This window comes from Physcomitrium patens, chromosome 14 (assembly GCF_059467195.1).
Source record: "Physcomitrium patens ecotype Gransden chromosome 14, ASM5946719v1, whole genome shotgun sequence".
NCBI lineage: Eukaryota > Viridiplantae > Streptophyta > Bryopsida > Funariales > Funariaceae > Physcomitrium > Physcomitrium patens.
Genome location: NC_143423.1, coordinates 16674760 through 16746329, shown reverse-complemented (window position 1 = coordinate 16746329; position 71570 = coordinate 16674760). Strand labels below are relative to the sequence as shown.

Below are 71570 nucleotides of genomic sequence, written 5' to 3'. Positions count from 1 at the left end.
CCCGCACTAAAGAAATTCATGAAGTTAGCTTAAACCCAGATCCGGGAGTATCAATAATCAATGTATCAATCGATGGCATTTTAATTCCAGGGGTACAAGTCGATGGTGGCTCCAGTGTGAATTTAATGAACGCGGATACAATGGAGGACTTAGATCTAAAGCAATTACTACCTACGACATTGATCTTGCGAATGGCAGATCATAGTCGGGTAAAGCCAATGGAAATCTTACGAAACATTACCACTGTAATTGCACGATTGACATATAAAATCAATTATATTTTATTTTGATTACAGAGTTCTACGTTATTGTATCCCATTTTATTGGACAGACCTTGGTTTTATCAAGTCAAAGCTAAGAATGATTGGGATCGAGGCATATTGATAATTAGAAAAGGCCATGACCAGATTGTTTTACAGATGTACCCGGTATAATATCATGGAGAATCTCAATTACCAGAATCAGAGTTTACATCGGACAATGAAAGTCAATCAATTGAGACAGATGACGATGCTATAGGTTCACCACAATTTGGGGTAGGACAAAACACTTCAACAGCAAAGGCAGGAGTCTACCAATGTGGAGGTCCCAACGAATATTTACTGCATCAAGAGGATGCGACCAACTTGGATCATGCTATTGCTAAATGGATGAACAATTCTACAGTGAATAGAGTCAACACATTGGAACTAGATTTGGGTGGTTCTCATATGTCAAATAATATAAGATATTCAGATCAAGAAAAGAGAATTAAATTAGAGGTTGTTGAAGACCCTATATGTCAATCCATTAACCTGGGCTCCAACGAAACGCCACAGCTAATTAAAATATATGTTAATATTATAGGTACAAAATTGGATGCTTGAAAATAGTTTTTCATCCATCACAAATCTGCCTTTGCGTGGTCGTATGCAGATTTGAAAGGGTGTTATGCCAGTTCGTCAAAGACAACACCAACTTAACCCAAAATATTCTCTTTTAGTGAAAGAGGAATTAGATAAACTTCTTGAAGTGGGTTTTATTTATCCTGTTCTGCATAGTGCATGGGTGTCGTCAATCGTGATGGTACCAAAAAAGAATGGAAAAATTCGAATTTGTTAGGATTTTTGGAAACTTAATACAGCCACCAAGAAAGATTACTTCCCATTACCTTTCACGGACAGTATGGATAACATGTTGTCATTATCACCAAGTAGTAAAAGAATAGGAGCGGGGCACCAGTTAAAGTCTTTCTGTGGTGTTGTTTTGAGTTGGCTGGAGTACCATTTTCTTGTATTTCTTGTGTTTTTAAGAGTAGTAGTTCTAGTTAAGAGCTAATAGTGAGGATCCGGTCACAAGTGTCGATTGAAGATATTCCAGAATGGATGAGTTAGTAGCAAAAATTGGAACTTCGAGATGTCCTGATCTTGAAACTGGAAGCTTAAGTCCATGAACTAGGTGAGTACAATGAAGATCTTTTAGCTCAATTGAGGCAGGAGCCGATGGAAAGATTGGATGAGGATGAAGATTTGCAATTGGAACCGGAATCGGTGGAACCAATAACAGATACTGTGGCAATTGATTAATTAGATAGGCCAAAAGGATCGTAATTTTTGTAGAGTTTTGTTAGATAATTTTTAGATAGGTATCAATTGAGTATTTGTGAGGACGCTGCACAGATAAGAGTGGGGCTATGTAGAATAGATATTAATTCGTTTTTAAAAGATATTGATAAAATATATTAATAGTCCATATAATAGGAAATTCAAGAAGATGGATGAGTGATTTAGTTCTTAAAAGCAGTTAATTACAGAATTACGGTTAGAATCTAGAAAATCAAGGAAAAATATATAGGAGTTATAGAAGTTAATTAAGGTACCAGACTATGATAGTCATGAGTCGAAGGCCATCGCTGTGATAGTTGTGAGCCGAGATAAGCTTGATGCTACCTCTTTTCTTTTGTTTGTTATTTTCTTTGAATAAAAAGATTGAGAGTTTCTGAATATTATGAAGTGAATTATGGAATAGAAATGTGATTGGTATTATTTGAGAAGAAGAAAGATTGAATGCTGAAATCTGATTGTAGTTCAGCAAAGAGAATGAGTCTATGTTTGTGTGAAACATCGTAATGTGAATGGCAATTTTGTGTGAAGAATTCCAGTGATTAGAATGAGGGTAATTGTGTGCTGAAAGCTGTGAGGGCACAGTATTACAGTTGGAGATTATGAGGGTGAATATATTGGTGGAAATAGCAGTTATTGGTATGACTGAATTACTGTAAAGAAGAGACCGATAAGGTGAAGGAGGAGATTATAGTTTCCTTGTGTGTTCAGATATTGGAAATAGAGATGATACATTCAGGAAGTAATTGATTTTATGACCCTAACATGAATGCTTATGCAACTAGTCATTCTCCATATTCAAATCCCCCTATACAGATTTATTTCTATTAGATTAATTTGAAATAAGTAAAACGAGCAATCACAATCCCTATATGCTTTAATTAAAGCTTGAATCATTAGAAGGTGCCTCCTTTCGCTCTTACCATTCACTTTGAGGTTGTAAGAGGTGATCAATTTTAATTGTATTTCATATTTTATAAAAAAATTATATGTCTCTATTGCATTAACTTCATCCTACTCTATTTTCATTCTCTCAATGCTTCCATAGTGACATATAATATCTTCCAAAATAAATCGACATACCACTTTCATAGACTTTGACTTCAATACCCTTCCTTCCACATAATTAGGAAATTCTTCTTTTACTAAAATTAAATACTTCATGCCCAAAGTCCCATCACTATGGTAACTAAATCAATCACCAATTAAAAATGAATGGCAAGTGGATAAATAAGGCATAAACCATCTCCATACCTCACTTTGGATTACAATTGGCACTCTTTATAAGAGCTCATAAATTCTTCTATATTCTTGTAAAATTCCTTCTATAAGTATCGTTCCTTAATCTTCGTATAGATAGTCCAAACTTCTCTATGTCTAGTCGACAATGTATTATAAAACTCACCTAATACCTTGTATTGGATCTCCAAATCTTCTACCACTCTCAATGGCACACCATCTCTCTTCTTTGGTCTCTTTTATAAAAATCCATCACATAAAAGATAGTTGTAGGATTGGTGCCTAATATCCTTAAAGGTCTTATCTAACCAATCTTCTTGCCTCTCCATTGTGCTCAAATACAAGCCAATGTTTCTCAACCTCCCTTCATACAAATCAATTTTGAAGGATAGAATCTCATGACTTTGATCTTTTCTACTTGTGACAAATACAAAGCTTTATACTAAGTTTCCATCTTCTTCTTGTGTAAGCATTTTTTCTCTCTTAAGTACCTAGCCTTAAACAACATATCTGCCACCAAGTTTTTTGTCCATGACATATATCAAAATATAATTTAGAGACTTAATGAAAGTAATCCATCTAAGCATAGTAATATCTAGTGTAGTACAATTGGAAACCATTTCAAGCAAAAACAAGCAATGAATCTCCAATACTACATAAGCATCTATTACATAATTTATCTTGGACTTCAATGTAATAAATGCACCTCAAAGCTCTTTTTTTACTTGTGAATAATTTCTTTGCTTCTTAGTAAGAATCCTTATTCTAAACTTAATTTAAAATTAGTTATCCTCCTCATCATCTTATCCCATAGTCCATCCAATAGCTATAGAACTAATGTCAACTATTACTATCATCAGTCTTTTACAATTATAGTCCACTTATCTTAATACTTGTGGTGATTTCAAAACCACCTTCATTTCATCCATATTCAATTCTTGCTTTTCATTCCATATATATATATATATTTTTTTTTTAATAATTGATATAAAGCTATGCAATATGAGTATAATAGAAAATTCATATATAATAAAATATACAAGCATCCAAAAATCTTCTCACTTTGGTAGTACTTCTATATGCCTTCATCCTTCAATAGTATCTATCTTATCTAAGTTTGATTTTCTGTCATAGCTTCTGTTGTCATGATATAAAATAACTAATGATTGAAAGAGAGAAGAAAATATTATATCATAGAAGATCTTTCTTTAAAATATTATAAAAAATTATCTTAGAATAAAGATAATAGTTGAAAGATAGTAAAATTAAAGGATATTATTGCTGCCATTTTATGAAATATGCTTTTATTTAATTTGTAGAGCCATAAATAAGGAAAAAAAAATAGATCAGAAAATAAAATGATATTGGCATGTATAGGAAGGAATCAAGAGTATATTTTAGCAAAATTTATCTCAAGAAGCTAAGAATTGATACTTGGAGAGGACTAGTTATCAATCCGGGTTAAAATCAAACCTTGAGACACAAAACTATGTACCTACGGTGACTCTAGGATTCTTAGATAGATCAAAGAATGAAATATAAGAATAAACTTAATAAAGTTTCTAGAAGCATCATTTTTTTCTGATTTGGATTTATAATGACTTTGTAAGAGCTTTATAAAGTTAAGTTAGTTTTAGATGACTAGGATTTTTGTAAAATAAAATAGAATTAAAATTTTGTGCAATTTTGAGAGTTTTTTAATAGATCTATAAATGAAATTTTATAGATTGGTGGATATAATTGTGCTTGATATGTGTTGTAAATTTAAAGTCAATCAAAAAATTAAATCAAAATATATGAAAGTTTTTGTAGATTGAAGTCTCAAAAATTAGAATTTGAGGATCACTAAATGTTTTTAATATTTTAAGCAATTTATTGATTTGATTGAAGTGAATTTTTTATATAAGAACTAGACTTGATTTCTAAAAATTAAAGTGAACTTTGGAAAAAAAATTAATAATTCAAATGGAAGATATTAGCACTAGAAGTTCAATATTTAAATTGGAGTAGGAGGCAAACCAATATTTGAGCGGATTTTAGGATTTTTCTTCTATTTGGTAAGTGAAATTATCTTCAAATTTATTATATGTATTTTTAACTAAGATGTTGAGAGGTTTATAAATTTTTAAGAAAGATCAATGGTTCAATCAATAGATATTGGGATTCTAATTTGCCTTAGGATTGAATTGAATTTGTTTAGGATTTAGGATTTTTCTAGGATTTGATATAGGATTTAAGGTTTGTTTAAAGCTTAGGATTTAGGATTTGTCTAGAATTTGATTTAGAATTTAGGATTTGTTTAGGATTTAGAAGTTAGAATTTAGTTAAGATTTGATTTAAGATTTAATTAAGATTAAAATAGTATTTGATTAGGATTTACTTAAGTTTTATTTTTAAAAAAATTAATATTTTTTTTAAGATTTTTTCATTTTTCTTTTATAATTTTTTAAAGATTTATTTTAAATTTGATTAAAATTTGATTAGCATTATTAAGGTTTAATTAAAATTTATTTAAGATTCTATTAGAATTATTAAGATCTTATTGTTGCAATTTTCCTTCTAACATCTACAACCAAGTATCCGATGCATTTTCAAGCAAGACTTCATGTAATACAACACTACATAAATGCCTAAAAATCATAATTTCTTTAAATCCAAATGTAGACTTTTCAAAGGAAAAAATGAGATTTACTTCCTCAAGTCTTTTCAAAATACACTCCACATCTTCAATATGTCCCTTTACAAATGTACAACACCTATCTTCTCCCAAAGTCAAATCCTTATTTTATCTTTGCAACTTTTTATTTGAACATCATCCAAAAAAAATATGGCTTTTTCTAACACAAATTTTCTTAAAATTTGGTTCATTATATTTTGCATATGAGCCATGGAATTAGTTGCACCTTGCGATAAGATAAAAATGTGTATTAGATCTAAAAGTATTTTCATAGTGGTTAAATCTCTACTCTCTATTACTAATTAAAATTTATTATAATCGAAGTATAAATTTCTATTAGAAGAAAATGGCATGTTCTATAAAAGCTTCTATTACTTTATCGACTACTAGTCCAAATTCCATATTCTTAATAGTCACCTTCTTAGCTAATTGCATGCCTTAAATGAATCTAAATGCTACAAACTTCTTTAATATGATGAATCATTGATTGGAGTAAGGTACAATAGATGGTTCAAAGATGCCCATCTCAACCTTTTCTTTTAATAAATCTACCTATTTAGAAAACAAAGCCTTTTGCATTGGAATAGTTTTCAAGTCTAAAGGTATATGTGGAATGATAAAAAATAACCATAGGTACTATCATGTTAGGATTCACACAATGAAATTTTTTAGGTACAAAAACAAAAGCCTTCCCATATTTAGAAAGCATCTCTAAAAACTTTTTTTTCTCCACTTGGGTCAAAAAATCACCCTCTCTAATCTTCAATTTATTCAAAAATTCTTTACTAAACATGTGACTAATTTTTTTTAACTCCTTGATTCTATGTTCTATAGTAGCTTCTTTAATGTACTATTTGGTATCATGTGGTAATTGAGTTGCCATGGGCTTCACCTTCTTGGCCATCATTTTATACTTAGTCTGCATTATTACCTCTTATAATATTACATGACTATCAACTTTTCCAAGCCTTCTTAAAATTTCTAAAATTTCTTCATATATTTATCTTTAGTGAAGCTTTACAACAACATTAGCTCTACCTCCATTCATATATAAAGTCAATTCCTTTGAAACCTTAATATAATCATCTTTAAATCCTTCTTCTTTAATAATAACTAAAATTTTACTCACCACTTGAAATCACATCTAACTTTATTAAATTTATTTCATATTTCTTTACCCAATCCTTACATATGACCTAAATTTTTACTATTTGAAATCTTAAAATCTCTAAAGTTGTCAAATCCAAAAATCTACACACAAAGCTATTTACATTAGAAAGCATATAGATTAAGGACTCACTTGCATCCTTCTATGTCTTTGCTACAAGGGTGCTCTTTAAAAATCTAAAAACTCTTCATTGGTCTTCAAAAGAGCTTCTCTTAGTTGATCTCTATTTTGTTCATGATTTGGTCTTATAATGAAAAATTATATTGACTTTTTTCTATCATAATTCTTAATCCTTGCATAGTGAGAGCAATTATCTGAAATCTTGGTCTCTATCCTCATAGCCAAAATATAACGTTGTCTTGAAATGATAAGATAAATAGCAAAGTTTTACACAAAGAAATTTTTTTTCTACCTCCATATTTTTAATTGTTGTCCTAACTCTCAGACATGCTCCATATAAATCACCTTGTTTATTATTGGCAGCCTTCAAATCCCATCTATGGTTAATATTAATGGGCTACTTATCTATCATATAAATCCTCCTTGATATGATATTGATTTTTGACCTATGATCGATAAGTGCTAAAGTGTGTTCTTTGATGTCTCTTACTCTTATTTGAGACTTTATAGTATCTGTAATCTAAAAAAGATGTAAAAATTGAGTACTCATATTCTCATCCTTAAATCTCCTATAAAAAAAAAATTAGACACATTTACCTCACTTATGTCTATACCATATTCTATTTCTTTACTACTTTGTGAGTGTAAAATTCACTCTTCAATTCAAATTATAAGATGGTCTCAATTAAAATTTGCTTGTAATTGGTGGTGTGAAGTGGAAGTAGCAAGAATAAGAATAAAAAAATCACAACACAAAAACAAGTGAAAGAAGTGCAATCAAGCAATTATACACTATAAAATTAGTCATATTTTTTTCATTGAATTTTTACCTAATAAAAAGTAAAAAATAAAAATAAAAATATATTTTTAGAAATTTAATTTCTTTATCTTTTCAATGGTATAAAAAACATATAAATCCGAGTTACTATTAGTAAGTTATGAAGGTTTAAAAAATAATAAGTAAATAAATAAAAAAATTAAGTAAATAGTTTTTATGTCAAGGATAACTTGCTTAAGAGATTAAGAATTCAAGCCTCACTAAGGCTCACAAGTAATATATATATGGATTTCTAAGAGAGGCCACAAGGCCTTAGTCTTATCCTCCTAAATACTTTTAAGGTGCTACAATCCATATGGAACTTATGCTCCTCATTTCTTACAAGGACTATATTAGCTACTGGTCCTCCTATTTTCTACTAGTAAAACTAATAATTTTTCATTTTTGACTTCACCATGGTATTTAAAAACATCCAATTAGTACAAATATCTTGTGTGGCCTTCAAATATTACTCCATTTCTTCATAATGGCTCCTAAAGTGATAAAATTTATTTTTATCAAAGTCTTAAAAATTACTCTAAATATTCCTAAAAACTTCTAAATAAATTCTAAAAATTTCTATAATGGTTTTATAATTCTAAGATCAATTTAAGGCTACAATTTCTTATCTTAATAATTTTTTATAGTAATAAAATTAATTTAAATTCACTATAGATCCTACTTTTTATATAAATAATTAAAAAGACATGAACTTCTTTCTCATGCTTCTTCTAACTATTAACTAAAATTTATAGTTTTTTATAAGTAATATATATAAATAGAAGGCCAATATAAATATTGACCTTAATAAATAATTATTAATATTCAGTAATAAGTAAAAAATATTAAACCAATTAAGATAATTACTTCTAAGACTTATTAAGATTCCAATTTTATAACTAACATTCTAATTTTCTATTTGTCTAAAGATTTATATAAAATTCACTATATATTGTGATTCTAAGCACTCTAAATAGATCTTTTTATTCTAAAACAACTAATGAGTTTGTTTGATGATTCACACACTTCTTGCTTTTCTTTAATTTTTGCCTCTATCATAGCCTTGAGTAGTCACCTCTTTCATTTTAAGTAGCATCTCTTCAAACATAAATGTATAAAGTTAAAAAAAGACTTGCCCTATTTCTTGGTCTTCTTCTTTCATTAAATAGGAATCTAATACCTTTATTATAACTGCTTCTACCATCATTTTATTTTTTTTCTTGATGACATCAATGATAAGCTCATGGAAATCCTTCTTTATAATGCCAAGTGAATTCAATTTTTGCATCAAGAATCTTCTCTTCTAAAATTTTCTTTATATCAATAGAGCTTTTCATATCCAATTGAAGCTTATAGGAAAGTCCTTTACGTTTAGGCTTATTTGAGCCTTTCTTTTCTTTTTCTTTTGTTCTATTCTCTTGAATTCCAATTGTGCTTTTTGGTTGAAATGAAGGCATTGCTTGAGCTTTTGGATAAGAAGGTCTTTTTCTTCTTTGAATATACTCCTTAATCCTTTATGGCCTCTTCTTGTTGGAAAGCTCTGTTACATCATCTTGAAAGGATTTAGACCTCTTTTCTTTTATAATAGCATTTTGGTTCTTTAAATCTTTATTACAACTTAAAAAAGCTTTGATGCTAATAGTATCAACTGAATCATTTCAATCTATTGCCCTCCTAATAGCTTTTGTACTTCCAACCAAAGCCTCTCTTAATGGCCTCGAGGTAGCTATTGTCTCTTCAATCTCTACCTCAATCATATAAGACTCGGTCTTTCTTACATGTAATCTACTTGTTCTTCCAATAAAGTTCTCAATAAGCTTTTCCATACATCCTCTTCCAAAATTAAACTCCAAAGGTTGTTCCATATTCATGAGCCTAATTCTACCTTCTTTGAAGAAAAAAAGTCTCTTTTTCAAGTCCTCATCATAATTTGAACAATCTTTCTTTTCATGCTAGGAACTATCACAATACATACACATCTTAATAAATTCCTTTGATTCCTCCAATGTATATAGAAAACTAGCCCTTTGTCTCTTCTTCAACTCATTCATCTCTACTTTTAATTCTCTCATGTCTTCAAGCAACTCTTCAAAGATATTTTTAGAAAGAGTCTTACATTTTTTTTAAATTGGAGTAGATGTCATTGAACTTCATAGAGTGATTAGCATCATAGTTGATAAAGCTTCATGCCTCAAAGTTCCTCTTCTTGCCTTCATTTGCTATTACTTGATTACTAATAGCACTGCATCCCCGACTCTCTTCCAATCATTATTTAAACCTCACTTAATGGACTTATCAGCTAAGAAGATAAAAGCACATCTCCTAATGTTTCATCTATTGCTTGTAAGAAGAGCTTGGTCTTTCTAACATCTAATAAAAGTCTCTTTAAAGATGAAAGTTAAAAAAAATTCTCTCAAATTCCTTAAATAATTCGTTGAGGGCTATAGACCTTTCTAGTTGTTATTTAATTCGTTCCAAAAAGACCTCTTTATGACTCTATTCAAATTCTCATCAAAAAATTCATCTCTTAACTTCCCCTCAAAGTCACTCCAAGCATCTAAATTATCTCCATTCAAATCCTTTACTTTCTTTCTAATTTCAAGAATGCATGCCAATTCAAAACTAAGAATATAATGAGACTTTTGAACTTAATGTATTTCTATCTCTTTAACATATGCTCAAAGAAAGTTAGAAATATTTCTCCCATCAAATCTTCCATACTTCTTGATCATACCTTGTAATACCTTGGTTACCATCTTTTTATTTGATTGTACTTTTTGTTATCTCTCTATGAACATATTCAAAGCTAAGAGTAAATCATTGGCACTTTCTTGTCTAATACCACTTACACCAATCCCTTCAAAATCATCAATCATCTTTGAATATCAAAAAAATTTTACTTTTTCTTTTTTAATACTTAAATTCTTTCTCATATTCCAAGCTTATATCTTAGCTCTATTATTCTATTGTATTCCACTTTTACTTTGAATTGCCTCAAAGATGCTCTCAATAGAAGTATCAAATTTTTGTTAAAAAGGCAAGCCTTCTCAGGAGAATACACGGTCTTTGATCACAAGTAAGTTACAAGAAGATGCAATGTTATTTCAAATGAAATAAAATATAAAGGATAGCTCAAAAGATAGATACAATTTATAGATTAATTTCTTTCTTGTACTAGGATGCATCCAACTTCTAATTCTAATCTCAAATCCAAATCTCTTTTTACTACAATATCTATTATTCACTTATTAATAATTCAATTTAGACAAATTTTAGCTCATTGAAAATAAAATAACAAAAAAATCTAATAAATGGCATAAAAAATCCCAAATTAATCTTAAAATTTTCTATCCAAAAACTCTAGCAATCTTTTCTCATAAATTTGCTTACATATCTTTTATTATAGCTCTATTTCTTATGTACTAAGGCTTGTTGGTGAGCTTACAATCAGATATAGCTTTCTTCCAAATATCAACAAAAAAAAGATAAAAAGGCAAGAAGTGGCATAAAAAATCATAAATTAGTGTTAAATCTCTCCTCTCAAAAAACAATAAAAAAAACTCTATTTGATTCAAAAAACTCTACTCTAACCTTCTTCCAATATATGCCTTAAATTACTATATATTTAGATATCTATCTTAAATGATAATATCCTCAAGTTTGAATAATCTATTCAAGCCAATAATCTATTATTTTAAATTCTATTTAAATTTATAAATATATTAGTATTATGTTCTTCACTTCTTATAAGTGAAATTAATTATCCTCTAAATAACTTTAATATACTTAAATTAAGTATATCAAAATAGAGTATGATTGTACCATTTATCTTTAAGAATGGGCTCAACCACCATTTGGCCCAATTTACAACCTATCATAGAACAAGCTTTTGGCATTGAAAAATTACATCAAAAAAAAATCTTATAAAAATCTTTATTTGGTATTTGAAATCTCTAACAGGTATATCAATATCTTTTGTAAAAAAATAATATAGATCTTTATGAATGTGTATTGATTATTGTGGCTTTAACAAAATAATGGTAAAAAATTATTATTCATTATTGTTGATATCAGGGCTTTTGAAGTACTTCGACCAAGCCAAGATTTATATTAAAATAGATATATATAGAACATATAATTTAGTATAGATTAAAGAAGGAGATGAATAAAATATAGAACTTTGGATAAAATACAAACATTTCAAACATAATATCATGCTTTTAGAATTGATAAATGCTTCAATTATATTCCAACATTTAATGAATGATGTTTTTAAAGAATTTTTGGACAATTTTATTATTTATTATCTTGATGATATCTTAATCTATTTCAAGATTCCTAAAGAATATAAAAGATATATAAAATTAGTCTTAAAAAAATTATAACATATAAGATTATGTGCCAAATTAAAAAAATATATATTCTATCATCCAAAAGTAGAATTTTTTAGATATGTTATATTCAATTAAGGCTTATTAATGGATCCAAAGAAAGTTCAAGCTATAATAGAGTAGAAAATTTTAAAGAAAATATAGAATGTATAATATTTCCTTGAATTTATTAATTTCTATCAAATATTTATCAAGAATTACTTCCAAGTTACTATTCTTTTCACTCAATTGACAACCAAAGTCAAATTGAAATAGAGATCTCAAGCATAAGGAACTTTTTAAGATTTAAAAGTAACTTTTATTATAGCTCCAATCTTTATGCATCCAAATTTCACAAAGGCCTTCTATTTGGAGATTGAAGCTTTCAACTTTGCTTAAAAAGCTGTACTATCATAAATAAAAAATGATAGAAAACTTGACCAAATTACATTCTATTTTAAAAAATTTCAGCTATGAAGATCAATTATGAGATTCATAATAAAGAGCTTCTTGTGATTGTATACTCTTTTTAAAAATAAGCTCGCTTGTTGGAAGGTACTAGACATCTTATGATTGTATATACAAATTACAAAAAATTAAATTATTTCATGTCAATTTGGATTTTGAATTGTTGCCAAAACATTACAATATGTCATTATTTTGTTTTGATTTTGTGATTATATATCAACTAGTTGAAGCATCAAAGCCTATCAAATACTTGATTAAAAAGATCATATCTTCTTCCTAAAGCTGGAGAAGTAGCATTTGATCAACAATATATTACTCTCTTGAAGCCAAAATAATTTTGTCTTTGTGCTATTTCTATTCTTATACTTATTGATATAAGTTTTCTTGAACAAATTCATGTAGCATCAACTAAGGATTCATTAGTTTTTAATATCAAGTAGTACCTTAAGAATGACAATTTCAAGTTTATCAAAGATCTTTTGTATTTTGAAGAACATTTATATATTCCAAAAGAACCAATACAACTTTATGTTCTTCAATTTCATCATGATTTTTTAATTGCAGGACATTTTAAATTTAACAAAATAATGAAACTTATTTCTTGATATTTCTTATGGCCTCAAATATGAAAGATCTTGAAATATTTTGTCTTCTTGTATGATATCTATTTAAGATCCAAGAATTTTTAACATTATCCTTATGAGCTTCTATAGCCACTACCAATTTTGAAATGACCATGGTCTTTAATATAAAAAGATTTTTATTACTGATCTACTACCATCAATTATATTTGATGCTATCTATATTATTGTGGATTGACTTATAAAGATGTCATATTTTGTTCCATGCAAAAAAAATAAAAAATAAAAATAATAGAAAAGAAATGGTAAGGCTCTTTCTTGACATTATATATTGATATCATGGCCTATTTGATGACATCATTTTTGAGTAAAGACCTAAATTTATATCAAAGTTTTGAAAAACTCTTTTTAAAAATATTGAAGGTAGATATCAAACTTGCTTTTGTCTTCTATCTTCAAACCAATGGTCAAATAAAATAAATCAATTAAGTTTTGGACCAGTATTTCTAATGTACTATCAACTATCAATAAGATGATTGGACCTCATATTCACCTTTAACAAATTTTGTTTATGATAATATTTTTTATGCTTCAATTTAAAAAATACTATTTTATACCAATTATGGTTATCATCCAAAGCTTGATTTATTATATATATCAAAAGATGAAAATTTAGTAGGTGAAGACTTTCCAAAATAATTGTCACAACTCTAGAGAACTTTGAAGTTCTATTTACAAGTAATTTAAGATTCTTATAAAGCATCTTTAAATAAATTTAAAAAGAAATCTTTTTCTTTTTAAGTTGAAGATAAAGTATGGTTTTTTTGACAAAATATTAAGACTAGTTAACCTTATGATAAATTGGACTACTAAAAACTATGGCCATTTTGTATTCAAAAGCAAATCAATCCAATAGCTTATTAGTTGAAACTACCTATATCTATGAAGGTACATCCAATCTTTCATGTTTCTTTTTTAGAGGCTTACTAAGAATCAACTATTCTAAAAAAAATACAACTAGCATTGCTTTATATTGAAATAGATAATCATGTAAAAAATGAAGTAGAAAAGTCTTTAATTCTTAATAAAGAAGAGATAAGTTGGAATATTTTATTTATTGGTAAGAACACAATATTAATGAATATATATGGAAACCATCAAAAAAATCTAATTAATGTGCCACAAAATATAGAAGAAATTTATTGATGCTATTGTTAAAAATTTGAACATGTTTTAAGATGACTTTTTTATGAAGCTACTACTAAGATGTTATATATAACAAAATAAGTAAGTATTTCTCAACAACTTTAAAATTTAATATATTTAAATTATGATCCAACATATCAAATTGAAAAGTGTTTAAAGAATCTTTAGATCATGAATCTTAAAATAGAACTAAAATTAGAGCTTTTATATCATTGCTATCAAATCAATAATTTCAGCTAATGCAATCTTTATAAGATCATTTTGAAGATAAAATTGGATGTTTTTCAAGGGAGGAAACATCCATGCTATAGTTAACTTGAATTGTTAAGAATATGAATCTTAAAAAACTAAAAGATTAGGAAATTCTTGTATTACTCAAAAAGACTAAAAAATTACTTAATAATGATATAATATTAAATTAGAATGGCTATTATCAAAGACAAGAATACTAGAAAGTCTTAAAAAGAAGACTAAGGACTAGAAAAACATTGATAAGAGTGAAAAAGGCTTTATTCTTACCTCCATATATATTCTTAATTAGGAGCTATATAATAATGTCCTATAGGACCTCCAAAACATGTTGACTTTATAAAACATGTATCTTAGTTTGCAAGGCAAGTTTTTATATGTGTACTATATAGTTAGCTTGTTCTACAATCTATCAATATATAATTAATCAAGTTTCTAACCTATCAATCTACTACAAATATATGTAAAATCAAAGCAATATTTATGAAGCTTCTAGAAAGCTTTTCTAAAAAATATTATAAAATAAATATATTTTTATCTACTTCTATTTAATTATATAGGTAAATATTAGAATAAATATATATATCCATGATATTATCTTCCATTCTAAAGAATATTCTATAAAGAAAAATCATCATGTGTTGAAGAAATTCAAAATACAACAAATTGTGTTTGCTACATACTTTGATCTTTATTCTTTTTGAAGATGGTTGATAGGTCCTCTTAGCCATTGATAGTATTTCATACTAAGGTGAGAAGACCACCTTATTATTTGATCATTATTAAGGCCTTTGTAACTTCCTTCAAATAAAAAATTTAAAATACTATCAACAATAATTTCTACCTCTAATAAAATCACCAAATATTGAGAGTTTCTTCTAAGATTGTGATACCAAACATATTATATTTAGCCATCTATTCAAAGAAAGACATGTCATTTTTGAGAATCTTCATCTCAATTACGTCATCTTCAAGGTTGTGATAATTGTAATGTCTCATTCAATAAGTAAGCAAGTAATAACTTTTGAGTTGAATCTATTGGTTTTTGATTCTCTATTTTCTTAACATCATAAATACATATAAGTTACAAACAAGAATAGAAGGTAGAATGCTATCTTCTTTGGACCTTGTATCTTCTATAGTAAAGATTTTCTATTCTTTATTTTGATTTTGATGAATGTTATCGATGAAAAGTCTCAACCTTCTTTGTTGTATTTGTAAAAAATTTTGTTTACTTCTATATGCATTCACTAATATTATATCTATACCAATGAATAAGATATTCTAATGTATTTTAGCATTTCTTTAAATCTAAGACTTCTTCTACTTCAAACTCTTGATTATTATCTATTTCTATATGACAAAGTGGCATTTGTCTTCTTTTTAAGATATTCACTATCTTACTTTGGTAAAAAAATATATATAAAATATAAAATAGATCTTCATAGATTCTAGTAGATGTAATCAATAAACAATAAGATTAATTTATTCACAAATAGAAAAAGATCCAAGCTCATAATAGTCTAACTTGTTAGAAGGAGAATTAATCTTGATATTGCGACAAAATAGCCATACCTTATTACATTTGATGCATTGTGGTTGTTCATTACAAAAAATATCTATATTGAACTTTTATTATTCTTGAGCTTCTTTTAATTATTCTTTTATTATTTTATGTAGTTTTGATAAATAATTTGTCAAATCTTTTGCTACAAGATTATCAACTTTTGAAAAGTCAAAAGTATCAAGTCGTGGATAATAACCATAATTTGTAAAAAAAGATGTTTATTGAATAGAAGAATGTACCAAATTATTATATGTAAATTCAATCAATAGTAAAAAAATTATTAAATTATCTTGATGATAGTTGATGATACTTCTCAAATATTGCTTCAAAACTTAATTTACTCATTCCATTTTTCCATCAATTTCAAGATAAAAAGCCAAAGAAAGCTTTATATATACCTTCAAAATCTTGATATAAATTCCAATATAATATCCTTAGATAATCTATGATAGATTTTGTATATAATACAAAAGATGATATCTTGATAAAACAATCTATTATCATAAATATAGAATCATACAAATCTAAGACAAGAAGGTCTATGATGAAATCCATAGAGATAAAAGACCGTAGTTGTTTTGAAATAGGTAATGGCTAAAAAAGTTTATAAGATTGATGATGAGGAGTTTTTAATCTTGAACAAATATCACATGATTGTACAAAGTCTTTAACTGCCTTCTACATTTGATGCCACCAAAAATCTCCAAATATTAGCTTTAAAGTCTTGTTGTATACAAAATATTTGGCTCTTAAAAAGTCATGACAAGCTTAAAAAACATCTAATTGTGCTTTATTTTTATGAATATATAAATGTCTCTTAAAATAAAATAGATTATTTTTGAACTCAAACTTAGAAGTATCACAAGACTTAAAAGAATTATTCTTAATATCATAAATAAGAGAATCAAAGGACATACTTGATTGAATTTGCTTAATAAAGGTTGAATTAATAGCCAATATTGATTTCATTGTTCAAAAGTGAAAATGCTCTATCTTCAAAAGAATCATTCTTTATTGATCAAAATCTATATTTTTTTCTTTTGGTACAAGATTAAAATTTTTAAAAAGGAAGTCTAACAAACCTTATTGTATTTTGAATCGATAAGTGATCTTGATATCAAACCTTAATAAAGACATGCTCCAACGGGCTTAGAAACAATTCAAAATACATATTCATATAAAATACTTAAGGTTCTTATGATATGTATATATGGTGAATGGATTAGAAGTACCTTCTAGATAATAATACCATTTTTGTAACAAATCCACCTTTGTAAGAATCTCTTTGTTGAAAATCTCATAGATAATCTTTGTTACTAAAAATTTTGTCAAATGAAAAGACATTAAATAGAGCTTATTATTTGTTCCCATTTGTGACAAAACAATACTTATAGTAAAGTTTGATGCATCTATTTTTATAAAGAATGCCTTAAAAAAATTGATACAATAAAAAATTGGTGGAAAAATAAATATTATCTTTAAGGCTTTAAAAGATGCTTCAACTTCTTTCCTTCACTCAAGTTTTTCTTTACATGTCAGGCATATAAGAAGAGCCACAACTTGAGAAAAGCTTTTGATGAAGATCTTATAATAATTAGTAAATTCTAAAAAAACATTGCACATATTTGACTATTTTTGAAATCTTCCAATTCATGATAGTTTGGACTTTCTTTGGATCCATCATAAAACCTTTATTGGAAATGATATATTCTAAAAATTTAATTTAAATAGTGTGGAAAATATACTTTTTCATCTTAGCATATAATCTTGCATCTCTAAGTTTTTGTAACACACAAAAAATATGAAGTTTATGCTCTTTTGTATTCTTAGAATAAATTAAAATATTATCTAAATAAAAAACAATTAAATCATCAAGAAACTCACATAAAAATATCTTTTATGATGTATTAAAATATAGTCGATGAATTTGTGAGTCTAAAAGATATGATATTATATTCAAAATGTCTATATCTAATTTAAAAAATAGTCTTCTATTCATTTCATTCTTAATGTTGACTAAGTTATATGATCCTCATACATATATTTTGTGTAGATCTTTACTTGATTGAGTTGATCAAAAAGTTTTAAAATTAAAAGTAAGAGATACCTATTTTTGATGGTAATCTTATTAAGTCCTTGATAGTCTATATACATCTATAAAGATCTATCTTTTTTTCTTCACAAATAAGATAGGAACTCTTATTGGGGATTTCAAATAGCATATAAAGTTTTTAGCCAAGTTTTCTTTAATATACTCTTTTAATGTAGCCAATTTATTTTACAATAAGTTGTAGATTGGATCGAATGGTAGTTAAGTTTTTTCTTACAAATCAATTGAATTATCATAGGATTAATATTTTAGAAGAATATTCGTATTTTTCTTTTCAAAAATATCTTTAAAATCTTCATATTGGCTAAAAATATTACTTGATATCTTTCCACCATCAAAAATAGGAATGGTATATATAGTAAAAGATGATCTTTCTTTTGCCATTGTAATAAAAGCTTTTACACCTACAAATAATAATTTGGATAAACTTAACTTATATATTTCTATTTAGCTAACAAAATTTTGGATCAAACTTTAAAAAAAATTAAAGTTATGAGAAATCTAATCTATCTAAGGATTATATTTTTATAACTAAGATAATTCTAAAATAATTGAATTAAATAAAGATTTTATTATATTAAATATTATTATATTATTATGATCTTTAATTATTACATCTAAAAGAATCGTCTTATAGGTAATATCTTCAAAAGATCAAATATAATCATCTATAACTTCTACATGTATGGATTTAATTTTCTTAACTAATAATATCTCTTATTTTTTGACAAAGTATTCATCTATAAAATAAACTGAGGCTCTTGAATCTAACAAGGCTAAGACTTTGAGATTTTTTGGTCCTAAATAAACTTCTATTATGAAATAAGATAAGAGATCTAAAGAGAGAGTAGGACCCTTACTAGGAATTATGCAAGATTTTAGCTAAGTAGTACCTATTATAGCTAGAAAAACTTCTTTTTTTATACATCATTGTCTTTGGCAACCATGCTCATTATTTTGTGATTGTGTTGTTTTTTTAGATAACATTGAGTAATGTATTTAGTTTCTTCATAATATAAGTATAAGCCCTTTTGAAAACATTAAATCTTTTTCCATTTCATAAAGAATTTAAAATATATTGTGTCAATTTGCATTAGTTCTCACTTTAATAAATAAGTTTTTGAAAACTTAAGAACTATCATCATTATTTGACTTGTTCTTCTCTAGCCAAGTTTTTGTTTTTGGTGTCTTTTAATAATTTATTGTTATATGCAATGGCTTGAGCAATAAATTATTTTAAAGATTTTACTTTTGGTATTGTCAATAATAAATCTTTAATATTATCCTTCAATTCATATTGAAATTGATTGATAATGCCTTTGTCATTTCAGTCCACATTGCAAGGAAGGTTTTGAAATTTAGCAACATATTTGGTGGCTAACCATGATCCTTGTTGTAAAAATAAGAGCTTAATCTTCGCTACTCTTTCTCAATCAATTTCTCCAAATGTAATTGTAAACACTTCTAAGAATGATTTCAAATCATAAAAGAGTTGTAAATCATTTTCCATCAAAGGTGCAAACTAAGAGAGAAAAATTCTAGATAGAAGTGCATCCATGAATCCAAATTAAGTAAATCCATGAGGATATTGGAATGGATGCAATCTTAGATAGAAATTGACTTATTGCAAAAATCCTAAAAATTTTGATCTTGTTCCATTAAACTTCTTGGGCATACTAATCTTTGTCCTTATTATATTTATAGAAGCAAAACTTCTTGAATTTAGTTCTAAGATTGATTTACTTACTTCCTTCAATTGTACAACTTCTTGATGTAGACTCTAAACTTCTTCCATAAGCATAGGATTAATATTTCCACGGTTGGTGCTTGTGATGCGTAAAATTTCTATCTTAAGAATATTGACAAGTTTGTAAAGATTAGGAATAATTACAAATCTATTCACTTTCACAAAGTATAGCATCCATAATTTTTCCTTCTATTTCAAACAACTTAATAAATCTATAAGTCAAATTAGATAAGGATAATTTTTAATCTCTAATATTAAATAAAAATTTCCACAAAGAAGGATAATCCATTTTCTTAAAAAAAAAATAAGTATAAAAAAAATAAATATTTTATTTAAAAATAGATAATTTATAATATTTAAAATACAATAATAGAAGTGGTGTAATTCACTCACTTTTAAAACAAGACAAGAACAATGAATTAGCACTCTTATCAAACTATCAATGACATGAATCTTAAAGAACTAAAAGATCAAGATATTATTTTATTACTCAAAAAGACTAGATTATCACTTAAAGAGGATATAATATTAAATATTATCAAGTCCAGTAAGGTCACTAAGGGCACTTCATACACCATCCATAATACCAACAATGACTTTTGTGGTTACTTTACCTTCATTGATGGCTCTATTGATTCCACAAGGTGTATCCATATATTTATAAGATTTGGATACATTTCTTGAATTGAAGCTTGAGTCTCTACATTCTTACTTAGATGAGATGATCTCATAGCCACATTCCAATTTTAATTTAGGACTTCTATTCTTTATGAAATTTGATAGTAATGAAAAAATTACTTTAATAAATAAAACAAAATTTTCTTCACCAAACTCTCTTATACCTCTTTCATCCATCCAAGAGGTCTTTGGACCTACTAATTTTATAACCAATTTATCTAACTTTTTTTTTTTTATTGATCCTATAAGGATTTTTTGGAAGGACAAACTACTTTAGCAATGTACATAGATTACTTGTGGATCTTAAAAAGCATCCAAGTCCAATAACATTGCTTTATATGTTAGTAGATTTTTAGCCACTTTACTAGATCCACTTTTGGTTTGTGAAGTACTTGCAAGCAAAGATGCCTCACATTGATACCTAGCTATAGTAAGCAAATATAACTCTTTAATCAAGAATGACACATAAGAGTTAGTATCTTGTCCTTCTAATTACTCTATTATAAAGACTAAATGGCTATTTTATCAGAAGTATAATTTCAATGATGTTTTAGGCTGTTTTAAAGAATAATTTGTTGCTCAAGGCTTTTGATAATAAAAAGGCCTTGATTACCATGATATTTTTTTTTATCATCAAAATGACATTTCTTCATTTTTTTCCTTGCTTCAGATATTCATAATGATTTTTACATTCATCAAATGGATATTACTATGGCCTTCTTAAATGGAGTTCTTAAAGAAGAAATTTACATCACTCAATCCAAAGGCTTTATTGTATCTAGTCATGAAACCAATGTATGTTATTTATTTAAATCCTTACATAGCTTAAAACAAGCCCTTCAAGTATGGTAAGATTTTTTTAATGACTTTCAAGTCACTAATAGATTTTTAAAATGTATTTTGGATATCAATGTCTATTATGAATAATTATTTATATTCATTATCTACCTTAGACTTTACATTGATGATCTAGTTTCAATCTCAAATGATTTACCTTATGTCATTTTGATTAAAGTGTTCTTATCTTTTCATTTCTTTATGACAAACAACAAAAAAATTAAATACATCTTAGGTATTCAAATTTGCCATAATTCTGCCATCCTTACTTTAATTCTTTTTCAAAATAAATATGTGTTAGATATATTAAATTATTTTTCTATAAACAATTACCATGCCATTTCTACTCTTTTTGATATTAGTATTCACTTTTCTCACAAGGAGGGAGGAGGGGAGATATTGAATTCATGGCATCAATTCCATGTGTATACATCATTGGAAGTCTACAATACCTTTTTACTTGTATTAGGTATGACTTAGCCTTTGTTGTACATCATATGGCATAATTTATAGCTAAGCCTAATCTAATATATTGAATGGTTTTAAAGCACATATTACATTATTTATAAGGAACTCAAAATTTTGGACTATATTATTGAAGTTCTTCTTCCACACCTCTAATATAACTTTATGGTTGGAATGATGCAGATTATGTGAGATATTTAGATGCTTGCAAATCTACTTTTGGATACTTGTTTTACCTCAACTCATCTCTTTTGAGTTGGCATTCTAAGAAATAAGCCATCGTAGTACAATCAAGTATGGAAGCAAAATACATTGTAGTGGCAACATCTTTAAAAGAATTGATGTGGCTTCAAACTCTTTTGAAAGAAATTAGACATCAAGTAACTTTATCAAGTACAATTTATTGTGATAATTAATCATATATTGTGATGATATAAAATCCATGTTTCCATGATTGCACAAAACATATTAATATCAAGTATCATTAAATTCAAAAAAAAGTAAAGGTCAATGAAGTTTTTTTGAAGTTTATACCTACAAATGATATGAAGGGGGGTATAATGACAAATTCACTCCCAAAGCCCAAGCACAACAACTTCATGAAAGATTTAATCAATATTGATAATTTGAATATAATTTAGTCTATGATGATTAAGGGGGGTGTTAGATTTACTAATACATGTTAGATTAATTAATACATGTTAGTAAATATAGAATTACTATTAGGTAGTTACAAAGTAGTTACAAAGAAGTTATAACTACTTCTCTCTGCTACACAATTTCTGAGCGACGACGCTGTGCCGAACCCACAGCAGAGATGAAAATATATCTGGAAAAAGCGGCTGCCCGACCCCACTACGCCTACCCGAACAGCATTAGGTCCCGAAGCTGCCGGACGGGGGCTCCTATGACCCGGACCCGGAGATGCGCACGGCCCGTGATCGGATCCAGGATTGTGACGAGAGCTCGTCGTGATGACGAGGCCTCCCACCCAAGCCCTTTCGAAAAAGCCCATGTCGTCGTGGAGGGGTCGGAGATCCGACGACCACGTGTGCCTTGCTTGTCTCTCTCTCTGTGAGTGAGCGAGTGACCGTGTGTGTGTGTGTGTCTGTCTCGCCCTCGTTTGGAACGAATCCGCCATCTCCATCTCGCCAGCCCGAATTCCTCCGCCAAGATCCATTTGTGCCCAGGTGGATGCTTCGGAATCCACCCCATCTTCCTTCCTGCCAATTCTCGTCGCTTGCAGTGTCCTGGTTCGATCGCCACACGCGACCTCGCTGCCCATTTGCGCCATTCTCCTTTCGTTGTTGGGCGCATTCTCGATTTCATCTCATTCCCCGTGGTTCATGCCGGAGTGTGTCTTTGGAGGTCTTGGGTAGATCTGTGAAGTTCATCCTTGGAGGTCACTGTTGTCTTTTCTTTTTCTTATTTCTTTTTATTAGTTTTGGGTAGATTTGACTAGGTTTGTGATTGTGCCTTGTTCTGGCTGTGTGTGCTGATTCCTGTATGAAGAGGTTTTGAAATGGGTGTGTCTTTACTTTTTTGAGTACCAGGGACAGCCAGTGTCGTTCTGTAAGATTCCCTGGATTGTTGACGTGGTTTTCACCATTTCTTAGTCCTGTGTGCAATTGCGTAGTGTTGAGAGCTAGACCCTAATCTACCGTCAGCTGCCAATGATTCTGGTTGTGTGTGTCTGCGTGGTGTGAGGGCTCGAAATTGATGACATTGGAGGAGCTACAGCTGGTTGATTGTTTGAGTTTGGGGTCACGTTTTTTTCAGATTTGTTTTGGAAGGAAGAGAGAAAATGGCAGGCTCAGCGGATGATTGGGTGAAGGGCTCTGTGCTTCCCAATGGCCTTGCTGTCATCACGCTGGACCGCCCCAAGGCCCTTAATGCTATGAATGCAGGTGGGTCCATCTTTTCCTGTTCTCTCGTGTGTCAACAGCACATTGTTTGGAGCAAATATTGTTGAGAAATTCTATGAAATCCACGGTTTACTTTCCACTGTTAGCAATCACGCACACTCGGGCTGAAGCACTTGAAATTGAAAGTATGTAAATTGTTCAGTAGATGGCTTGTTTGATTTAGACTGATGCCTCGAGAAATTTCTCAATTGTTTACAAGGACTCTGTACACAACAAAATGCTAGCTCCTATTTTCTTGCAGTTCGGGGCTTACTGCTTGGGCTTGATTTTAGCTCACCACTCTTGAAGCACGAATGGTGTACCCCGTTTGAACAGATATGACCGCGCTGTACAAGAAGTACCTCGATGAGTGGGAGAACGACAGCAATGTGCGGGTAGTGCTGGTTGAGAGCTCCTCCTCACGCGCCTTTTCTGCAGGTTAGTGGATTTGTAATATTATTGTCTCTAAAAGCGTACTTCAATACTGAAGGTTGCCTAGCTATTCTCTTCAATTTGCATGGGCTAGTGTGTGATAGATCCTGCAAGAAAGGTAATGATGAAGGTTTGCCTTGATCGCAGGTATGGATGTAAAAGGGGTGGCAGCAGCGGTAAAGGAAGATGTTAAGACATCTGTGGTGCCAATGGTCTGCTTTTATGCTCTCTGCAAACTCTTGGTTTAGTTATGGTAAATAAATATATAGATTTGGGAGCTGAACAGACTGATTCTATATATATATATATATAGCTATGTATTTATTCATTTTTTTCCTTCTACCAGGTTTTGATGTTGGTGTTGTGTTCGGTGTGTGATCAGACATTCGGCAATGAATACAAGTTGATCTGCAAAATAGCACGGTACACGAAGCCATACATCTCCTTAATGGATGGTGTTACTATGGGGTTTGGCATCGGCCTTTCTGGCCATGGTCGCTTCCGCGTGATAACTGAGGTACACACCATCTGGCCTTCGTGGCTTTAGGATGATGGTGCTTTGTACTTGAAATAGCCTAACAGGAGTCTCGAATTGATGCTGTGGGGTTCAGAGACTTAATAGTGGATAGATTTGCAAAACAATACTAGGACGTCTTCTATTCTAGACTGTCATGTGAAAGAGTTTTTATTCTGACTTTTATTTTTATCTTTTTACTCTATGTTTATTCTTCTTTGAGAAGGAAAGAAAGGAAAGAACCTTAGGAATTAAGTTTCAAAGATACCATGTTGCAGAAAACTATTCTGGCGATGCCGGAGAATGGGATTGGCCTTTTCCCTGATGTCGGCTTTGCTCATATTGCTGCAAGAAGCCCAGGAAATGGGTCAGTAGGTGAGGTCAGCTTTTCACAGTAAACTCTAATAATTTTCGTTTCAAGGACGCAACTGATTTGAATTTAGGTAGTCATTGAACTTCCTGATATGAGTTTAGATTGGATGCAGTCAAAGGGTAGTACATTTGACTGTGGTCATCCATGTGATACAGTGCATTTTCTTCATTAGGTGTAGTTACTCCTTTGTAAAATTTGTAACAACCCAAATGTTTCTTGATGTTGGATTTTGTAGGCTCGTACATGGCCATGACAGGGGGGAGGGTTTCGAATCCAGCTGATGCTTTGTTTGTTGGTCTGGGTACACACTTTGTACCTTCAGAAAAGTTGACATCTTTGAAAGAAGCTTTCCGCAACCACAATTGGTACACTTCTGCCCTGACATTTAGGGTCCTTGAAGCATTTTTGGACAGGTCATACGTCTTGAGATTATTGAGCTGTTGCTGAAGAGTTTGAATCGGTAAATTTGACTTTCGAATTGACACAGCTTCATAATCCTAGTAGACATGGGATAAGATTTTGAGAGTGGCAATAGGCAAAGCCGACCACACAATGTTTGGGAAGGGTCTGCAGGCGCAGTAAGTCACATGACACGATTCGTTTTAGCCTGAGTAGCAGACGTGGAGAATGGATCCACAGCTGATACACTGGGGCTTCATGGAGATGCGTTGCAAACAAAAATAGCTATGAGAGTTGTGTGGTAAAAGAATCAAGTCGCAGTTATGCTGCTCCTCTGGTGTGTAATACGTATTATAAAAAAATGAATATCTCTGGTGGGGAAAATGCGTAGGTCAAATAATGCATGGGAGGCAGTGGAAGATGTTTTGACAGCTCATCAAGCAATTCCAGAATCAGATTCTTCACTCGAAGCTCTTTTGCCTGCAATTACTGCTTGTTTTGGAGCTAGCCTCTCAGCGACGGACACTATCAAGGCGCTTAAGGAACACCAATGCTCTGATGACTTCTCAGGCAAGTCATCAATTTTTTCAGGATATGATTTAGCATAGTGTACTGAAGTGGTTGATATAGTTTATCTTTGGCTAGTTGAGATTGTGTGCCTGAAACCCTAGTGTTGCCTCAACTTACAGTGGCAGAATGGGCAAAAGGAGCACTGGCTGGAATTGCCAAGGGGGCTCCCTTTAGCCTTTGCTTGACTAAACTTCACTATGCAACGGTAGCTCTAGCGGCAGAAAATGCTATTCCAGCAGACTCGCCTGAAAACGATCATTCCCAGGTCTTAGTTTCCGAACTTTGATACTTTTTTTTGGGATTTGTTATTCTCCATTGGGGCGGAGGTGTGTGATGGTTTTCTTCAATTTGCGTATTAAGCTTGTGGGAGACCGTGATAATGACAATCACCTCTTCTTTCATCTTCCAGTTAAGATGGTTGTTAGTCATTCGAAATTTTGTACAGCAAAACAGTCTTTTTAACGCGATATTGAAACTTCTCTCGATCACTTTGATATTGTGCAATTGATCTTATTCTTCTTGTCGCTTATGTTTATGCTATGCTCAAGTACGAAAGGCTTTTGGTGTCGCAGATCGAAGGGGTCATGAAAACTGAATACAGACTAGGTTTACGGACGTCAACGAGGTCGGACTTCGTCGAGGGTGTGAGGGCAGTGCTTGTTGACAAAGATCAAGTAAGCTTGAGAAACCTTTCGTTGCAGTCACCTTGCTCTGCATATCACTCTCATCACTGCTGCTATATGTGTATCACCTGCTATTGTATTATTGTTTTCAGGAATGTCTCATCACATATGAAATGCACCGGCTAGTTTTGACAATGTTGAGAATCTATTTTCTGTTTGTATCCATCTACAAAAATTTGTGGATAATCTCTTGAATTCTTTCCCTATTGCAGAAACCGAAATGGCAACCAGCAGCAGTGGAAGATGTAGCATTACCTGATGTTGTGGCCGTATTTGAGAAGTTTGAGAATACTATGGATGAATTGGAGATCCCAGCTCCGGCTGCCTGATTAGTGGGCAGTAATATTCCTGCCGATCTGTGAATGATAATCCTAGAGAAGCTTAAAGGATAACTCAATAATTGGTTTTGACTAACATGTAGCTTTATTGGATCCCTAAGCAGCTTAGAGTATTGCAGATATAACCTAGTCATGTTAACATAAATCAGAGTTTTGGCAAACTATCTGCGAAACAACTATCTGCTTAAATGTTTTGGTGTTGCAATGAAAGGAATCTTGTTCACAGAAATATTGGAAAAGAAATTGATGATGAACTGAGGCTTGAGATGGGTATAGTAAAACATCTGAATAAATTAGATTTTTACTTCACTTTTGTTCACGAATTCCCATAAGAATGTCAAATTTAACGGCGATATATTATTATCTAACGTATACATACGCTGGAAACATAGCGTGTGCTAACGAATATAGTCCATTGTCATTGTCCTATTCCACTATCTTCGTGGTGTTTACATATTCTCTTCAGATCATCTCAATAAAGAGGTATAACCTCTTTTAACCCTAAGAAGTTCTACTACCAGAAAAACTGATTTTTCGGCGAACTCATCTATGTCTACCATAAATTGCTGAGAGTTCTGATCAATCTTTCCTTCTGGCACAACATGTGTACGTCAATGAAATATTCTATTGTTGCAGTAATCTGATTTCCGAGCAGGCATCGATGGAGGAGTTCACGACATGAGAAGCTGCTGGACATTGACAGGCCAGGTATAACCAGTTCCTGACCAGAACTTGGCAGACAATGCCACATTCGCCTTATCGGTGGGGTGGTATGGATCCCAGAAAAGATGGTCGAAGCGGTTGGGGCACAGCTTGAACAGACTGGAACAAGGGATCACTCCCTTGTAAGTTCCACCAGCGCCGCAACATCCCTCATCCACTACTTTAAAACCTGTGAGGATGTTTCAGCGATGGATGGTTACGCGTCTGAAACCCCAGATAGAATTTAAGTGAGCAAAAATCCAACACCAAATATGAACAAACGAAGCGTCAGCCTTACCGTATGCACTTGGATTTTGGATCATTTCTAAGACACCTTTGTACGCATCAGCATAGATGAACTTCGCTCCAGGTAGCTCAGCATTCAGTTGTTCGACCATGGCAAAAAGACCAGCGTTGAAGTCTCTCACTTCAGCATTCACTTTATCGCTGCATTCCCCATGCCTGCTTAACCGGAAGGTGAGCTGGAAGGGAATACACCCAAGTGGGCCTAGAGACGCCACAACAACCTTGCGTGCACCCATGTTGTACAACCTCTGCACACGTTGCAAACGTAAGTCTAATTTGCAAGAGTTTAGCACGCTAGTAATTTTTTAATCAAGTGGAACCCTGGTACCAGACTGAGGGGGGTGGAATAGATACCATTAGTTGCCCATGGTATTCTTTAATCAACAGTGACGAGACTTGTGATGCGGTGAGGTTGGCAATCGGAGAGAGAGGTTGGTAGTAATTGTTTAAGAAATCGTTGGAGCCTAAGTTGGTAGAGTACAAAGCGTTCGAAATGAGCTCCATTCCGGATACCTCTCCCAGCTGATTGATAATCTGAGCCTTCGTGTTCGCAAAGTAATCCAACTGCTTGTTGAATGAGATCCGCCCGTACTGCATATCAAACAAAAATACGTGGGAGAATTCATTATTTGCGAAGCTAACACATATCACACCATCATTTTATCACATCCTACGAATAGTATGAATTCAACAAAGAAGGACCTCAGCTTACCAGGATGTAGCCAGTAGAGTCTAGAATACCGCCAGCTCCAGATGCATAATTCAATCCATTTAGGATCAGCTTCCCGGTGGCATTGGGGGCCAAGTATGGGGGGAGAAACTGAGTCAATCCAGCGAGCTGGCCTGCAGAGTTTAGGTTATGTTGGTCACATCGAGGTTGATTTCCATTTTATCAGTTGCGAATGAGGGTGATCGTTGTGAGTGGTTACCTATGATATCCACAGTTGTGCGTCCATTGGTGAATCGTCCAGTGGCATAACCCCCCGGGAAGTCCATACCATTTGGCGGAGAATTGGCCTTGGAGAGCGTTCTAATGTAGTTGTTGTTACCAGCATCAGACAATGAGTCACCGAAGACGAAAATAGCAGGCAACTTTCTCTGCGCTGTCGCTACCCAAGGGAGTAGCAACAGGATGCAGAAACGAGGTATAAGGCACGTTAGCCTGAACCCTCGAGTCTCCATCTCCTGCAAGTGACGCCATGTACAGAATAGTTCAAGATGATAGATTACAATGTCTGTAAGCGGATGCAACACTCGCAAGTATTTTCAAATAACCAACTTTTCACAATTTGTGCTTGGTCTTCTCATATCTTCATCCACAAAGATATAGAATCACCCGTTATCAGGTGTTTTTCCTCTAGAAACACCAGCGAGTATACGCCCTTATTCATTATCATGTCCTAGAGCTTGTAGGAAAGTGGAAATAGTTACAGTGACGAACATGACATTTGGGATGTGAGAATGGAAAGGTCCATGCCACCATAATCAAGAGAACATCACCATGGACTTCTGCAGTTAGTCAATACGCAACCCAGTTTTTTCAGGTTCATATCGTTGAATCGAACTTGAAGCAAAATGACATACACAGCATTTCGGGCCTACACAGACGTTATCTCACTGATGAGCGAGCCAGTAACGTTCACAAATGCCTCCCATCCTACGAGTGTGTTCGTGCAATACAGGGCCACAATGCAGCTAGCAAGGACAAATGCTATTTTGACCGCTGATGGGCAGATGCACGTCCATCATGCAATGAAACGTAAGAATAAAACATAGACGCTGCGTCAGACACTAGAGGATCCTTCTCCAACGTTAGTAAACTTCAGTCAATCAGCCAGAAAGGACTGTACATGCAACAAGCTGCCATGACTACAAGGTTGATCCCTGCAACAAAACTTACGTAGCACAGCACCTTATCCTCACGCTGGCTGCTGAAACTTCCAACACAGCTAGAAAATCTTCCGTCTCGAAATCCGGAATCTGCACATCTTATAGTTACCACAAACTTAAACCCTAATATGCAGTTGGGGAAGTTGGCCATGACTTGAGAAATGGTGCAGCTGAGCACCTTCCTCCTGCCAGCTGGAGCCGCAGACCCTGGAGGTTGAGCATCCTTAATTTGGACAGAGTTCGGAGTGTGAAGACCAGATCCGATTGGGCTCTCACCTGCAGCTGGGTTCTTCAGGCAGACCAGATGACCATTTAATACGTTACTAGTCAGGATGATGACTTCCTTACAACGGCTTCTTAATTGTCTCCACCTGGCTTAGCATGCTTGATGCGGCTTTTCCTCTCCATTAAATTTTCCTCATACGGTTCTGCATTCTTTTACAGAATTATCACTAAAAGAAGTTTATGTTATCGCCAGGGAAGATCTGTTTTTATTTAAATCCACCGTACTTTAACACATGAGTTTCAGCATTGAAGACTAATACAATTTGAACCCATTAAGGAGTGAATAGGAATGAATATCTTGACTTTCACTTTGAGATTGGATGATCAGTCCAATGGGCACGCACTAGACTGCTCCAGAATAGATATATTGACAAGAATACATCTCAATGTTGTCGCGACTATCAGAATCAATAATGACTAAAGAGGTTGCCACGCACAAGTGGATTCCTATACATGTCCCCTAGTCTGGAATCAAGGTTTACCTCGAAGAATTTGATTGTTAGTGACACACCAGCCCTAATCAGAGGAAGGACACCATTGTTACAACCCAGAGTCACCGTTCCCAAAATTGTCTTGAAGTATTAATTGTGGAAGTCTTCATTGAACAGTGCTGGAAGTACCAAGGGACACCTGAGCTGCAAACCTCATCCAGTAGGTGTCAGGATCCTGTTCATTCTACGACTACCCAGCCACGACAAAACTCATATCTCAATTTCACGTATTTTGGAAGCAGACCAATTTGCGTGTTCTGCTTGTCCTCATGTAATATCTGCTTGGATTCGAGCAGATCTTCGTGCAGGGCCAGTGTAGCATAGAACCTAGAACCTCATTGGTCCTGTGAAGTGCAGATTCAGTGTATGAGTCTCTCACTCGTCATGGAAAGGCAGGCTACAATGGGATACGGTGGAACATAGAACCTTGCACCAGTGGGCAGATGTACACTGCATAGTAACTGAAGAGCAATTGATGAGTTGAAATCAGAGCAACAGTCTCTTCATTAGTCTGCTTCAAAACCGCCATAAACCAGCACAGAATGAACTGACGATTTACTGGATTACTGAGCCCATAGCAAAGCTATAGTAGTAGTAGACCCACTTATTGTTCTTTCTAGACTTACACCAATCATTAAAATATACTAGTCTTTTACTTAAGCTAAAAGCGGTGAAGCTGGGTTGCTCTGGCCTCAGTCTTTTAAATGTGCATACACTTCGCACACTTTCGGTTGAAATAGTAGCTACAAAAGCATCAGTGATTAGGTCCAAGCAGTTTCGGTTCCTGCTTTGTATCTAAGTTGCTTGCTTTTCAGAGAAGAGTCTGAGTTTTTACTGTTCACAGTGAAGAGTGATCTGCTAGACACACCACATGGTTTCATGCAAGCTTGATATCCTGGACTGCTTTTCTAGCTCAATTTTGTATAGTTGTGTAACAAAGTGCTTGGCTCTTGAACGTCACAGTTTCTGTATTCATGGTGACCCATAAAGGATACTTTGGATCAAGTACAAGACAAATGCAACTAATGCCGATGAACTTCTTAAGGCCAATAGACTCATCCAATGGCCAAAGATGAAGAAAGATTTAAACATTTTCCAAACAATATACTAAGATTTATATATATTACTAGCTATTGCAATATTGCTAGTATTAAAATTAAAACCATTTTTTATAATATTAAAATAATGATAAAAATTGAAATATCAACAAAAAATTTGATTGGTGTAAAAAAAAAACCAAAGAAATATATTGAGTGAGTGGCTGGTTGAAGTAGCAAAAATTGTGGTGGTAATAGCAACATCTATGGCAATGGCAAAAATTGTCTTATATATATATATATATATATATATGGATATTTTTATTTTTATATTAATAGTTGTATTATTCATGTTTATTTTGAAGTATCAAAGTGACACACATGAAAAATAAATTGATATGCTAATTTTGAATTAATTAATGTATCAATTTTAAAAATATTTTTTAATAATTAGCAAATCTTAGCAATGTAAATGCATAATCAATTTTGCACATATTATATACTTTTAAAGTTATTTTATCCCAAGAATTTTAGTTGCATCATGTATCATTTAATGTACCTTGAGAGTAAATTTGTTAGAAACAAATTTAACATTGCTAGTGAAATTGAGAAATACTGAAAGGGTTTACTCTTGCTAACATTATTGATGCTACTTATATGTACTTGGGAGGATTCTAGGTTTAGAATATTTTCAAAGGAATAAAAAATATTTTTTATTTTTAAAATAATGGATTTTTAATCCAATAATTTAAAAAATAATTAATTTAATTTTTTAAAAAATATACAGAATAGTAAAGATAATCCTTTCACAAAATTGCAGCTCAAGGTTTTATTTGTGCATATTGGTAACAAGAAATATTTAGACATATATTATTTTACAACATATAAGTTTATACTAGAACTATTCTTGTTTAAGCTTTTTCACTATTGTAAAGAAAAAAGTAACCTAAATATCTTAGCCTTATAGAGAGAAATATATATATATATATATATATATATATTTAAAGGAGAGAACTTACAATAGTAAGAAATTTTTAAATTATTTTAAAAATATAATTGTATTTATTCTTTAAGGTTGAAATATAACTATATCTATTCTTTCAAAAAAATTGAATAATTTATAATATTATTTTTTAAAAAATAGATTGATTGAAAATATCTAAATTTTTATTTTTTGTAGATAATTTTTTTTAGTAAAGCTTATTATCTATTTATAAATCAATCTTATTTTTTTTATTAGTGATATTCAAAGAGAATAAAAAAGGTATAGAATTGTATTTGTTTTATTAAAATAAAGTTAGAAGTTGGTAGATGAAGAGGGAGGATTTTCATGTATAAACTCACAATATTTAATAGAATTTTTGAGTAGATTAAGAAGTCAAAATTTAAAACTAGAAATCTATAGTTTAAAAGTTTTATAAGAGTATTTTTTCTTTTAGAATATTTTTTTTTTAAAAAAAAACTTCAGATTTTGAATCATAATAAAAAATAAAAAATCATTAATAAATTAAATAATTATATAAATATAAGTTTAAACATATCAATCTGTATCTTATTTCTAATTATTTTAAGTATTAAAAAAATATTCAAAATTTTAATATATATTTTTATATATTTTTTAAAAAATTTCTTCTTGAAATGAGTCCAATAAAAATTCTAAAGTGCATTACTATTGGTGTGTTAAGGACATGAATTATAAAGCACCAAAGAATCAATGCACTTTTTTATCACAGGAAAATAATAGATGATTACTCAAAGATGATATAATACTAAGATTAGAATGCCTATTGTCAAAGACAAGAAGACTAAAAACTCTTGAAATAAGATGAAGAACAAAAAAGGCATTGAAAAGAGTGAAGAAAGCTTTATTCTTATCTATATATATATATATATATATATATATACATACTATCTAACTAAAATCTATGTGGTGACATTCTTTAAGATCTCCAACATGTATCCAAATTGCAAGATTCATATCTAACTTACAAGACAAGTGTCTTACATATGTACCACATGGCCAACTTGTACAATAGATGGCCACCTTATTGGCCAAGTTTTCAACCTACCAATCATCCACAAATTTGTATAAAATCAAATCCACGTCTAGAAAGCTATGAGATATTATCAAATCTACTTCTACTTACTTCTAATTGATTCTTTTAATCTAGATAAATTTGATTATTCATGACATTATGTCATGTAGAAAAAAAAATTCATTACACTTCATCTTTCTCTCTTAGAGACTTTAGATTGATTCTTTAAAATATAAACCTAACATAGTGAGACTTCTCTATTTTAGCCAATCAAAAGATTTGAAGTTTATAACTCACCACCTTACACCTTAAATAAAAAGACTATCTAAGGATCACCTTAATTGTCATGGAGCGGATCACTAGTCACAGGATGAACAATTCCATTCGCTCATGAAAAGATTGAAATCAGTTAGAGATGTGCTTTGAGGTATGAAAGCTATTCGATTGAAACCTGGTGCGACATCACAGACGTTTAGCGACTGAGCTCCGCATCCTTCGATGACACGGTGCATGGCGTTTTGGTGCGTGGAACCATGATGTGAACCGGCAGAAAGCTGTCGATATTCTGGGTGTCGACTTGTTGGTGTTGCCCAGGCTCAAGTACTTGTTTTGTGTCGTCATGCAGCGGCGATGCCTTGCAGCTTGCCGATTGCGTGTGCTTCAATGAACTTGTAACGGTACATCGTGGATATCTTTAGGGGGTAACTTTGTGGCCTAACATGTTCCTCCATTCGGACAGAGCAATTTTAACCGTTTCTGACCTTTAATGCCAACCCTTCAATTCCCACAACCGTCAATAACCAGCCAACTTAGGCCCTGAGAGGTGCCTGTTCAGTCTTGAAGTGCGTGGCTTTATCATCATTATGGTCAAAAGGTAGAGGTATCTACTATCCATTTATCCCACTTTAATTCACATCAATGTTGCTGTATTTTAGGGTGGGAAGACCTTAATTGTACCGCTTTGGAGCTTAAATGAAGTGATATTTATCCAGAAGTCGTTACCTGGGACAGAGCTTCCCAACATATCATCAAAGCAGCGATTGTAGAACAGAATCGAGAATTCTCGCTCGAGCAGACTAACACACCCAAGTGTGAGGTTCCTAGTGCAGTATTAATACAGTTAAGACTGCAAATCCTGAGATTTAGTTGCAGCTGCGCAAGTGTTGTTGCATTGCAATTAGAAGAAGGGATGTGAGATGGTAATGGCTTTAATGGGGGTGCTATGAGCTTTATCAGCATTTGCAGTATAGATCATGTATGAAATTTAAGGTACGCCGTATCATTTATCAGCGGGACTATGTGAGTGACCGTGGGATACTACTGACGAATTTGCGGTCAGGATGGCATGTTGATGACAAGTTTGTTGACAGTGCCTTCCGTAGTTTAAATATAAGCTAACTGTTTTTGATTCACCTGAAAGCAGATTTCTAGTTCTGTCTACAAGCTTTTCTACAAACAACTTTCGGAATGCTCTCTTCATCCAGACTTGGAATTACTTAATCCTGGTCTCGGGTGCCATCGTCGTTAAGCTTTTTCATCGTTACAAAACTCTGTTTTCGTGATCGTCCTATTGTCATCACATGAAAAATTCTGATGGTCTCGTTCTTGTTATATGTATTTTGGTATGAAAGACGTTTATCTGCACGAATCTCCAATGTAGTGAAATGAATGAAGTTGGAATTAGTAAAGTGCGGCTATGCTTATGTTCTCGCTAGTTTGGATTCGAGAAATCATTTGGTTTGTTTCTCTCACACAGGTGTGCACCATAAAGTGTAAGGTCGACTACAATAACATCCAGTTCTCTAGTCGCTGCTCAAAGTGTGACTATGCACTTATTTTTTCTTTATTTATTTATTTATTAATCAATTGGACCTTGTGCTACTGTCATCTGTGCGGTACTGTACCATGAACCTTAAGCTTCTAACAAAATTGTACATGAAAACAAAATTGTACATGAAAACAGACACTGTGTCTGCGAGGATAGTGAATAGGCAATGGAGACGAGGACCATCAACCCTATGAATTTACGTAGTCATATTTCTTCTACAGTAATTACAACGTAAACTGGTTGGTATGTTTAATTTGAAGGTCTATCATTAAACTTTAGTTAACTTATGCTAATTGTCACGTCGAATCTTAATCAATCCCGCAATCCAAGATTTGTGGTAACATATTTCCAATAGCATATACTATAAAAACCACACTGTAATATTTATTGTAAAAGAGAACTGTAGGATTAGGAATATGTCACACTTTACAGTTTTAGTTGCTCTTCTCTACGTACATTCCATAAGTTAAGGTTTTAATTACTACACTCTCTACTACCTTTATATATCTACTTTAATTAGTGTGGTACTCACCCAATCTATGTTCTATTACTTCATTCATATTCTTGAGTTCTAATTGTGATATAATTTTTTCAATCAATCTTTTTTATTAATTAATTTTTAATTATGTGTATTGTATTCAATGTCTTGCAACAATTAGAGTATCTTTTTTTAAAAAATATGATAATTAGAACTTATTTTAAAGCTTAATCTAGTTATAAATTCCTTAAATTTTCCTAAATTATAAATTTAATAATCAAATCAATTGATTCTATGAATTTTTGTATAAAATCACCCTTCTTTACATCTTTTCAATGGAACTCTCTAATCAACCAATAAAATTTCTTTATTTAGATACTTTTATTTATTAATCTAAAGTTACTAGTTTGCTTATAATATATTTAGGTGTTATTCTATTATGCTTGATTTTTAAAATTTGATTATCCATTAATAAGTATTTAGTCACTTCTATTAGAATTCTGCTTTCATTCACTTATTTAATATTATTGTGAGTTGATATTAATTAAATATTTCCTTATCTAATTAATCATATCCACACTTTTTCATATATTTAATTTATAATTTTTTACAAAAATATAATCAATTTTATATGTACTACAGTATTATTTTTACTTCCCAATGGTTGAGTTGAGTAGATTATAACTTGCACCTTAATATCCAAATTTTGTCACCAATGAACTATTTAACCATTGATTTCCTACCATTATTTCTATTTTAATGTCACATTAAAAAAATTAGCATTAATTACACACAAATTACCTTCTACTAGTTATAAATTTTTATTGCACTAAACTCAAACACAAATCCACATATTACCAATTAACTATCACTCTTACACTTCTATCAATAAATTTTAACATTTATCAATTACTTTATACTATCAAAAACTAACTTTATTAATTAAAAAAAAAAACAATCATAAATGCCTAAATTTGATTCAAGTCTAATCTTTGAACTTTGGAGACAATATAAGAAAAACTCAAATAATAAAATTGATGACATGCTAAATAAGATTTGAACTTTGAGTAGTGGCAAAAACCTTTTATTAAAAAAAAATAAAAAAATAAAAAATGGCCTATTTTTAATATAAATATACTACTTAGATTAATCAAATATTAACCTTAACTTACACAAATAGAAGTAGATTACATTAAAAAAAATTAAGTTTTTATATATTGATGATTTTTCTAAAAAAAAATAATTTTTAAAATATTAATAGTGATTTAGTATCATGTTGTAATCCATAGTTGTATTATTTTAATTCAACAACTACTACATAGGCCAATTTTTTATTTTTTTTATATTTATTTTTATTTTACATAGTTATTGAATTAAAATAATACAACTATGAATTACAATATGATACTAAATCACTATTAATATTTTAAAAATTATTTGTTTTTAGAAAAATCATCAATATATAAAAACTTGATTATTTTATGCTTAAAAAGTGTGGTACAACCAGTATATGTACTAATTTATATTATTTTTTAAAATTATATTTATGGTATATATATATATATATATATATATAAATAATCCATCCATTTACTAAATCATTCCACTCTTTTGTAGGAAACTAAGGACAAACAAGGAACGTTGTTAGGGACATAGTCCTTAGAACCTTCTAGAGACAAGTTTCTAAAACCTTCTAGAGACAAGTTTCTAGAACCTTCTAGAAGCTTTTTAGTTAATAGAAGATATTAGAGACATAGTCCTTAGAACCTTCTAGAGATAAGTTTCTAGATCCTTCTAGAAGCAAGTCTCTGGAACCTTCTAAGAGCTTCCTAGTTGGTAGAAGTTGCTTGAGAAGTTTCCTAAATAGGAGTATATATTGGAATCGAGGCTGAAGAGTTCTTCAGTCTCAACAACACATCTCTTGGAGCTCTAGCTCACCTCTCTGGTGTTGTTCTTATATTCATCTGATTAATCTAGTTCTTACCAGTTCTTCTTGAACTTCTTCTTAGATCTCGAGTCTATATTTCTGTGTCCGTGACAGTTTGTCGAGACTTCACTCATCACAGATATCAGAGTTAGTTTCTTCCTCGTTAGAATGCGGATTATCCCTCTGCTTGGAAGTATACTAGCATTTTAGAGGTTGCGGATTACCCTCTTCTAAACTGATACTTCTTTTGTTACAATATTGGAGTCTTATTCTTCTTGAAGAGAGTGGATTATCCCTTTTCTTGAAGCTCTTAAGGCATTTTAGAGGTTGCGGAGTACCCTCCTCTAAACCAATATTGTCTTCTTGTAGAGTCATTTCTGTCCTTCTCTTAGAATGGCTAGAGGCCAAGACATTAGTATGATGGAAAGTTCCGAGTCCAAGTTGGATGCTATCATGAATGCCCTTGCTATGTTATCGCAAAGAACTACAGAAATTGAAGGAGTTGTGGCAAGGCTTCATAATGATGGAGCATCTGGGATGGCACAATTTAGGTTGCATCAGCATCAAACTTCTGTACTTGGAGAAGCAACTTTGCCTCAAGTTTGATAAGCACCGCTACTTCTACAACATAAGGAGCCCCAAGTTAGCCTTCTGGACAAGTTCGATGGTACGTGTTCCAAGTTTCGAGGATTCGTCAATCAAATCAGGTTGATAACAGTTTTACAGCTCGAACACTATCCAACGGAGGAGTCACGTGTTGGGCTTGTTGGAACCTTACTTACAAAGCAAGATCTATCATGGTTTGCTCCTTTATTTGAGAAACGATCGTCCATACTAAACAACTTTGAAACCTTTTTGGAGGCATTTGCGGAAGCATTTGGTGAACACGATAAGGTTCGATGGGCTACAACAAAGATCCGGTAACAACGACAAGGGATGCGCTCTACATCATTCTATGCATCGGATTTCAAGCAACTAGCATGCGACATCAATTGGGACGAAGAAGCATTGATGAGTCAATTCTATTGGAATTTAAGGGATGATGTAAAGGATTTGATGTTAACTCTTTCTAATCTGTAAACGCTCAACAATGCTATTAGCCAAGCTGTGAAGTGCAATAATCACCTATTCCAACGTCGCCAAGACCAACGTTCAAGACAACATATGGTTCGCCACGCCCCAACTATGTCGACAAGCAGCGTGAATTCACATTTAGAGGTAGAAGACATGCAAATTGATGCGGTACGTGTCAAATCACTTACTCTAGAGGAAAAAAAAGTGGCGCATGGAGGAAGGTCTATGCTTGTATTGCGGTGAAGAAGGCCACAAAGTTGGAAACTGCCCCAAGAAGCAAAATCGACGTATTTTCAAGACTAGGGGTGCGTTTGTTCAGGAAAACGAGGATGCCCATCCACAATAGGAACCGTGTAGTTGAACAGTGAAATATCATAACAACAACCAGGTTCCTTTCTTTCTGCTCAACTTGCCCTTTGCTTAATGGCCCTCAGAAACTCAGAACCTTAGCATTATTAGATTCAGGAGCATCTGCTTATTTCTTAGATGAAGAATTTGTAAAGCGTCATAGATCCTTTTAATACAGAAATCCAAACCTTTTCACGTTGAGGTCATAGATGGACGACCTTTATTGTCTCGTAGTGTCACCCATGAATCAGAACCTATAGAAGTGACGTTTAAGGGCCATAGTAGTCATATTATTTTCAACATTATTAGAACCCCATCAAATCCTGTTATTCTTGGTCTTTCCTGGTTGGAAAAGCATAACCCATCCATAGATTGGAAGTTGCAGAAGATGACCTTTCCCACAAAACCACCCAAGAGCAAGCCTAGTAGAAAATCTCGAATAGAGAAATCCTTATTTATTGGAGCAAGAGCATTAATAAGATCGACTAAGGAAGGCACACCGTTTGTCATTTATGCAGCTCCAACTACCGGGGAGAAGATCTCGACAACAAGAATACTTGAGCAATATATGGATTTTAAAGACGTGTTTCAAAAGAAAAATGCCAACATGCTATCGAAACACCGACCATATGATTGCGCCATAGGCTTACAGGAAGGAACACAACCGCCTTTTGGCCCAATCTACAATCTATCGCAGATGGAGTTGGTGGAGTTGCGGAAGTACATCGACAAGAATCTAGCCAAGAACTTCATCCGTCATTCAGAATCGTCAGCTGGAGCACCCATCTTATTTATGAAGAAGAAAGATGGCTTGTTGCGGATGTGCGTGGACTATCGAGGCCTCAACAAGGTAACAAAGAAGAATCGTTACCCGTTACCCTTGATTTTTGGTCTCTTAGAAGAACTTGGACGTGCAAGGATCTTTACAAAAATTGATCTAAGGGGAGCTTACAACCTCGTACAAATCAAAAGAGATGAGTGGAAGACAGCGTTCCGTACAAGGTATGGCCATTTTGAGTATAATGTCATACCCTTTGGTCTTACCAATGCTCCAGCAGTCATCCAACATATGATGAATGACATTTTTTGGAAGCACCTTGACGATTTTGTTGTCATCTACTTGGATGATATTTTGATATTCTCCAAAAACAAGGAAGAGTATGAAAAGCACGTTCGTTTGGTCTTGGAGAAATTATGCAAGTGAGGACTATATGCCAACTTGGAGAAGTATTTATTTCACTAAATAGAGATGGAGTTTTTGGGATTCGTTGCGACTACTGAAGGCTTGAAGATGGACCCCAAGAAGGTGGAAGCAATCGTGTCCTGGGAGGTTCCGAAGACGGTTAGAGACGTACAATGCTTTCTTGGTTTTGCCAACTTCTATCGAATCTTCATCAAGAATTACTCTCAAGTTGCTACTCCTTTCACTCGGTTGACATGCAAGGATAAGCTGGAGTGGGAACATCTAGCAGAGAGGGCATTTCAAGACCTGAAGACGGCATTTACTACGGCTCCAATCTTGGAACATCTAGACTTTACAAAGTCCTTTTATCTAGAAACTGATGCTTCGGATTTTGCTTTGGGAGCTGTACTTTTATAAATGGGAGAAGACAAGAAGCTCCATCCAGTTGCATTTTATTCTCGAAAGTTCTCTGCTGCTGAAATCAATTATGACCTCCACGATAAGGAACTTCTTGCTATAGTGGATTCTTTCCAAGAATGGCATCACTTTCTTGAAAGAGCTACACACTCAGTGTCCGTATACACAGGTCACAAGAATTTTGAGTATTTCATGTCAGCTCGAGTTCTAAATCGACGTCAAGCTCGGTGGAGTATGTTGCTATCTAGGTTCGATTTTATTATCACTTATCGACCTGGAAAGCAGCAAGGACTATCTGATGCCTTATCAAAGAGATCCTGTCTTGTACCAAAGGCTGGAGAAGCAGCGTTTGATCAACAATGTACGACATTGTCGAAGCTAGAGTAATTTCAGCTTTGCGCTACTATTGTGCCAATTGATGCTGACTTCCTGAATCAGGTACGTGCTATGACCATTGAAGATTCAGTAGCCATTGATATTAAGCAGCATGCCAATGAGGACAAGTTCAAGGTGGAGGGAGATCTTTTATACTTTGAGGAGCGATTATATATCCTAAAAGAACAAGCACGACTCCGAGTTCTTCAATCTCGCCACGATTTTCCAACTGCGAGACATTTTGGATTTAACAAGACCTTGGAGCTTATTTCTCGAGATTTTTGGTGGCCCCAAATGTGGAAGGATGTAAAAGATTTTGTCCTCTCTTGCGACATCTGTTTAAGATCCAAGAATCCTCGGCATCGCCCTTATGGACTCCTACAACCATTGCCGATTCCACGTCGACCATGGTCTTTAATTTCCATGGACTTCATCATGGACCTGCCATCATTGAACTCATTTGATAGCATCTTTGTCATGATAGATTGGCTTACAAAGATGGCGCACTTTGTCCCTTGCAAGAAGACATCGTCCAATGAAGTCACAGCAAGGCTCTTTCTCGATAATGTGTATCGATATCATGGACTACCAGATGATATCGTATCAGATCGAGGAACCCACTTCGTATCAAAGTTTTGGAGATCTCTCTTTGACATACTGAAGGTGGATATGAAGCTTTCTTCGACTTTTCATCCTCAAACTGACGGCCAAACAAAACGGATGAACTAAGTCCTGGAACAATTCTTATGATGTAGCATCAACTATCAGTAAGACAATTGGACCACATATCTGTCGCTAGCTGAGTTTGCATATAACAACACCCTCCATGCGTCGACTCAATACACAGTATTGTTTTCTAACTAAGGGTATCATCCGAAGCTTGATTTATTGAGTCCGTCAACAAATAACAATCCAACAGCTGAAGGATTTTCGAAACAACTATCAGAGCTTCAAAATACGTTGAAGCTTCAATTACAATCTGCTCAAGAATCCTACAAAGCATCTACAGATAGATTTCGAAATCAAGCACCTACTTTCAAAATTGGAGATAAAGCATGGCTTCTTCGATAGAATATCAAGACCAAGGGACTATGTGATAAGTTGGACTATCGAAGATTAAAACCGTTTATCATCCAGAAGCAAATCAATTCAGTGGTATTCCATCTAGAATTACAGGCTTCTATGAAGGTACATCCTGTCTTTCATATTTCTCTGTTGGAGCCTCATCGAGAGTCGTCTTTTCTTGGAAGAGTGTAATGTCGACCACCTAGTATTGAGATCAAGAACCATGAGGAATATGAGGTTGAAAAGGTGCTGGATTCACAACGAAGGTGGGGCAAGTTGGAGTATCGTGTTCATTGGTGCGGCTACGACATTAATGAGCAAACATGGGAGCCAGCTGAAAATCTTGCCAATGCGCCCCAAAAGGTACAAGAGTTTCATCAACAACATCTTCATAAACCTAAGCCGGTTCGAAGATAGCTTCCTTCTGAAGCTTGGTCACCCAAGAATATAAGAAAGGAGGAGAGCTTCACCAAAATTCGTAGTTGATGTAGTTATTTTCTCCAAGATAAAATAGAATTTTTTCAGTAGCCATAGTTTGGTCTTCTGATATGGATAGCCAAGAGATAGATACTTTGCCACTCACATTATCTCAACCGACTAGCTCATGAAGGCGACCCCGAGATGAAGAACCACCTATACCATGACGACGACGGAGGATACCAAGTAACCGATCACTGGTGATTGTATTTGTGTCCGAGCCTGCTTACGATGGTCAGCCAGAAGGTGTGTTTGTAGGACAATTTCACAATGAGGATATGGAAGTTCATGCTTGGTCAGAAGTCGAAGGCGTGGGCCACTACCGTTGGCTTCAAGGGCCGATGAACCACTTGCCTCATGAACAACAATTGGAGTTCATAGCAGACGTTATGCGATAGATCTTCATTTTCTTTCGTTGGTACTGATTGACAACAACATTGCTTCTTAGAGACCTTGAAGCTAAAGGAGGGGGTGATGTGAGGGACATAGACCTTAGAACCTTCTAGAGACAAGTTTCTAGAACCTTCTAGAGACAAGCTTCTAGAACCTTCTAGAAGCAAGTCTCTGGAACCTTCTAGAAGCTTCCTAGTTGGTAGAAGTTGCTTGAGAAGCTTCCTAAATAGGAGTATATATTGGGATCGAGGCTGAAGAGTTCTTCAGTCTCGACAACACATCTCTTGGAGCTCTAGCTCACCTCTTTGGTGTTGTTCTTGTATTCATCTGATTAATCTAGTTCTTGCCAGTTCTCCTTGAACTTCTTGGTAGATATCAAGTCTGTATTCTGTGTCAGTGACAAATGGATGGATCATTTTAACTTATATATATATATATATATATATATATATATATTTGACTATTTATATTTTTTGATTTTTTTACCTTATACTAAAATATCTAACTAAAAATTAATATAATTTTAGTACAAATTAATATATAAATATTTTTAAATAAATAAAGTATAAATTAGATTTAGATGAAATTAATTTTATTTTTTTGTATAAAATAATATTTTATACTTCAACTTACATCCTCTAATTTTGATGTCTAAATTTGTAACTTTTTACTTTTCACTTATATTACCATAGCTTATAACCCAATTTTTCATGGTTGCAATTTTACACCATTCAAGTTACTTTGTGACCTTGTAGCCATTATCTAATATCTCTATTTCACAATTTTCTATTCCAACATCCCTTCATCCCCAACACACTTCTTATTTATTACCTTGTACCTCTTACTTAGTACCTTTTATACCTAACAATAACTTAACAATCTATTCTATGTTATAAATCTAATTCTAGCTTGAAAAACATTTGAACAAATTATTTTTGGTTTCCCCAAAAATTGAAAATAAAGACATTAGAGAAAATATTTGCTCTATTCCCTACTATAATGCCTCTGTTGTGATACATGTATTAAATCTTTGAACCTGATCAAAGATCATTTTTGAATGGCTATCCAGATTTAATTGAGTAAATTAATCAAAACAATCAATTCACAAATTCATCCAAATTTGAAAATTCTTCCTACCCATCCGCTAAGGCTACGCTTGGTGCATGAAATAGCACAACAACGTGTTCAATCCTTCTCTCCTTCCAGGTTTTAGATAGAAAACTCTTCGTTTGACTTTAAGTCGAATAAGTTAAATGCCTCTTCAATTTGCGGTACTTCCTTGACAACCTGACTTTATGCTTCTACTCTTCAAAGTAACCCATTTCACCTGGTGACTAAGGCACTTGACCTACACTGTTTATTCCATCATTTAAGGGCTTGAGTGTTTCTTTCGGAAAGATTAGAAGCAAGCCATTACTCCGCAGAAAATGAACGAGACAGCTCAGACTTTCGCTGTTTTCAACAGAGTGACGATGCACAAAATCCCCTTCATTTGTTTAGAATTAAACATGTTGACGCACTCTCTGTCGCAGGTAGAAAATTCTAGGATTGAACGACAGCACCCAGATAGTAAACAATGCAGAATGATCTTATGATCTATTGGATAGAGTATGTTCTTACACTGAAACGGATGCCTTGGGAGCCCTTCATGGCTCGCAATGATAAGCTCGTATCTGATTATACATCTCAGAAATTCATGCATAAGCTGCCTTGTCTTGCATTTCCACTTGCAACATAAACTTCTCGCGAATTTATCCAAACTGGAATTTCTATGATACGCTTGCACACCTCGAACACACTTCAATGCATTTTGACTGTAAGAGAGTCGTTTATTCATACTATGGTTACTGTGAATGAATATTTGTTAAGGAGGTTTAGAATCAACCATACTGGAACCAGTTCTAAAAATCTGTTGTAAGGCTTCACTTAACGAAATTTCTGTGCCAAGGGCGGTGAATGCAGGTGCTCGAGTTGGGCCAGAAAGAAAGTCAGGACCTTGCTGTTCAACCCGCTTGCAAAGAGCTTCATACTTTTCAAGAACGATGTTAAGTGCCTTCTTCATCTCCAGTACCTCAACTTTCAAGTACTGCACTGAAGATACACAAAGAAGACACGAATCATTTACTCAGCAGTCTTTACACTTATTAATCTTCAACAGACTTGCTGTAATTGACACCTTAAGAAAGAGAAACGGAATAAGATTTCATGTGAAACCGGGGAATAAGAATATAAACGTACCATCTTGAAGGCTTGCAGCACTAGTTTTCATGACTGAAGCTGAATAATTAAGTCGTTGCAACAGTTTCATTGCAACTGCTTCCACTGCATCTATCTTGAAACCTATTTCTTCCTATTCCCAAAAGAAAAAATACATTCAATCTGATTAAGTTTACAGCTAATTTCGAAACCACTAAAGTGATTTTACAATTTCAGTACCGTTTTTAGTATATCGAAAATTCGATTACCATAGCATTTATTCCAACAAAAAAAAAGTTGTAAAAAGACAGAGCATCGATTAACCTTGTCAAGGAGATGTTTGCAGGAATAAGAATACCTGTTTCTTGCTGACCTGGTCAGCAGTGAGGCGTTGCCACTCCTGGTACAAAGATAGCAATTGTGCAGTAGTAGTTGCATCTAATGATCCTATTCACACAACAACCAGCACATCAGAAGTTTTTTCAGTACTTTTTGCCTCGACCTGTGACATGATTAGGGCAATACCTTGAACTTGGGAATTTTTTTAAATCACTACGAAGTCAAAGTGAGCATGAAACTCGAAGGCTTCAGGAAAAGTCAGCACAACCCCATTCTACTCAGTAAGCACCATTTCGAATATGCTCAAATAAGTAGATTCACAATTTCTAGATCATACACAGTAACGAAAAAAATACAATGCTCTAGTCCGCCATATGATTGGTTATGTTAGCAGGTAACCGACCATAATCAACAGATCGAGATTGAGGAAAGTTCCGCTCCAGTAAGACGTCCGTCAAACTGCTCTCCCCCACCGGCGATTTCAACAAAGGCTCTGCCTGCCCACCAAGTAAAGGACATAAAGGACATTCCCATGAGCTTCTTGCAGAATGACAAGTTTAAGTAGCCGAATCTACGTTGCTTACAGAGTGTTTACAGCGACACATTAAAGATGTTCTTGTGTTGGGCCTTTTTAACGCAGCGTAAAAAGAGAAAACTGCGCATCTTTCATGCACGCTGTAAACAACGTCGATTATTTTAATTAGATGTAAGTTCGGGCCAATGACCAATCTTTGTCAATATCGAGAATGCAGTCTAGGCTGCAAATAAAAATTCAACTTCTCAAATCGGAGCCAAGAGGTTTAGTAAGGTCGAGAGGTACTTACAACACTTAGGTTTTGAAGCCTCTCTATACAAGGATCCAATCCCTCCGCACTTCGTCCACCTTTGATTGTCTCTATTGAATCCACCACACCCTATATCCACCAGATGCAAGCCATCAATGGCTGTCCAATTTAGAGCGTTCAGTGAGTTTTCGTCAACCCAGAATACGATCTCGGTGGCTCAACCCCCATCGATCAACGTCGACGATAATACCGCATCAAATTCCAAAAACAACAGCTCAAATCCCAGGATATTTGGAAATTCCCGGAGCAGCTATACTTGCAATACACAGACAAACGCAAGTCCTGACCCAAAACCCTAATAGTAGGAGAATTGGGTTTCAAACCTGAAGAGGCTAAACAAGGAACACTTGATCGTAGGGACTATACCTGCGTGGGGAGCTTGGAGTCAGCTGCCCCCATGCCACCACACTTGACGGCTGAGGGCACTCCCACTATAGTCTATCTGCTTCCAATATGAAGCCCAAACTCAAGCATCTCCCTGTTGCGTGGAGCACACGATTATTCCGAATTGCAGCATTGAGCGCAGGCTAGTGATGGCTGTACTCCTTCGCTCTCAAAACCTACTCTTCCAACTGGAATCCCTGCCTTCTCTTTCGAAAACGTCAATGGTGCCTGCCTTTGCCAGAGATCCGTGCTCTCAATTCCCTAGACCTCATAAACCTCCTCGCTTTGATGCTGACAAAAATTCTACAAAGTAGCTCAAAAAGCTTTTGAATCTGACAGCACAGGCAGCCATCTGAAGTGCAATTACCTCGTGATACATTGTTGTGAAGTCTTGACGAATGTGCAACTTCAAACCACAAACCTAATAGTGAGGTGGAATCAGTGGAGTGGTACAAGTGTGATCCAGCTTATGCTTCATCCGAAACAGTGACCACGTCACTCTTTCGGATGAAAACTGCGAGGAAGGAAGGCCAATTCGACAGGTGCTTGTCAAGTGAAGTGAAAATTAGCTCACTTGACAAATTTGAAGGTATCATTCGTTTTTTTTGGGCTGATCACTACCAGATGCTTTGAGAATTCTGCTTTTCCTGCCAAACTCCCCAGTGGATTTTGGGGACCAGATTCTTCGTCAGGTCAGTGAAATTCTGTGTTGGTGACGTAGGTTGCAATGATGACTAGGGGGCATGTGGGTATGGCTGAATTTTGAAAACAAGTGGATTGAATGAGTAGGATCTGAAGCATGAGTTGGGAGATCGTCGTGTAGAGAAAATTGGGAGATGTTGTTGCGTCATGCGGTGAGGCCCCTTCGAGGTGGTCTTGTCGCGACTGCGAGGCAGCAATGGGGATCTCAGGAAAGGAGGATGTCGGGAATTGGAGACAAGCATAGATGGGTGGCGTTGTGGGGGAATGGAGACTATGGGCGCCTGGGTCAGGCTTCGGGTGAATCATTCTGGGAACCCACTGTCTGCAAGAGTATGCAACATTTGCAGCCTATTGCTTTGGCTTGTGGCGGTGCGCATACGCTTGTTCTTACGGGTTTGTCTTTTTTGCCTTCCGTTGTTTCCGAAAACCCCAATTCTTCCTTGTATTAGTAGGCATACCATCCAATTTGCATGTTAGGTTCGTGATGGGTATCTGTTATAAGAAGAATGTGCCTAGTGCTCTCAGTATGATGTTTCCAATCTCGTTGAAGGAAAGATTCATGAGTAGTACTTGAATTGAAGGAGTCAAATTTACGGTGACAATATGCTCAGAGCGAATGCTTGAGAAATTATGTGCATCTTGTTTAGAGATTCGATATCTAAGCGTAAAAGTATTCATTGATGTAGTAAAAGAGCCAGTGTAAATTCATGGGCTTGCTCAAACAATTGGGATTGGGTTCGAATCGAGCATTTTAACTAATGAGGTGGATCCACCGGATTTGCAACAGAGGAAGGTCGTGTCTACGCGTCAGGACTGAACGATTGGGGTCAATTGGGCTTGCCTTTGTCAACTGGTCACTCTATGGTGCGTATCAATCCTTGCATGTCTAATCAACTTCACTGCTTTACATATTGCAACAGAGTACATGACCTATGCCGTAGTTTTGAATATTCAACTGAGCCAGGACTAAGTATTCCTCCTCTTACACTATAGGAATTTTTGGAAGTCGAGGGTTTACCAGATGAAGCCAAATTTACGCACATTGCAGCTGGGGACTTCCATTCCGCTGCTATTTCTGGTCCTCACTCCTCTACCACTTGGAAGCTTGATAGTTCTACTCATGCATCAACTTGTTGGGAGTTGATGTTCTTCCTTTGCTGTTGTCGTTTGTTTTTGCAATCATCAAAAGGTCTGAGTATTACACATAGGAATTATATATGTATGTGTGTATATATATATATATATATATACCCTACAGAACGATTAGCTTAATATTAATGGATGGTGATTGTCACTCTGGTCAGTATGCTACGAACTTGCTGCTTTCTGGGGGATAAAATGTTCGCTGATCAAAGTTCCAACAACTGTTGCCAGAGGATGGGCGTGTCTACATGTGGGGTAGAAACACACAAGGGCAGCTCGGTCTTGGAAAACGTAAGAAATTATTTCGCATGGTCCTATGTGATATTTCTTGAAAATCATCTTATTGGCTGTTCGTTTGTGAATCTGGTGTTCATATCAGTTGTGAGAGAGTAGCACGGCATGGAATGGCAGGAGGGAAGGGGAAAGTGTGTGCAGCACAGTGGGTGGAGTCTTTAAAGGATTTTCGTATACAGGCATTAGCTCTTGGCGCTGAGCACTCGCTTGCCCTTTCTGGTATCCTTCTATTTTCCTATTGAAGTTTTTGGAAATTGTTTTTGATCCTCACCCCTACTATGCCTAGTACCGCACGTGGAGACAGTTTTCTGGTATCTATATGACTTCATTCTCCTCAGAGCATAAACGTTATTGATTCTTTCAGCTTGGCTTGGCCTTCTGATTTCATAAACTCGAAACCCTAGGCCCTGGCGCGTTGTGATAGCAAAATGTGAAATTTGCTCTACTGTCTTACGCTGCATTATTGTTTGGGAGTAATAGCAATCTTCTTCTCATAGTGATATGAATTTTACCTTAAATACTTTGCTGGGGATTGCTGCATATAAGAGGAGGGTGAGGTGCTTAGCTGGGGAACGAGCTTGAATGGACGCCTTGGACATGGAGAGGGTCATAGATCATCTTCCATGTTTAGTATATTTCGTAAATCCAGGTAAGAGATGTGGTTTCAGCGTTCGTAAACACGAATTTTGTGGCTATTGTTCAAAATTCTGCTATCCAACATAGACTTTGTCTGCATAGAGATGTAGAGTTACTTACGGGGCAGTGATATCTCAGGCGCTTCCATTTTTTCAGTCCTCCCCCCCAAGTTTAGCCATATCAATGACATTTAATTCAGTTTCAAGTTTACTGTGTTAGTGTTGTATAATGCAGTGGCTTTCAATTCATGATCCTATTATTCAAACTTCAAATAGATAGTAATATGTAACTCGGTGGATTGCTCTTCGCAGTGAATACACACCCAGACTAGTGAAGGGCTTTCGTGACGTCAAGGTGAGAAACAAGTCCTGCTACTCATGCTAGTATTTAGCTAACCTTCTAATTTCGAAGATAAATTGATTTGTTAAAGATGTCTTATGGGAAGTTCTTAAACGATGAGAGTAGGAATTGAAGGTAGTTACTGTCGGCCAGAGTTTCCAAACTTAATTTAGTGATATGTTCTTTGTCAGGTGTCGAAAGTTGCAGCTGGACTGACTCACTCTGCCTGCCTGGATGGTTTGGGACCTCTCTCTCTGCCTATGCTATGTAGATTTGCACCAAGATTCAATCGTCTAAATAATATCTGCAATTAGACATGTTTTACTTCAAAATCTTGACTCATGTGATTAGGTTTAGGTAGCAGAGTCTATCTGCTCTAAGAAATTTGGTTTATCACGATTTGAGTGTCAATTGGTGAATGAAACTCCAAATTTTGTTGATAAACATTGGATGTGAAACAGAGCAAGGATCACTATTCACGTTTGGTAAAGGTCGAGAATGCCAACTGGTAAGACTGATCTATTTCTTTCATCTATTAATGTGATTTATATGATTCCTTTCATTGTTCATGTGAATTAATTCTTGGTATTCATTTGAAGGATGTTTCTCTTTTCTTTTTTTTTTTTTTTTTTTTATATATTTTTTAACGGTGGAGTTTGCAGGGTTTAGGTGGTGATAGAGACATTTCTGAGCCGAAGCGAGTACCGGTCATTCCCCCAGTGGAGGAGATAGCTTGTGGAGGCTATCACACTGGTGCAATCTCTCGTGTGTAATTTCTTCCTCGTGCCTTTTTCTATCTATTTAGTGACCATCTGGATGCTAAACGTAATATAGAATTCTGAATCAATTTGGTACTATCAGTCTTGCTTAACCTCTCGCATGTATTGAACCTTGACTTCTAGAAAGAATTCTATTGGTGTAAACGTATGTTGGAATTATCCTCTGCGTTACGCCGCCGATTCAGGACGTAACTTGTCGGAAGGAAACATCTTAGAATTCTGAGTTTTCATAATCTCGACAAATGCATAACAAATGAACCAAATTTGGATTTCGATTCTTACATGTCTATGTATCCATTGTCACAGGAAACGGTCAGCTGTACATGTGGGGTTCCAACGAGTATGGTTGTCTTGGTTTTGGGTTAGCCATTTCTCTTCATTCTTCAGACAATAGTTTTTGTTGAAATCAGGGGTTCATTGTCAATGTCCACGTTAATAAATTGAATTACTCAAGCTACTACGCCTACGAAAGCATTATGTGCTTAATGTAGATAGCAATTGATTTAATAATGATTTTTTTAAGGATAGAAGGCCTTGGTGTTGGATGAAAGAATTTCTATTGCAGCTGTCCTACACAATTCTCATAGTTGCATAACATGAAAATCTATTTGTTTCTAGTGATGGGTCTATTCCGTAGGTCGAGTGACATTAGTCGGAGCTTATGCAACGATCTATCATGGCTTACTTTATATGCATAATTGAGAAATTTCTGTTGCGAATGGTTGCAATGTTCAACAGGTACAAGCATCAAAATGCAACTTCGTTGCCTATGCTTGTGGAGGGTGCCTTGGAATCACTGAGAGTGACACAGGTAAGCTATTATATTCAGACGTGTATCTAACAAATGCACAATGTTCTTCTGTTCTAACAACCGATCAGTATGTTGATATTGACGCACCTTGCTTTCCCTCGATGATTGTGTAGGTTCAATGTGGATGGAAACATACGATGGCTCTCACAGGTACTTCCTGAATCCCTTCGTGGTACTAGGCTGTTGTGCTTTAATTGCTATGATATTCATGTCTTGCAAATCGAACTGCTTCTAGCGCAGGTAGGCACATGATATGTCGTCGTATCTGTGACAGTTGATGGAGATGTATTCGCCTGGGGTTGGGGAGGCTCGCAAGGCACACATGGAGTAGATGGTCTTTCGTCTGGTGGACAATTGGTCAGACTCTAATACCTTGCGGAGCGTACTATCTAATGCTTATAACTTTCTACACTTGTACTGAAGTAGTTTTATACCTATTATGATTGTACGAAAATGTGCAGTTCAGACTATGAAAGTAGACGAAGTCCATGAGGTAAATACCTAAAGAATGCAGATGGAATTTTATCGGCCAATTTCTGGACCGCAAATCTTGTTAGTTGACTCTATGCCCAGCATGAGTGGAGAGTAGGAAGGGAGCAGACTGATTTTGAACCTCCTGAATTGTATTGATGGATGGTGGTGTTTTGCAGGGACTTGGCAACGAGAATGATTTTTTGGAGCCTACACAAGTTAAGTCGAAGAACATGAAGGCTATTCAAATATCTTGCGGGTTCAATCACTCTGGAGCAATATTGGAGGAGCAATAAGCGAGGCACTAGAATTATCTGCTGCATTTTGCTCAAGAGCTCACAATCTTTGCTCTCGGGTCGAGACAGTAATAATGATGGGAGTCAGGAGGTCTCAGATGTAGATATCTAACTCCAGTAGCAGATTCAAAAAACTCTAGAGATTCCTTCAGTAGTTAGTGCCTAGTCCTGGTGTGGAAGCATGCAGTTAGACAACGTAGCTGCAAACTGATTCAGTTAAAGGTTCTTTGTATCCCTAAGGATTCTCCCTCTAAAGATTTTGGCTCAGGTTTTGTAGATACAAAAACTTTGAGCATCCAAGTAGGGATTGATGCAATCTCGATGTTGATGAGCCCTTAGCTTTTACCATCAGATTGCTGTGAGTCTTGTTGTTGCACATGTTTCCACCTCATGGTTTTTTAATTTCATTAAGTGGGAAACCATTTTCTAGATTCAAGATTTTGCAATCAGTATTCAGGTACCTTTGCCAAAAATACTAGAAAGTTTAGAGGTTAAGATTTTGTTTTGCACACATTGGGTGTGCATGTCAGCATGTGTGATCTAAGATTGGTCAATGAAGTGTTAAAGATACCACACAATGGTGATTGAGTCATTTTGCAAATTAATTTATTTCTTGGTTGAAAATAAATACATATTCATCATCATTTTTGCACATGTGATAGCATTAAGAAATATGTAAGATGATCACATTTTATAAGTTACCCAAGATTCAATGTTCATTATAAATGTAAAGTATATATATATATATATATATATATTTTTTAATTTTAAATTTCCGTACTATACTTTTATCTTAGTATTTTTTGAGTTAATATAAAGTTATAAGATTAGGACATACTTCTTATTTAAAGCCATAATTTGAGTAAAAAAAAGTAATATATACATGGATATATATATATATATATATATATATAGAGAGAGAGAGAGAGAGAGAGAGATACTCTACAAAAAATAAAAAATAAAAAAATATAACAATCTAAAATCAATAAATTTGCAAATAAAAAAATAATTGTTGATAAATTTTATTTTACTTGTAATTTTTACTATCAATAAAATATTTCTTATAATGTTATATTTAAAATTTTAGTAAATCTATAACAAAGCAATGTTTTGTTGAAATTTTCTTTTATAAAATCCATGAAAAATTGAAATGGCAAAAAAGGATTTTAAATTAAACTCAATACTTGTAGAATCTTGATAATTTTAAGAAAAAAATAATAAAAAAACAACAACAATAATAATAACAATAAAAATATCAGCAATAATTATAACTATTATTTATTGATAAAGTTACAAAGCTATACAATAAAAAGAAGGATAATCATAGACAAAAATTCTTACTTAATTATAAAGATATTAACATACATATGGTTGTAAACAACAACTCTTATTTAGTAACAAAGATATGAACTTATACATCAAAAAATAAAATGGTTGTTAAAAACATCTTTCATTTAGTGATAAATATATGAATATATACACTAAAAAACAAGATAGTTGTCTTCTATATTGACAAAGATATAAACCTACACACTAAAAAAAAGATAATTTTTAATTATTTTTGTTTTTTTGGCAAAAATATAAATACATACATTAAAATTTAGAATGGTTTTCAATAGTAACTTATTTCATTGACAAAAATATGAACACATAGACTAAAAAGTAAGATGATTATTAAAAAAAGAATATTAATAAAATATTGAATGAATGATTTTTTTGATTACTATAGATATTTTTTGAAATTTGAAATATCATTTGGTTTATTTTATTTTTGTAATAGTGAAGGTTCAAATGACATCAACTCAATAGCAATATTTACAATAATAATTTGGAAAAATCTTCTATTTATTGGATGCAATTCCACTTAATTTTTTTGTGCCTTAAAATATAATTTATTTAGACCCCACTTCTTATAATAATCAAATTCTTAAGTCTATAGAGTCTTGTAGGCTACCCTTGGTGGATAAAGTGAAGTTTTTAGACTAGCCTCAATATACAAGAGTCATGCAATCAACCTTAACATGTAATTTTTTGTTTTTTTTATTTTTTCTATTAATTTTCATGTCTCAATCTATTGACTCTCTTTTGAGTTTGTTTCTCTTCTTCTTGGCTTTATATATCCTATTCAATATTTATGCATTTGATATGTTTTCAATGCTTGTCAATATAATAAATCTAAGGTAAGTACTTAGAATGTTCTATAATGTACAAAGCTTGCTATACTCTACTATTTCACTTAAATCTATTTCCACTTATAATTTTCTATTACATATTTTCTTTTTGTATGCACCTTTTGGTTTTAATATTAATAAGTCACTACCAAATCTATAAAGATGAGGTGATGCTAAATTGGTGAAGTATCATGAATGATAGCTTAGAATATTTCGGTAATAGATTCAATTTTAATTTTTTTTTTTTATTAATGACAATATATCTACTTACATAGATACAAAACTGTTTAATAGTAAGTTTGAAATTAGAAATTTATACTGGCCAACCATTAGTATTTTATTAAATTTAAATAATTTTTTAGTATCAATTTATATTTAATATTTTTATGATAAATAATTATATTTATTGTAATTAATAAATATAATAATTAAATTTTATTAAAATTTATAATGAAAATAATAGTAAATGATAAAAAAAAATTTATATTTTTAAATATTTTGATGCAATCAGTTTACAAATAAATTCTTTCAACTTATTAAATATTTAAATGATCATAATTCAATAATAAATAAATAATTAAAGCATCAGCATATCATATCAAAGATATTTAACCTACAAATTAGATTAATATTATGAATAATTGTATTGGTGCAAGTATATAGAGTATATTTTTGAGATAATTAGATTTTTTTCCTCTAAAGTTACTTAAAGCAATAGTATTATATTTTCTAATAGAAATTATAATATTGATCTTTTTTTGTATATATATTAATTCTAGAAACTTAATATATATTCTACTAGAATACAATGTATTAGAAATATTTATATGCAAACAAATAGATTAAAGAAAACAAATTGGAGTATGTTTTATTCATAATAAGATGTATTTTTATTTACCATCTTACTAAAAATATAAAAATTTGGCTCTATATCTTAAGAAATCAATGCATAAACTTCAAATTAAGATTTGTATTGGAGTAAGTTTTTTGATTTTTGTAACAATTGACATGTCAAAAAAAAAAAATCTTAGCAAAATTTATGCAAAAAGGCTTAATAAATAATGCATTCAAAAATCATGTCAATTATGCCTAAAATAAAATATATATAACTATATATATACTTATATTTATATGAATATACTCTTTCTTACTTTCTTGTAACTAAATCTTTTAGAATTTTTTTTGGTGTTAAGAAGATATTGATGGATTATTATTCAATTACTAAAAAATAATTATTGGTATGAGTATTAAAGAAGCATCAAAATTTTGATGCTATAAACAATATATTGTGGCATTAATGTAGATTATGTCATAGATAGAAACCATATTGTTGTTTATAGCAAGTTTTTATTAGAATATAATATAACATATAACACTAAATTATTTCACAAAAAAATTTAAAAAATTATATTTAGATATTATAAAAAATAATAATTATTTTTTATTTTATTTTAATATATATCTCATATTCATATTTTATTTTTAATATTGTTATTGCATCATATGGAACTAAACATTTGTAACTTCTTAGATGGATAAAGTGTCTTCTTGCATACATCTAAAACAAATCAAACTTCTCAACTCCAAAATAGCATACACAGGGACTATTGTCCTATTTGAAATTATACATAATCTCTTTTTTTACCTAGTGAGAAGAAATGGTGTTTAATCCTTACTCTTAAAAAAAATAGAATTCTTCAACTCTTCCACAAAAAAAACCTATCAACTCACCATAGAGAATACATCTTCCTTCTTTTGTTTATATCTATATACATTGTTATGTTGTAATATGATAAAATGGTGAAAGATAAAAATATGGATTTTATTATAGAAGAGCCTAGTAGAAAGATTTAATAATAAAACATAGATAAAAGATAAGAAAGTAGTAAAATTTTTAATACTAATATTGTCTTTCTATGAAAAAATACATCTACTTACTTTGTAAAACAAAGTAGATTAAGAAATTAAATAATATAGGAATTTTTAAGAAAGAGTTGAAAATATATTTAGAAAAATTACCTCAAGATATTAAGATTTGATATCCAAATAAGACCGAGTTATGAATCAAGATCAAAATTTGATCCCAAGATATAAACTACATACCTACAACAATTTTAGAGTTCTTTTGTTAATCAAAGAAAATAATTAGAAAGAAGACTTTAAAAGAATTATTAAGGCATTAGATTGAGGTGCTTTGGATGCTTATTAAGCTTTTCAAAGCTTTTCAAAGAAAGAGATATATTCAAAGGTTTGAGAGTTTGAAAAATAAACAGAGGCATATATATTTGAATAATTTGTAAATATTGTAGCAAATTTATAAGTAAAATTTTGTGAATTTATTATTGTACTTGTCTTAAATGTGTTTTAAAATTTTGATGTCAATTAAAAAGTTACATTAAAGAATATGAGAGTTTTTGAAATAGGATTGGATTATCTCTAAGATTTAAGATTCTTTCAATCTATAGCAATATAAATCTTATCACAACATAGGATAATATAAACCAAAATAAAATTAAATAGAATTAAACAAAATGGAATATAAAAGATAAAAAAAAACTAAAAAAATAAAACAAAATTGAAAAGAAAGATACAAAACCAAACTTTACTAAGAGAATGGAATCAAAGTCATAATTAATTGGATACCTAAATGGCCTTAGTAAGTCCTATTTATACTTCTTTTAACCATCTTGGAAATTTTTAGAATGTTCTTAATGATAAGCCTTACCTAGATAACTGCCCTTATTCCTTTTTAGAATGTTCTATGGTAGATCTTTATAAACCACCAACTTAGCTCCAATTCTAGAAACTTCTAAAACATGGCTCTAACTACCTATCTCTATGCATCAACAATACAAATATCTTATTCATACCCCATTATAGTTAATCTCCCTCGACTAATGTGACATGTCTTTGTTTTGCTGCCAATGATATGTCCAAATTATTTCTTGAAAATAAGTGAGGTTCTATGCAAGTTTCTATGTTTCATTGTAAATGGGATAACCTTTTCAAAGGACTTTGTATTAAAGTTGTAGACGTGCATTGCTATGACAAAGATAGCGATGCTCCAAAATGTTGTCTATTTCATACTTTTATTAATCATCAATCACAACTAATAGTGGTAGTGGTGGTGGTGGTGGTGGTGGTTGATGTTGGTCCAAAAAGTGTCATAGCTTAGTATGAAACTTCTTGAATTATAAAACATAGAAGATCAAATGGACTCAAATATGTGGTGAAAGCTCAAGACAGTATGCAAAATCAAAAATTACTACAAAAATGTAGAATAGTCTAAGCCACCAAGGTACCAACTTACAAATTTGGATTGATGTAGCAAATAGAAAATTACAATTGGAGAATAATACATGGTCACCCTCTTAAAAGGTCTTATATTGCTAGTGGTTATTTGCTTATTATTTTTGTCAATTTTGTGTAATAAAAAAGCGATGTTGTACCTCTTGTAAGGCCATTGTAAGCCCATTGTAAGCCATTGTATAAACTCTTTTTTTGTTGGATTGTTGGTATTAATAGGACAATAGAGAGTTATTAGCATAATAAAATGTTGACCAATATTAAAAAAGAATAGTAAATAATCAATATTGTATTATAATTATTTATAGCATGTAAAAATTAACTAAAATATAAAATATATTTATAAGTATTGATATGCATTAGAGTGGTTAGTAGGTTAATTTAAAGAGAGTTGATGTAAAAAAAATTATTTTAAAGTTTACTTATGTTGATTATTGTTGTTCTCGTTGTGTTCAAGCTTCAATATACTAAAACAATTGAACTAATAGAGATAGGTTCAAACATGGGGAAAGACTGGTTATATGAATTGAGTCTGTTAGTGTCACAATTGATTGTACTCTAGCTATCTAAAATCAATTATCAAACTACAAAACACCAAGGCTTACTACTTCCGTCTTAATTCAACACATAATCCATTCTATGACTATCAATTCAACAAACTTCCATATTCTTATCAATTCATCTCCCACTTACACTCTTTGCGGTTTATATATATTCAATTATTGATTTCCAGCTTACTTATTATATTCAGTTTCTCAATTCATCACACAGAATTCAATATCTTTACTTAACACAACACAATTCGATAATCTCAATTCTCAAGGTCACAGATTTTTTCCAAATTGGTCAATCTAAAGTCATATTCTACAATATTCTAATCACAGTTTCAACAATACTTCTTTCAATCACAATTCTTCATAAGAAAATAATAAAAATAAAGAAAATAAAGAAGTAGCACCAAGCTTACCCCGGCTTATGACTCTTACAGTCTCGCTCCGATCTCCCACTTCTCAACCTCTTTATCCTACTAAAAGATGGACCGTCGGCCAGTAGATTCCAAAGGTTATGATCCTTTCAATTCTTAATCATTTGTTCCACTAACATCCTACTGTTACCAACTAAATTATCTAACTATAAGTCTAATTTTCAAGGTTGTCAATAACCAACCAGTAACTTATCACAAAATTATTTACATATTCTACAATTATAGTATTTAAATTTTAAAGAATTTAGATATTTAGTATAAAATTTAAAGAGAAGATTGGAGTTCAAAGATAAAGATTCAAACCTCTAAGAAACTTATTTGGAGAGATTAAAGTAAGGTATGGATGGATGAAGGAAAAAGGTGAGGATCTTCATCTCTATTGATCAAAGGTCATGTCCAATAGACATTTAGCAAGCTGTCTGCAACCATAACAAGGATTTTGGCAAATTAAAATGAAAGATTTGAGAATCAAAAGAAAGGGTTGTAAGATTTACGATTTGGAATATAATTTGTGTACAAATTTTAAAAGATTTGGTATTAAAGTGATGAAGTTATAACCATTTAAAGTTAAGGTGTCTTTTTAAGACATATTGTTACTCTTTTGAAAATACAAGGAGTTTTACAATAGATTTTGGAAATCAAATTTTTTATGTACCTATAATTGTTAGGGACATAGTCCTTAGAACCTTCTAGAGACAGGTTTCTAGAACCTTCTAGAAGCAAGTCTCTGGAACCTTCTAGAAGCTTCTTAGTTGATGGAAGTTGCTTGAGAAGCTTCCTAGTTGGTGGAAGTTGCTTGAGAAGCTTCTTAGTTGGTAGAAGTTGCTTGAGAAGCTTTCTAGTTGGTGGAAGTCGCTTGAGAAGCTTCCTAGTTGGTGGAAGTTGCTTGAGAAGCTTCTTATTTGGTAGAAGTTGCTTAAGAAGCTTCCTAGTTGGTGGAAGTCGCTTGAGAAGCTTCCTAGTTGGTAGAAGTTGCTTGAGAAGCTTCTTAAATAGGAATATATATTGGAATCGAGGCTGAAGAGTTCTTTAGTCTCCACAACACATCTCTTGGAGCTCTAGTTCACCTCTCTGGTGTTGTTCTTGTATTCATTTGATTAATCTAGTTCTTGTCAATTCTTCTTGAACTTCTTCTTAGATCTCGAGCTTGTATTTCTCTGTCCGTGACAGTTTGTCTAGACTCAACTCACCTCAGATATCAGAGCTAGTTTCTTCCTCGTTAGAGTGTAGATTACCCCTCTGCTTGAAGGTGTACTAACGTTTTAGAGGTTGCGGATTATCCTCCTCTAAACTGATACTTCTTTTGTTACAATATTGGAGTCTTATTCTTCTTGAAGAGAGTGGATTATCCCTTTTCTTGAAGCTCTTAAGGCGTTTTAGAGGTTGCGGAGTACCCTCCTTTAAACCAATATTGTCTTCTTGTAGAGTCATTTCTGTCCTTCTCTTAGAATGGCTGGAAGCCAAGACATTAGTATGATAGAAAGTTCGGAGTCTAAGTTGGATGCTATCATGAATGCCCTCGCTATATTATCGCAAAGAATTGTAGAAATTGAAAGAGTCGTGGCAAGGCTTCATAATGATGGAGCATCTGGAATGGCACAATCTAGATTACACTAGCCTCAAACTTCTACACTTAGAGAAGCAACTTTGCCTAAGGTTCGACAAGCACCATTAGTTCTACAACATAAAGAGCTCCGAGTTAGCCTTCCGGACAAATTTGATGGTACGCATTCCAAGTTTCGAGGATTTATCAATCAAATCAGGTTGATAACAGTTTTATAGCCCGAACGCTATCCAACAAAGGAGTCACGTCTTGGACTTGTTGGAACCCTACTTACAGGGCAAGCTCTATCATGGTTTGCTCCTTTGTTTGAGAAACGATCATCTATACTAAACAACTTTGAAACCTTTTTGGAGGCATTTGCGGAAGCATTTGGTGAACACGATAAGGTTCGATGGACTACAACAAAGATCCGGTCACTACGACAAGGAATCCGCTCTACATCAGTCTATGCATCGGATTTCAAGCAACTAGCATGCGACATGAATTGGGACGAAGAAGCATTGATGAGTCAATTCTATTGGAGTTAAAGGGATGATGTGAAGGATTTGCTGCTAACTCTTCCTGATCCGCGAACGCTCAATGAAGCTATTAGCCAAGCTGTGAAGTGTGATAACCACCTATTCCAACGTCACCAAGACCAACGTTTAAGACAACATATGGTTCGTCACACCTCAACTATGTCGATAAGCAGCGTGAATTTACATTCAGAGGTAGAAGACATGCAAATTGATGCGGTATGTGTCAAATCTTTTACTCTAGAAGAAAAAAAGTGGCGTATGGAAGAAGGTCTATGCTTGTATTGCGGTGAAGAAGGCCACAAAGTTGGAAACTGCCCCAAGAAGCAAAATTGATGCATTATCAAGACGAGGGGCACGTTTATTCAGGAAAACGAGGATGCCTAGCCATAATAGGAACTATGCAGTTGCACAGTGAAATATCGTAACAACAATCAGGTTCCTTTCTTTCCGCTCAACCTACCCTTTGTTTTACAATCCTTATGTTTATTGGCCCTCAAAAACTAAGAACCTTAGCATTATTAGATTCAAGAGCATCTGCTTGTTTCTTAGACAAAAAATTTGTGAAGCGTCATAAGATCCCTTTAGTACAAAAATCCAAACCTGTTCACATTGAGGTCATAGATGGGCGACCTTTATTGTCTAGTAGTGTCACCCATGAATCAAAACCTATAGAAGTGATGTTTGAGGGCCATAGTAGCCATATTATTTTTAATATTATTAGAACCCCATCAAATCCTATTATTCTTGGTCTTTCCTGGTTGGAAAAGCATAACCCATCCATAGATTGGAGATTACAAAAGATGACATTTCTCACAAAATCATCCAAGAGCAAGCCTAGTAGAAAACCTCGAATAGAAAAATTCTTATTCATTGGAGCAAGAGCATTTGTAAGATCATCCAAGGAAGGCACACCATTTGTCATTTATGCGGTTCCAATTACCGGAGAGAAGATCTCGACAGCAAGTATACCGGAGCAATATAAGGATTTTAAAGACGTGTTTCAAAAGAAGAATGCCAACATGCTACCGGAACACCGACCATATGATTGCACCATAGACTTGCAGGAAGGAACACAACCGCCTTTTGGCCCAATCTACAATCTATCGCAGATGGAGTTGGCGGAGTTGCGAAAGTACATTGATGAGAATCTAGCCAAGAACTTCATCTATCATTCAAAATCGTCAGTTGGGGCACCCATCTTATTTGTGAAGAAAAAAGATAGCTTATTGCGGATGTGCGTGGACTATCGAGGCTTCAAAAAGATAACAAAGAAGAATCGTTACCCATTATCCTTGATTTTTGGTCTCTTAGAACAACTTGGACGTGCAAGGATCTTTACAAAAATTGATCTAAGGGGAGCTTACAACCTCGTACAAATCAAAAGAGATGAGTGGAAGACAGCGTTCCGTACAAGGTATGGCCATTTTGAGTATAATGTCATACCCTTTGGTCTTACCAATGCTCCAGCAGTCATCCAACATATGATGAATGATATTTTTTGGAAGCACCTTGACGATTTTGTTGTCATCTACTTGGATGATATTTTGATATTCTCCAAAAATAAGGAAGAGTATGAAAAGCACGTTCGTTTGGTCTTGGAGAAACTATGCAAGTGAGGACTATATGCCAAGTTGGAAAAGTGTTTATTTCACCAAATGAAGATAGAGTTTTTGGGGTTCGTTGTGACTATTGAAAGGCTTGAAGATGGACCCCAAGAAGGTAGAAGCAATCATGTCTTGGGAGGTTCTAAAGACGGTTAGAGATATGCAATGCTTTCTTGGTTTTGCCAACTTCTATCGAATCTTCATCCAAAATTACTCTCAAGTTGCTGCTCCTTTCACTCGATTGACATGCAAGGATAAGCTAGAATAAAGACCTCTAGCGGAGAAGGCGTTTCAAGATCTAAAGACGGCATTTACTACGGCTCCAATCTTGGAACATCTAGACTTTACGAAGGCCTTCTATTTAGAAACTGATGCTTTGGATTTTGCTTTGGGAGCTATACTTTCACAAATGGGACAAGACAAGAAGCTCCATCTGGTTGCATTTTATTCTCGAAAGTTCTCTGCTGCTGAAATCAATTATGACCTCCACGATAAGGAACTTCTTGCTATAGTGGATTCTTTCCAAGAATGGCATCACTTTCTTGAAAGAGCTGCACACCCAGTGACCATATATACTGATTACAAGAATTTGGAGTATTTCATGTCGGCTCGAGTTCTAAATCGACGTCAAGTTTGGTGGAGTATGTTGCTATCTAGATTCAATTTTGTTATCTTTTATCGACTTGGAAAGCAACAAGGACTATCTGATACCTTATCAAGGAGATCGTATCTTGTACCAAAGGCTGAAGAAGCAGCGTTTGATCAACAATGTATGACGTTGTTGAAGCGAGAGAAATTTCGGCTTTGTGCTACTATTGTGCCAATTGATGTTGACTTCCTGAACCAGGTACATGCTGTAACCATTGAAGATCAAATAGCCATTGATATCAAGCAGCATACCAATGACGACAAGTTCAAGGTGGAGGGAGATCTTTTATACTTTGAGGAGCGGTTATATATCCCAAAAGGACCAACACGATTCCCACTTCTTCAATCTCGCCATGATTTTTCAGCTACGGGACATTTTGGATTCAACAAGACCTTGGAGCTTATTTCTCGAGATTTTTGGTGGCCCCAAATGTGGAAGGATGAGAAAGATTTTGTCCTCTCTTGCGACATCTCTTCAAGATCCAAGAATCCTCAGCATCGCCCTTATAGACTTCTACAACCATTGCCGATTCCACGTCGACCATGGTCTTTAGTTTCCATGGACTTCATCATGGACTTGCCATCATCGAACTCATTTGACAGCATCTTTGTCGTGGTAGATCGGCATATAAAGATGGCGCACTTTATTCCTTGCAAGAAAACATTGTCCAGTAAAGTCACAGTAAGGCTCTTTCTCGATAATGTGTATTGATATCATGGACTACCAGATGATATCGTATCAAATCGAGGAACCGAGTTCGTATCAAAGTTTTGGAGATTTCTTTTTGAGATACTGAAGGTGGATATCAAGCTTTCTTTGGCTTTTCATCCTCAAACTAACGGCCAAATGGAACGGGTGAACCAAATCTTGGATCAATACTTACGATGCAGCATCAGCTATCAACAAGACGATTGGACCACATATCTGCCGCTAGCCGAGTTTGCATATAACAACACCTTCCATGTGTCGACTCAATACATACCATTCTTTTTCAACTATGGGTATCATCCAAAGCTTGATTTATTGAATCCGTCAACAAATAACAATCCAACAGCTGAAGGATTTGCGAAACAACTATCAGAGCTTCAAAATATGTTGAAGCTTCAATTACAATCCGCTCAAGAATCCTACAAGGCGTTTGTAGATAGATTTCGGAATCAAGCACCTACTTTCAAAATTGGAGATAAAGCATGGCTTCTTTGACGGAATATCAAGACCAAGCGACCATGTGATAAGTTGGACTATCAAAGATTGGGACCATTTATCATCCAGAAGCAAATCAATCCAATGGCGTACCATCTGGAATTACAGGCTTCTATGAAGGTACATCCAGTCTTTCATGTTTCTCTATTGGAGCCTTATCAAGAGTCGTCCTTTTCTAGAAGAGTGCAATGTTCGCTACCTAGTATTGAGATCGAGAACCACGAGGAATACAAGGTCGAAAAGATGTTGGATTTACGACAAAGATGGGACAAGTTGAAGTACCTTGTTCATTAGTGCAGCTACGATATTAATGAACGAACGTGGGAACAAGCTGAACATCTTGCCAATGCGCCACAAAAAGTACGGGAGTTTCATCAACAACATCCTCATAAACCTAAGTCGGTTCAACGATAGCTTCTTTTTGAAGCTTGCTCATCTAAGAATATAAGAAAGGGGGAGAGCACCACCAAAACTCATAGTTGATAAAGTAGAATTTTTTCAATAGCCTTTTGATATGGATAGCTAAGAGATAAATACTATGCCAGTCAGATTATCTCAATCGACTAGCTCACGAAGGCGACCCCGAGATCAAAAATCACCTATATCACGATGACGACGGAGGATACCGAGTAACCGATCCCTGGTGATTGTATTTGAATTCGAGCCTACTTACGATGGTCAGCCAGAAGGTGTATTTGAAAGATAATTTTATAATGAAGACACGAAAGTTTATGCTTGGTCAGAAGTCGAAGGCGTGGGCCTCTATCGTTGGCTTCAAGGGCCAATGAATCACTTGCCTCGTGAACAACAGTTGGAGTTCATAACAGATATTATGCAAAAAATCTTCATTTTCTTGCGTTGGTACTGATTAACAATAAGATTGCTTCTCAGAGACCTCGAAGCTAAAGGAGGGGGTGATGTTAGGGACATAGTCCTTAGAACCTTCTAGAGACAAGTTTCTAGAACCTTCTAGAAGCAAGTCTCTGGAACCTTCTAGAAGCTTCTTAGTTGGTGGAAGTTGCTTGAGAAGCTTCCTAGTTGTGGAAGTTGCTTGAGAAGCTTCTTAATTGTGGAAGTTACTTGAGAAGCTTCCTAGTTGGTAGAAGTTGCTTGAAAAGCTTCTTAGTTGGTAGAAGTTGCTTGAAAAGCTTCCTAGTTGGTGGAAGTTGCTTGAAAAGCTTCCTAGTTGGTGGAAGTCGCTTGAGAAGCTTCCTAGTTGGTAGAAGTTGCTTGAGAAGCTCCCTAAATAGGAGTATATATTGGAATCGAGGCTGAAGAGTTCTTCAGTCTCGACAACACATCTCTTGGAGCTCTAGCTCACCTCTCTGATGTTGTTCTTGTATTCATCTGATTAATCTAGTTCTTGCCAGTTCTTCTTGAACTTCTTGTTAGATCTCAAACCTGTATTTCTGTGTCCGTGACAACAATTTATAAGTACTTGACATGATTGTCTTTTTAATCGACTTGTTAGATATACTAGTCAATCTTTTTTGATAATTGTTTGTAGCCATGTCATTTATCTCTGAGAGACAATAGCTATTCTTAATATTGGCCATTGGTACCTTTACTAAGGAGCCCCATTTCTTTGTTCTATTTCATTATCAATTTAGTGAGTTTTGAGATTATGAATTTGTCTCCATTTGTTGGTGCCTAAATTATGATGTTTTGGACAACCTCCAATTTAATGGCTTAGCTTCCAACAATAGAAACATAATTCTTTTTGTGCCAATATTTGTAATCTTTCTTGTATTAGTGATTCTTGTAGGGCATTAATCTTCATTGATGTTGGTTGTTGTACCATAGTATTAGATAGTAGCATAGGACTTCATGCCATGGATCATACTCCATGGTTTTTGCAATCTATAGCATTGACCCTCTTCGCAATCCTACTTGCCTCCTCAAATATTCATGGATCCTCTAATTCTACTTCTCACTAGACCATAAGTTTCAACTCTCATATAAATCGATCCATCATTTATGCCTTTGAAACATTGCCAATTTAAAAATATAAAGACTTGAATCAAGAGACATAATTTTGCATTGACCTAAACTATGTAAAATTAGCTAACTGATTGCATCTTATCTACTCTACATTGATGGGCCAAAATTGACTTTTAAACTCCGTTTCAAACTCCTCCTAGTTACAAAATCTATCTTAAGATCTATGGCTTTGAACTTGATGTTGCCACTAAATAGTTGATACGCCTTTCAAATAACTAACTATATACATAATTCCTTTGATGGTATTTGCTCCAAATAGTTGGAAGTATTGTCACATGCTAAAGAGCCATTACCATAAATCTTTTTGTTTCCAAAGTATGTACTCAGCTTACTCAATTTCAGCCTAGCGGACGTTGACTTCCTTATCCTAGTGGCTTCTATTTGTCTTTGGAAAGTAGCTATCTAGCCTAAGAAGTGTTGTATCTGAGTCTCTATTTGGGATTGCTTCGCCATATCTTTCATGCTACAATTTCCTCACTAAACTCTGCTAATGTAGTGCATTCTCTTTTTTTAATTGACTTCTTAAAAGTAGTTTATAGTAGCTTCAAAACAATACATGATGTGACTACAACAACTGACCTCAAACTAGACATTGGCTATCAATATACAATCAAAGAACAAACTAACACTTGCTCTAATACCAATGAAATGAGATTGGACTATCTTTAAGATCTAAGCTTTTTCCAATCCATAGCAATCTAAATCTTGTTGCAATGTAAGACAATGTAGATTAGAATAAAACTGAATAGAATTAAACAAAATAGAATATAAAAGAAAAAATAAATCTAAAGAGAGTAAAATAAAATTGAACAAAAAGATGCAAAATTAAACTTTACTAAAAAAAAATAGAGACAAAAGCCATACTTGATCAAATACCCATATGGCCCTTGCCGGTCCAATTTATATTTTGTCTAACTATCTTATAACTTTTTAGAATATTTTTAAATTAGGATCTTAGATATTAGTATTTTAGGATCAATAAAGATTTTTTACAATCTTAAAAAAATTTCCAATTTGATTAAAGAAAAATTTAGTAAAAGCATTTTTGACTTATATATCTAACTTTTGCTAATTTATAAAGCAATTAAATGGTTCATCAAAGAGACATTGCTGCTAGAAAATCAATATCTAAGTTAGAAAAGGAGGATAGCCGATAATTTAAAGATTATGGAGCTTTTTCTCTCAATTAGTGAATTCAATTTTTTTGAAAAATATTATGTATGTTATTTGCTTGTGAATTAAAATGTGAGTGAAATTTTAGTTAAGATTAATAATTTAATTAATATTTATTGAAATTTCAAAATAATTATAAAAATTGATTGGGATTTATTTAAGATTTTTTTGGATTTATTTAAGATCTATGAGAATTTTATTAAGATTTTATTATGATTTCATTAGGATTTATTTAGGATTTGTTAGGATTTTATTAGAATTCACATGGATTATTTATGATTTTTTTAGGATTTTTATAGGACTGCATTAAATTATGATTAGGAATTATTTAGGATTAATTTAAGGTTTCTATTTTTATTATTTTTTCAAGATTCTTTATTATTTTTTAAAGATTCTTTATTATTTTTTAATATTTTTAGTATTTTTTTAGAATTTCTATTTCTTTATTATTTCTATTTTTAGTTTTTTAAAAATATTCTTTATTATTTCTTTAAGGTTTTTTTGTTTTTAGTATTTCTTTAGAATTTTTTTTTAAGATTAATTTATGATTTATTATATTTCTTTCATAATTTCTTTCAAACTTCTTTTGGATTTGGTTAAATTTTGATTAAAATTGTTAAGGTTTAATTAGATTTTATTCAAGATTCTATTAGACTTATTAAGACCTTATTGTAGCATTTTTCCATTTATTTTCTACAACTAAATGCTTGATGCATTTTCAAGCAAAAAATTTCGAAATATAGCAATGCTACAAGTTTGACTTGGCCTATGAGCCTTAGAATCCAAGGACAACATCAGCCTCTTTTGAGTCTCCAATAAACCTACCAAACTCCAAACTTTGCTTTGGCAAATTAATTTTGGTGGTCTTTCTATTAGAAGTTGGAGCAAAATCATAAATCTATCAGGGATATGTTGATGTTGCTAGAAGGGAGTTACTAAAACCATGGAGCATTGTCTTTGGCAGTGTTATGGAGCATGTTGAATCTGGCATTGTTTCTGCCCCATTTGGAGCCGCCTTGGCTATCTCTTGCAACTTACCTAGTAAAAAATACTCACTGACATCCTGCCTGGTTCACACTAGCTCAGTGAATACACTCCTAACAAACCCGCTTTAGCATGGAGACGGGATGTTTTTATTATAGTAAATGAAGGCATTAATTACAACACCAAATACTTCAATTAAAAAATTAGTACTGGACAATTCTTTATGGTTGGAAGAATACCAATCATCTTTGAATCCATACAAAAGACATGCCATTGCTGACAATGTTGAAACGAATCGAAATCTAATAGCAAATCATTGTGAGTCGTCATGCATGACACTTCACCAATTTGGTAATGCTTCTTCCTTATTTATCTTATACTTGCTTGCTTATACAATAGCTAATAAGTGCAAGGAAGTTCCTCCTGTGCAAAATCAATACTGTTTTACCCTGATTCGCATCTGTCTAGACATCTAGACATCCTACTCTATATTGCTATAACGCTGCACTTGATCGATGCAGTCCCCAGGTCCAATCTCCAGGTCTAACTAACTTCTAATCCTGCTGCGACAGGTGACGATGTACTCTCTTTCTGACGCCTGCGAAGCACTGGGATTTGCTTTTTTTTATTTGGCGTATTATTGCAAGGGTTTGCTTCCACCTCTACAACAATAGCCGATCGTCTTGCCAAGGGACGATTGCCGAACCCCGAGATTAGAAAAACCCAAAAGTTTGGAGTTGCTTAGAGACGTTTCGTGCTCGAAGAAAAAGATTAGTTAAGTGATATGATTTAAGAAATCCACTGTGTCGAACGTAGCAGCTCGTAACCGCTGTTCTTGTATGGAGAATGTGGAAATAACTGGAGAAGCCATGTCTTTAAAAGTTGAGGCAAATTCCTACCTCGATAACGAAGTTCTGAACTCATCAGATTGATTCAACGCAAACCATTCTTGGTGTGTGAGCATGCTTGCAGCCAGACTACGAAGCGGGAGTTTGATTCAATTGAATACTCCCTGATTCATGAAGCACTGTTTCCCCACCAATTCACAAAGACATTCTGGTTTGGGCTTTGTTGTCGAGGAAACTAGAGTGTTAGCTCCAATCATCCGAAATGCCTGTGTTGATGTTCAAATGATACATCCAGATGTTGTCTGAAGCTACAAGCATATGGACGAATTATTCTTTTGGTAAATATCTGTTTCTTAGAGTCATTTATTCTTAACATACAAAATTTACAGCTATTCATTGCCTTACAAAGGCTGCGTACTCTAAGTTCTTGCTATACAATACAAAATTCCTTCATTCTAGCTTGACCCCAGGTGGATAACTAACTAGTTGTGTGCTTTTCCTATTTTCCTGCTACCAAATAGAACATTGTACACAGACATTCCAAGGTGCGCGCCATTAATCTGACTTCTAATCTCTGCTTAGTAGTAGTTGGAGTTTTAAAGTGGCATTTGAGCACAACGAACAGAACCCCGGAGTCTCCTGATCTGCCGGACTCAACCATCGATGGAAAGGACTGCAAGGTGATTATTAGTTAAGATCCAGCACCTAAAACCTTGTTTGGAAACTGGGAAACGTGTCAAAGACTTTGTCCCAGAAGTGCGTGGTGACTCCGAAACTTGTACTTTGGTCTTTAAAGTGGTGGTCAAAGTGTAGCCTCTGCAGATGCACGAGGGGTGGATTACTAAATCAGTTTCAATTTTCTAAAACTTTGCGCTTATTTACGATACCTCGAAACCACATGAATGAAGAGTTGTCAATAGTGAAGTTCGAAAGTACATGGATAGTTTTTCGTTGCAGAGGCATACCTTCAGCTTGCGTGACATTTCGTTAGTAGGTGTGCCGAAGTGAAGAAAATAGTGCGTGAGATCATACGCAATGTACATAAGCAGTCCGCCACTGAACATGCTCAACTTCGCAGGCCTCCCCAGGAAGATCACAAGTGGCTCGGTTACAAACCAGATCTGCAAACATAGCTCATCGTCAATTTCAAATGGCACACCAGTCCTCTCGATCGCTTGAATAGCTACTACAGCAGAGACGGCGTCACCAGACCTTTGATTGTGAGCAAGTAATAATTCACTGTTGCAGGAGAATTACGACCAACTGAAAAGTTAACCATGCCAACTCAAGTGATGAGGAAGGCGAGAATTTCTGACCGCGACAAGAATAATGCCAGCTATGACGGGTGGAAACACTAGACGGGTTCCGTCCATTGGGTGCTTGTGATGGAATCCATGCAGGAAGTAATGCAAAGTATTTGTCCTGTATGTATTAGATTCAGTTCTCAAGAGTGAACGAGGAGGAATTGCAGTCGAAATAGAATTTAGTAGAACGACCGAAGAAGCGAGAATTATACATTCTTGGAAACTTCAATCCTCGTCTGGATCAACACAATAATACATTGAAGTAACACCAAAAAAATTCCTTGGTAATGCACGAAGGTTAACACACCAATAACCGGATGTTTTCATGTGAAAGAGGTATCGGTGCAATATATACTCAATAAGAGTCCACACGAACGCTCCAGATGCCATGAAGAATGGTGCAGCTGACAGCTGAAGTCCATCCTTGTGAGCGGCTACGGCTAAACACATCACCACTGGTCCCCACACCGCTGGTATTGCCCAACACGCCGTTTTTGTAAAAAACTGCAATCGACGAAACCAATCCCATCATCATCCACAAGGGTCTGTCGTTGAAGCCACCATCACTAGTCTTCACAGGAAACCTTCTATACCCAATTG

The 71570-nt window shown here is 33.6% G+C and overlaps 5 protein-coding genes across 18 annotated transcripts in view; 2 read left to right on the top strand and 3 right to left on the bottom strand.

Moving 5' to 3' along the window:
* Positions 1-23042: 23042 nt before the first annotated feature.
* LOC112291583 (3-hydroxyisobutyryl-CoA hydrolase-like protein 3, mitochondrial) lies at positions 23043-27342 on the top strand. Of its 3 annotated transcripts, none has more exons than XM_024539186.3 (11): positions 23043-23090; positions 23680-23807; positions 24141-24242; positions 24384-24448; positions 24619-24753; positions 25029-25125; positions 25359-25488; positions 25914-26092; positions 26212-26357; positions 26665-26766; positions 26988-27342. In XM_024539186.3, the coding sequence occupies exons 2-11, from the start codon at positions 23705-23707 to the stop codon at positions 27102-27104; spliced, it is 1176 nt and encodes a 391-aa protein (XP_024394954.1). In that variant the 5' UTR covers positions 23043-23090; positions 23680-23704; the 3' UTR covers positions 27105-27342. The 3 variants fall into 3 exon arrangements, with proteins under 3 accessions (XP_024394954.1, XP_024394955.1, XP_024394953.1); XM_024539187.3 differs by having other exon boundaries at positions 23043-23153; XM_024539185.3 differs by having other exon boundaries at positions 23043-23302.
* A 56-nt stretch (positions 27343-27398) lies between these two features.
* On the bottom strand, positions 27399-30072 carry LOC112291582 (GDSL esterase/lipase At4g16230). Of its 5 annotated transcripts, none has more exons than XM_073538556.2 (6): positions 29972-30072; positions 29051-29306; positions 28834-28964; positions 28476-28712; positions 28114-28369; positions 27399-28005 (listed from the first exon to the last, which is right to left on the bottom strand). In XM_073538556.2, exons 2-6 carry the CDS (start codon positions 29301-29303, stop codon positions 27785-27787), a joined length of 1098 nt encoding a protein of 365 aa, XP_073394657.1. In that variant the 5' UTR covers positions 29304-29306; positions 29972-30072; the 3' UTR covers positions 27399-27784. The 5 variants fall into 5 exon arrangements, with proteins under 5 accessions (XP_073394657.1, XP_024394949.2, XP_024394950.2 ...); XM_024539181.3 differs by having other exon boundaries at positions 30022-30072; XM_024539182.3 differs by having other exon boundaries at positions 30034-30072.
* Positions 30073-44992: 14920 nt separating this feature from the next.
* Positions 44993-47620, bottom strand: LOC112291645 (uncharacterized). 2 transcript variants are annotated; one of them, XM_024539368.3, is made up of 6 exons: positions 47172-47620; positions 46785-46874; positions 46364-46457; positions 45980-46068; positions 45664-45775; positions 44993-45516 (listed from the first exon to the last, which is right to left on the bottom strand). In XM_024539368.3, the coding sequence occupies exons 1-6, from the start codon at positions 47202-47204 to the stop codon at positions 45290-45292; spliced, it is 645 nt and encodes a 214-aa protein (XP_024395136.1). In that variant the 5' UTR covers positions 47205-47620; the 3' UTR covers positions 44993-45289. The 2 variants fall into 2 exon arrangements, with proteins under 2 accessions (XP_024395136.1, XP_024395137.1); XM_024539369.3 differs by having other exon boundaries at positions 44993-45511.
* A 36-nt stretch (positions 47621-47656) lies between these two features.
* Positions 47657-53096, top strand: LOC112291644 (ultraviolet-B receptor UVR8). 6 transcript variants are annotated; one of them, XM_073538672.2, is made up of 16 exons: positions 47657-47778; positions 47979-48284; positions 48679-48755; positions 48885-48969; positions 49266-49325; positions 49446-49547; positions 49875-49977; positions 50276-50318; positions 50495-50540; positions 50765-50811; positions 50966-51068; positions 51389-51443; positions 51821-51893; positions 52007-52043; positions 52168-52250; positions 52544-53096. In XM_073538672.2, the coding sequence occupies exons 2-16, from the start codon at positions 48026-48028 to the stop codon at positions 52658-52660; spliced, it is 1290 nt and encodes a 429-aa protein (XP_073394773.1). In that variant the 5' UTR covers positions 47657-47778; positions 47979-48025; the 3' UTR covers positions 52661-53096. The 6 variants fall into 6 exon arrangements, 4 of the variants coding, with proteins under 4 accessions (XP_073394773.1, XP_024395135.1, XP_024395133.1 ...); XR_016506457.1 differs by having other exon boundaries at positions 47743-47881; positions 48013-48284; positions 50966-51072; XM_024539367.3 differs by having other exon boundaries at positions 47748-47881.
* Positions 53097-69999: 16903 nt separating this feature from the next.
* Positions 70000-71570, bottom strand: part of LOC112291061 (dihydroceramide fatty acyl 2-hydroxylase FAH2) — a 2842-nt gene continuing 1271 nt past the window's right edge. The window contains exons 5-8 of one of the 2 annotated variants that reach the window (XM_024538013.3): positions 71278-71474; positions 70983-71088; positions 70632-70787; positions 70000-70482 (exon numbers count right to left, since the gene is read on the bottom strand). In XM_024538013.3, coding sequence (XP_024393781.1) covers positions 70372-70482; positions 70632-70787; positions 70983-71088; positions 71278-71474 — 570 coding nt within the window. In that variant the 3' untranslated portion in view covers positions 70000-70371. The remainder of the gene's footprint in view (positions 70483-70631; positions 70788-70982; positions 71089-71277; positions 71475-71570) is intronic. The other variant, XM_024538014.3, reaches the window with a different exon arrangement.

Excerpts from the sequence above, each read along its gene's own strand:
- LOC112291583 (XM_024539186.3), top strand. The coding sequence starts at position 23,705 with ATGGCAGGCTCAGCGGATGATTGGGTGAAGGGCTCTGTGCTTCCCAAT. Across the intron at positions 25,126-25,358 it reads CCCAGGAAATGGGTCAGTAG|GCTCGTACATGGCCATGACA; the intron begins GTGAGGTCAGCT and ends TGGATTTTGTAG. Across the intron at positions 26,093-26,211 it reads ATGCTCTGATGACTTCTCAG|TGGCAGAATGGGCAAAAGGA; the intron begins GCAAGTCATCAA and ends CTCAACTTACAG.
- LOC112291582 (XM_024539183.3), bottom strand. The coding sequence starts at position 29,604 with ATGGTGGCATGGACCTTTCCATTCTCACATCCCAAATGTCAT. Across the intron at positions 28,713-28,833 it reads ACTCTACTGGCTACATCCTG|TACGGGCGGATCTCATTCAA; the intron begins GTAAGCTGAGGT and ends TTTGATATGCAG. Across the intron at positions 28,370-28,475 it reads AATACCATGGGCAACTAATG|AGGTTGTACAACATGGGTGC; the intron begins GTATCTATTCCA and ends CAACGTGTGCAG.
- LOC112291645 (XM_024539368.3), bottom strand. The coding sequence starts at position 47,204 with ATGGGGGCAGCTGACTCCAAGCTCCCCACGCAG. Across the intron at positions 46,875-47,171 it reads ACTCCAAGCTCCCCACGCAG|GGTGTGGTGGATTCAATAGA; the intron begins GTATAGTCCCTA and ends TGGTGGATATAG. Across the intron at positions 46,458-46,784 it reads GGCTTCAAAACCTAAGTGTT|GCAGAGCCTTTGTTGAAATC; the intron begins GTAAGTACCTCT and ends CTTGGTGGGCAG.
- LOC112291644 (XM_073538672.2), top strand. The coding sequence starts at position 48,026 with ATGTTGTTGCGTCATGCGGTGAGGCCCCTTCGAGGTGGTCTTGTCGCG. Across the intron at positions 51,444-51,820 it reads TATGGTTGTCTTGGTTTTGG|GTACAAGCATCAAAATGCAA; the intron begins GTTAGCCATTTC and ends AATGTTCAACAG. Across the intron at positions 51,894-52,006 it reads AATCACTGAGAGTGACACAG|GTTCAATGTGGATGGAAACA; the intron begins GTAAGCTATTAT and ends ATGATTGTGTAG.